At 41.3% G+C, this 57,727-nt stretch overlaps 3 protein-coding genes across 3 annotated transcripts; 2 read left to right on the forward strand and 1 right to left on the reverse strand.

Annotated features, from left to right (window-relative positions):
• The first annotated feature begins 9,111 nt into the window (after positions 1-9,111).
• C3H2orf72 (chromosome 3 C2orf72 homolog) lies at positions 9,112-12,059 on the forward strand. The gene is made up of 3 exons (XM_053460783.1): positions 9,112-9,853; positions 11,271-11,357; positions 11,437-12,059. The coding sequence occupies exons 1-3, from the start codon at positions 9,241-9,243 to the stop codon at positions 11,520-11,522; spliced, it is 786 nt and encodes a 261-aa protein (XP_053316758.1). The 5' UTR covers positions 9,112-9,240; the 3' UTR covers positions 11,523-12,059.
• Positions 12,060-17,552: 5,493 nt separating this feature from the next.
• On the forward strand, positions 17,553-51,496 carry PSMD1 (proteasome 26S subunit, non-ATPase 1). Its single transcript, XM_053460775.1, has 25 exons — positions 17,553-17,662; positions 18,945-18,988; positions 19,871-19,944; positions 20,175-20,344; positions 20,718-20,923; positions 21,430-21,573; positions 21,711-21,937; positions 22,488-22,548; positions 23,296-23,424; positions 23,782-23,870; positions 24,211-24,289; positions 24,693-24,866; positions 25,187-25,298; positions 25,383-25,579; positions 26,282-26,377; positions 26,505-26,569; positions 46,498-46,612; positions 46,712-46,828; positions 47,844-47,946; positions 48,426-48,595; positions 49,145-49,237; positions 49,654-49,740; positions 50,515-50,655; positions 50,821-50,971; positions 51,313-51,496. The coding sequence occupies exons 1-24, from the start codon at positions 17,647-17,649 to the stop codon at positions 50,965-50,967; spliced, it is 2,856 nt and encodes a 951-aa protein (XP_053316750.1). The 5' UTR covers positions 17,553-17,646; the 3' UTR covers positions 50,968-50,971; positions 51,313-51,496.
• Positions 32,539-38,779, reverse strand: HTR2B (5-hydroxytryptamine receptor 2B). The gene is made up of 3 exons (XM_053460778.1): positions 38,275-38,779; positions 35,186-35,386; positions 32,539-34,184 (listed from the first exon to the last, which is right to left on the reverse strand). The coding sequence occupies exons 1-3, from the start codon at positions 38,528-38,530 to the stop codon at positions 33,292-33,294; spliced, it is 1,350 nt and encodes a 449-aa protein (XP_053316753.1). The 5' UTR covers positions 38,531-38,779; the 3' UTR covers positions 32,539-33,291.
• Positions 51,497-57,727: the final 6,231 nt, after the last annotated feature.

Raw genomic sequence — 57,727 nt, forward strand, 5'->3', positions numbered from 1 at the left:
GAAAAAGAAGATCCTACATAATAACAGCCATCTGTTCCTTAGAAGGTCTAAAAAACAGGTAATTACAACCTCAGATGAGCAATACATGACATATAACACCCTGTCACGATTTATTCAACAAAAATAAGGCAAAAATGGAGAAGCCATATGTGAAAAAGTAAGTACACACGTACTGCTGACCAGCTAGTAGCCTCCATGAAAATGGCTTTAAATTGGTTAGGAAGATAAGAATAAGAATTTATGCCAAGTCACCAAAATACCCACTGCATCCCTTATAATTACACCAACTCTAATAATGAAAGAATGCACATAATGATTCACATACAGTATATACAGTATATAACATTTAATATAAACCTTTTAAAAAAAGATTGAGAATATCAAATAGGCCATTCTAATAAAACTGTATCTAGGCAAGTATCAAACTGATTTATTATGTTTTCTTCCAGTAAAGGCCTAATTGCATTTGTGAAGAAGTCACACCCTTTATAAAACAAGTATAGAGCCTGAAGCCTGGATTAAGAAAGTTACAGTACTTTCATTACACTGCAGCTTCCCACTTTAGACAACAGCATAACTCTGTCTGGTGTCTAATGTAGATGAGGTCTTGCACAGCGTATGCTAATGCATATAAGGTTATAAAGGTAGTACGGGTATACCTCACATTAACCCAGCATGTCTCCTTCTGAATTGCAAGAAAGCAGCTGTCACACACATCACTAAAATAAGAATATTTTCATTAATATTTATTCATTATATATGGTGTTATAAAATTAAGATCAGGGGTAAGCAGCAGAGGCAGTTTCCTGTAATCATGAACCTTCTCATTACGACAGGGCCTCGCGCTCCCACCGCAGAACTTCTACAAGGTGAGTGAACTACAAAGGGGAGAGGGTAGATGGTAGAGGGGGTAGATAGTAAGAAGGGGGAGAAGGGGATGAGAGAGGGTAGATAGTGAGAAAGGGAAGGAGAGGGGGTAGATAGTGAGAAAAGGGAGGAGAGGTAGATAGTGAGAAAAGGGGTAGTAAGAATATTCAAATAAATAAAGAGTGAGAATGAGTGAGAGAATTTATATATATATATATTATACACCTGTGTGTGTAATCTCATCCGCTCCATAGTGTGTCCCTGAATGGCAGAAATAAAATCTGGTCACCCTAATCTCCTCCGATGTCCAACAACCACGGTAGAACTCCCTTTATCATCTTGCACAATGGGATTTCTGTCTTGTACTGGAAATATCAGTTCCCATAATGTATTGCATGGCCGCCTATTGCTGATGGTGAGCCCAATCTGCCTTGCAATTGCAATATTAGGGAGCGGCATGTTTACAATAAGCAATATCCTGTATATGCATTAAACCCTGTCTAATGTTTATACCAGCGGGACAAATTACGCTATCTGTAAACTGTGTCCAGATCCCCTTAATATGAACTGAAACTGATACAAGACAAATAGAACCTGCCTGAATGGAGCCCACTATGTCCCTAAGGTAAGATGTGGATGCAGCCAAGTTCCCCACTGTATGTCAATATGTCATCACTGGAAAGTCAGCCCATGAGTGCTATACATGGGGCAGAGTATATGGTACCAGTTGGATTCCAAGACACCACGTCGAGCAAGTTTTCCGATCACTGTTATTCTGTACCTACCAAGCTCTGATGCATGACGTGGACACACATATGTTTCTAGCTGTGTTACAGGGACATTGATATATGTGAAACAAACGTTTGCCAGGTTATCCATGCAAGGAACCAGGATGTGGATCTGGCAGGTCCTGCAGAAAATAATACCTGCCTGGATGTAACAAGAAGATCCACAACGCACACTGTGCTGCTTGTTTCTGTATATACAACGTCCGTAAACTATGGATGCCAAGCAGGATCTAGAACTTGTTTTCCGATCGGAAGGAGTATTTGTTTTCTGTTGTGATATGTGAAGCTGTGTTATATCTGCTCACAGATTTATCTTTGTTAATGAATTAACAAATACAAGTAAGCTTCACATGCACATAGGAGACACAAGCTGTGATATCCTCAAAATAAGTTATATGATATTGAATCAAAACAAAAGTCCAGAGCGACTTATCATAGTATTATGTACTCCATCTCCATTTGGAGACAGACTTGTCTTTGTGCACTCAGGATGGAAAGTCCATCAAATAAACACAATGTAAATTATACAATTGGTATTGCACCCAACACACGTGTCTGATGGATAATCCACCACTGCCCTACGACAAGATGTGGTGAGTGGCCTCACTCTCAATGTATCCTGTTGTGTGTGTTTATGTGTGTGTGTGTATATATATATATATTTATAAATAATTACAATAACATTAACACGCCCTCAGTTGTTTAGGATGTATTTTTGTTTGAACCAGTTCCAGCTGTGGAAACTGTGAACTGACACAGGAAACGTGCTATGCTAATTTAGCAGCAAATTATACAGTAAATATTAAAATAGTAAGGGAAATTAAACATACATGCGATAGGCATAAGACATGATTAAGATCTGAGTCGTTACACCCAGTGGCGTATGTGACAGAACCCGCCATCACTGGGACCACTGGAGAAGCCTGACTGCCAGCCTCCTCCCTATTGACTATGGGCCCTGGGTTTGTAAAGACTTCTGTGGCTACCCCCAGCAGTATCATCTCATCACTCGCTGAGGGGATTATCTCCAGCAGACAGCCAGGATCTGCAACCAGGGAGTGACCGCCATTGTTTTAATTTAATATCAGACCCCTCCACCCCATGGTGCATTATAATGTTGTATAAATCAGTCTCCCCCCCCATTGAATTGTTAATCCTGTTACTGCCCCTGTTGTCTCTGGGAGGCAGATTAAGGGGGCAGTCAGTGGCGGAACTACCGGGGTCGCAGGGGTCGCGACTGCGACCGGGCCCCGGCGGCAGGGGGGCCCAAGCCAAGGGGCCGCTCGAAATCGGGCAGGGGCGGGGGCGTCCAACATGAAGACAGCCGCTGAGCTGCCCCCCAGGCTGCCCGAAATCTAATCAAAGCGGCCGCTGGGTGGTGATGCGGCCGGCCGGCATCAGCACCCAGCAGCCGTGTGCGATGGCCGTCTAGTGATGGGAGCAGCGTGAAGGGTGAAAGCTCCGCCCTCTCGCACTGACCTTTCACCCCTCACGCTGCTCCCATCACTATGCAGCCATCAGACTGCCGAGAATGTAATCTAAACGGCCGATGCGTGCTGATGCCGCCGGCCGGCTCTGCTTTAATACTTTTTTTTACTTTATATGGCAAGCCGATCCAGCTTACCATATAAATAAAATAAAAAAAGTGTTAAAGTAGCTCCGGCCGGCGGCATCAGCACGCATCGGCCGTTTAGATTACATTCCCAGCAGTCTGATGGCTGCATAGTGATGGGAGCAGCGTGAGGTGGAAGCTCCGCCCACTCGCACTCACTGCTGCAGCACCGGATGTAAGGTCAGTGGCATCCTGTCACCATAGAGGAGAACAGTGTGAAGCTACCAGGAAGTCAAGAGAAGTAGAAGGTGAGTAAAATAATGTATTTTTTGTACTGTATAATGTTTTTTGTATTTGTTAAAAACAAAAAAAATCGGCATGTGTGTGTATGTAAGTGTGTCCCCCTATATGCCACTCTGCCTCCAGAAATGCCTTATACCCCCCTATATGCCACTCTGTCCCATGATATGCCTTTTAACCCCCTATATGCCAGAGTTGCATATAGGGGTATAAGGCATTTCTGGATGCAGAGTGACATATAGGGGGTCAAAAGGCATATCTGGAGGCAGAGTGGCATAAAGGGGGTTAAAAGGTATATCATGGGGCAGAGGAGCATATAGGAGGGTATAAAGCATATCGGGGAGGCAGAGTGGGATATAGGGGGCATAAGGCTTTTCTGGAGGCAGAGTGCCCCATGATATGCCTTTTAACCCCCTTCATGCCACTCTGCCTCCAGAAATGCCTTATACCCCCTATATGCCACTCTGTCCCATGATATGCCTTTTAACCCCCTATATGGAAGAGTGGCATATAGGGGGTTAGAAGGCATATCATGGGACAGAGTGGCATATATTATTTTTTATTTAATATGGCAAGCTGGATCGGCTTGCCATATAAAGTAAACAAAAATGTCCCATGATATGCCTTTTAACCTCCTATATGGCAGAGTGGCATATAGGGGGTTAGAAGGCATATCATGGGACAGAGTGGCATATAGGGGGGTATAAGGCTTTTCTCGAGGCAGAGTGCCCCATGATATGCCTTTTCACCCCCTTTATGCCACTCTGCCTCCAGAAATGCCTTATACCCCCCTATATGCCACTCTGTCCCATGATATGCCTTTTAACCCCCTATAGAAGAATAATGTGATCAGTGTTTTGTTCCACTGAATAAAATGGAACTCTTTCATCTAAAAATGTTTGCAGTATTAAATGTTTTGATCCCATTATGTGTAATGTATTTCATTTATTAGGGCCTTTTAACACTTTTGCTTTCTGGCATTTCAATACAAATAATGAGATAAAAAGAATGGCACGTAGTGTGACTCGGGTGTGTATAAGGGGTGCGTGTGGGTATAAGAGCTTCACCGTGAGATAAACTATATGGGGCTGGTCTCCAAATTTTTCCAGGGCTGCTTTTCAGTCCCAGTCTGGCCCTGCCTCGAGGTGCGGCCCGGGTAAGATCGGCAGCCAGGGCAACCGATCTTACGCGAGCCGCACCTCAAGCCCTGCTACTTACTTGTGGGAGGGTCTTCTGGACTGCACAGAAGAAGCGGAGTTCACGTGACATCCTACTTCCTCTGGGCTTTAGCAGAGAAGGCAGAGGGAGGCCGCGCCCCCTGCTGAAGTCTGTGAGCGGCATCGAGGAGCTGCAGTGTAGGTAAGGGGGTGGGGAGGGTGTTTGAATGAGTGTGTGTGATCGAGGGAATGAATCTGGGAATGAATCTGTGAATGAATGATTATATTAATAAATGAGCGTGTGTGTGTGTGATAGCATGGATGTGTAAGTGCTGGAACCTAGGCATCATGGGACTGTGATTGCTGTTAGCAATCACACTCCTATCATGCCAAGTCAGCCAGTACATGCTGAAACCTGGCCAGCTGCCCCCCTTGTGTAGTGATGCTGCCAGCAGTATGGGGTCTGCACTTACAGCCACCCTGTACCAGCATGTACTGGCTGACTTGGCATGATAGGAGTGTGATTGCTAACAGCAATCACAGTCCCATCATGCCTAGGTTCCAGCATTTACTGGATGGATGTGTAAGTGCTGGAACCTAGGCATGATGGGACTGTGACTACTGTTAGCAATCACACTCCTATGATGCCAAGTCAGCCAGTACATGCTGAAACCTAGCTAGCTGCCCCCCTTGTGTAGTGATGCTGCCAGCAGTATGGGGTCTGCACATCACTTACAGCCACCCTGTACCAGCATGTACTGGCTGACTTGGCATGATAGGAGTGTGATTGCTAACAGCAATCACAGCGAGCACAGTCCCATCATGCCTAGGTACCAGCATTTACTGGTTGCCTGGGTATGAAAAGAGTGTGATTGCTGTTAGCAATCACACTCCTATCATGCCAAGTCATATTGCTAATTTTGTCCAATTGTGTGTTACCTACTTTTATTAAAAATGTGAGTTTTTATTATTATTTTTAAAGGTGGGGGTCATTTTCGGTTTTGGCTAAGTGAACCCTGAATGTTTTGGTCCACCGAGGGGGTGGGGGGGCCCTTAACAGATTCTCGCACCCGGGCCCTGAGGCGTCTAGTTACGCCCCTGGGGGCAGTTTATGTCCCAATATCTTATTTTATGTTAATGTGTGTTTTGCTGGATATATCCAGCTCTGTGTGTCCAAAATAAATCAGTTTGGTTTTACCCAGTAGCGTACCTAGCGGGGGGGCGGGGGGGGCGGTCCGCACCGGGTGCCGCTCATCAGGGGGTGCCAACTTGCCGGCACCCGGCACCCCTCCAGAGACGGACAGTAATGTCCGCCGCTGGAGGAGCAGGCTTGCAAGGGAGCGGTATCGGAGGTCTTTAACAGACCACCGGCTCCCTTGAGTGATTTTAAGCCGGTTCAAGGATTTTTCTTGAACCCGGCTTAAAATCACTCAAGGGAGCCGGAGGTCTGTTAAAGACCTCCGATACCGCTCCCTTGCGATCCGCGAGGCAACAGCTGTTGTGCGCCGGGGTTTGTTGTCAGATCCCGGCGCACAACACTGAAGCCGCGCCCACCGCTGTCCGTGCCCTCTGACCCGGAAGAAGACAGAGAAGACAGAAGAACTGAAGAAGAGGAGCGAAGAGAAGGAAAAGGAGCTGTAAGGAGAAAAGAGGAAAGGTAGTAAAGCATACAGTGAGAGTGGATTGGTGTATGTGTGTGGATTGGTGTATGTGTGTGGATTGGTATGTGTGTGGATTGGTATGTGTGTGGATTGGTGTATGTGTGTGGATTGGTATGTGTGTGGATTGGTGTATGTGTGTGGATTGGTATGTGTGTGGATTGGTGTATGTGTGTGGATTGGTGTATGTGTGTGGATTGGTATGTGTGTGGATTGGTATGTGTGTGGATTGGTGTATGTGTGTGGATTGGTATGTGTGTGGATTGGTATGTGTGTGGATTAGTATGTGTGTGTGGATTGGTATGTGTGTGGATTAGTATATGTGTGGATTGGTATGTGTGTGGATTGGTATGTGTGTGTGGATTGGTGTGTGTGTGGATTAGTATGTGTGTGGATTGGTATGTGTGTGGATTGGTATGTGTGTGGATTGGTGTATATGTGTGGATTGGTGTATGTGTGTGGATTGGTGTGTGTGTGGATTGGTGTGTGTGTGGATTGGTATATGTGTGGATTGGTATGTGTGTGGATTGGTATGTGTGTGGATTGGTATGTGTGTGGATTAGTATATGTGTGGATTGGTATGTGTGTGTGGATTGGTGTATATGTGTGGATTGGTGTATGTGTGTGGATTGGTGTATGTGTGTGGATTGGTATATGTGTGGATTAGTATATGTGTGGATTGGTATGTGTGTGTGGATTAGTATATGTGTGTGGATTAGTTTGTGTGTGGATTGGTATGTGTTTGTGGATTGGTATGTGTTTGTGGATTGGTATGTGTGGATTGGTAAGTGTGTGAGAGTGATGGGTGTTATGCTGTACCATTTCCAATGTATTTTTCATTATATAATTATGCTCTAAAGTACATCATAACTCCCATCACTCTATACTGTTCTATACAGTGGCAGAGCTGGGAGACAGAGGCCTTGCACCCCCACCGCAGGACTCCTGAAAGGTAAGTGAACTTCAAAGAGGGAGAGGGTAGATAGTTAGGAGGGGTAGATAGGGAGAAGGGAGTGAGAAGGGGTAGATAGGGCAGAAGGGAGTGAGAAGGGGTAGATAGGGCAGAAGGGAGCGAGAAGGGGTAGATAGGGCAATCATACTCCTATCATGCCAAGTCTGCGAGTGTCTCCTGGAATCTGGGTATGCCTGGGCATGATAGGAATGTGATTGCTGTTAACAATTATATGTATATATATATATATATATATATATATATATATATATATATTGTTATTTAATTGTTTTGTCCTATTTTGGTGTGTTACTTACTTTAAATAAAAGTGTTAGATTTTTTTATGGTGTGTGGGGGGGTCATATTCAGTTTCGGCCAGGTAGTTTTAAAGTGTGTGGGGGGGTGCCACATACAGGATCCACCCCGGGTGCCAAATACTCTAGGTACGCCCCTGGTTTTACCCTACACTGAGTCTCGGCTGGGGAACTGGGGAAAGTGTGTGTCCCAGGCTAAGGGAGCGCAAGTCAGCGGAGGTAGTGGGTCGGACTAGCCAGATCCGTGACAGCGTATTTACCTTTAGAGTTACCTGACCCAAGGCAGTGCCACCAGCCATCCCCACCACTACGCCATCCTCTGTTGAATGCCTGGATATGACGTCATATCTTGGCTCACAGGGCAGATATAAACTATGGTGTGATGCATAGTGGTGGGATGCATTTTTCTTATAGTTAAAGGAATAGTTTAACGTTCCCAAGTCCCTGACATTTCCATTAAAAAAGACTGCATATTAACCTAACCCAGGGGTAGGCAATCCGGCTCTCCTGATGTTGTGGACAACATCTCCCATAATGCTCTTACAGTGATGATGCTGGCAAAGCATCAAGGGAAATTTAGTTCACAACATCTGGGGAGCCGAAGACTGCCTACCCCTGACCTAAAGTCCTAACCTACAAAATACAGGCCTAGACCCCACCTGCACCGTTTCCCAAGCCAGCACTGGAGCTGACCAGAGGTAACTATATTGGCCACAAAATAACAGCCAAAGTATGGGGGGTTCCCTTGTTACATACATGTGTTTGGGGGGTTTCAGAATCCCCCAATGTATTTGCAAAAGCAACACCAAGAAAATGTAAAGGAACCGCATGGATATCATATGCCATAAAGCGCATATTTACATACAGCGCTAGAAAACGGAGTAAAAAAAATACTCCTTTGTAAGAAACTAATGAAAATGACTTGAAAGAACATTTGTTTACAGACGCCGAAGCATTTTACAGCCCGCCTCTCTGCATGTTGTCATTTACTGTTTCTTGACAGATTTATGGTGTTTGCCGCAACAGACACCCTATAGTTATTTATGTTATTACATCAGCAGTTGCTTCAAACATCTTTTATGATTACTGCAGGTGTTTTGCATGTCTGTCAACATTAAGCATTTCATGCATTTCCTGGTATAACAAGGATTTCCTTAAGAGAAGTCATCTCCTGTTCCTCTGATGTGTACGGTAACTGCTAACAATAAACGTGCTTCTCTGAACAGGTGACACCGGGTGAGCTTGCAATGCATGCAGTAAGGTCACTGTGCCAAGGTCATCACTGATCACTGGGATGCTTCATGCTGTGTGTTTGTATAAGGTCAGTGTGTGTAAGTATGAATGAGCAGCGCACGCAGCCCACACATAGAGCCGGGGACAGGTAACGTGTACCCCCGATCACAACGTCCCATGCTGTCGGGAAGGCGGATGCCTCTACTGGGCGTGGTCTGAGTGGAGGCGTGTCACCGGACATCCAATAGGATGCAGGGGGCTGAGGGCCAGGACAGTGCCGTAGTATCCAGCCGGGTGGCTGTACCTTCATTGGCTTGGACCAGGGCAGCGGCTCAGGTGTAGGACAGTGGCGCTGTATGTAGGGCAGTTACTGGTATGCTTTTCTACCAGGTCCGGTAGTCTCGGGTGATTAGAGGAGCATGGCCCGGGACTGCACGGAGCGACAGTTCCAGGAGGTGCTGGAGCGCTGCGGTGGTGCGGATAAGGTGCTGCTGGTCGGGGAGATGTGGCAGCGAGTGGAGAGCCGGGCTCTGCTGGAGGGTTTCCTGCGTACGTTGTTTCCCAAAGAGCAGGAAGACGGAGCGCCGCACTGTGTGGTTCCTCAGGAGAAGGAGCCCGGGGTTGCCGCAGCGCAGCGGTCCCGGCGCTTTTGCCTGGTGTTTTTCCTGTGCCGGGCAGAGTCTCTCCGGCTCCGGGAGTCACAGCGGCGTTTGAAAGAGATCCTGCGTGATGTGAAGGATCGCACCCCGGGGGGAGGTGCGGTGATCGGGGTCATCGTGCAGCCGGATGGAGCGGGGGAGACTGCAGAGGAGGAAGAGGGGACCCCGGAGGAGCAGAAGCTGGGAGGCCCCGCTGGGTGTCTGGCTTCTCTGAGCCACGACGTCTCTTTGCTGCTGGCCCTGCTCGGATCGGTGTTCACTCCGGGGAGAGGCCGCTGGCCTGAGGTCCGGGCAGCCGCGCTGCTCCAAGGGCAAGAGGAGAGCAGGAGAGAGGTGCAGAGATTGGCGTGCGAGGCTCTCTCAGCAGCAGCAGGTAATGTCTCCTCTGTCAGTATTTACTAAAGTGCGATAAATCGGAGAGCCTCTACTTCTCCACACTTACCGCTTCACATCATCGCCTATTACACGAGTCAGTAAGAGTTGTTAAGTTATTCACTACAGTGCATTTTACAGACATCTCTGCCCCCCCCCATCCAAATCTGTGTTTCATTTCAGGCACATGACTAGCCATATGATTTAATCAGCTGTGGTGTCCATTCATCCCACCATCATTTAATTAGATCATATGAAGTGTATATATAAACCGGCACACAAGGGGTCTTTGTGTGTAATTGCATGACCTGATACAATCATATGAATGCACACAAAAATAAAGACCCCAATTCGTCTAAAGATTGAATAAGTGCCTTTAGAGGAGGGCCAGCACCTTTTGGCTGGGGGTGGGGGGCTAGTGGCCATCTGCACCCTTCCTACTCCACCTACCTGGACACATTGTGAAGGCCACTGATCTTATATTCTGGTGGCCTTGTAACATCACCCTATGTGACCCTACTGAGTGGCAAGGGTCACACTGAGTCAGCCCTTACTGAAATCTAAATGCACAGAAACAAACCCTGTAGTGATAAACGGAATGATCTGCTTCCAAAACCCATACTGGGGATATACAGGATAATCACTTTTTTTGCTGGTTTCACTGTATCCCTTGTGTTTCTTTTAACTCTGAATTAATGTTTTTTTGTTTCTTTTTATGGGTATTTTCTTTTTTTACTTTTATTTCCTATTTATTTATTTTTTGTTACAATACATCCAAAGAAAAACAGTTATTCCACATTTCTGAGCGCACTCGAGATAAAAACATCACGTAGCAAAATATCAATTGCCATCATTATAGGCCAGCTGAGTACAGCCCAACTCAAAAAACAGCACAAATTAAACAAAATCCCCACACAACATGATATTAATTACTACGTCAGTTGATAAAATTGGCAGAGATTTACTGGCAAAAATAGTAATTAACTTGATTGAGGGTATCTTCTAATGAGTACTAGTTTTACTCCAGCTCTACTGTTTATCAGTGCTAGAGAGACTCAACATTGTAAGTTCTGACTTGGTCTTGTTGCTCCAAACCTTTGAGTAAATCTATACAAGTGGCCAAGCCGACCAGCGGAGAGCTACGAGCTGATCCAGCAACTTGACAAAAGTACAGATGCTCACCAGGAATAAACTCTTAGGCATGAAGAGCTTGAGTTGATTTGGTTTCCACTTCACCTAGTTTTTTGACCTAATCTAGTCCAGATATTGCAATTTATAGTTGTTATCCTGGCTGCTGGATCCATGCTATGGCAATATTTGTAGATAAGTGTTTCTATATTGTGTGCTTCTGCTTCACTAAGGATGATTAAGTTGAACGATATTCTGCGTCTAACACCTTCTCGTATGTTCCTGCTCAGATTTACAGAAGACTCTGAAACAGAAACCTCTGTTACATTGTTTTCCTTGGTGCAGGCGGAGGACAAAGAAAGACCATGTCCTCAAAGGTAAGATGAGCAGCAGCTGGGTGTGGGGGACTTTTATCTGTTTGCCAGGATGGATCCACTAAATGCTGAACATCTGTAGTTACAGAGAATCCCGAAGAAGGAACTGCACTGACTGTCTTGAATTACCCGAATGGAGACTATTCCAAGAATAGCAGTGATGCGTAGAGCCAGTGTTAGGTCTCCTGATCCAGCTCTCCTGCATTCCAAGTCTTACTCCAATGGAGTATGCCAACTGAAAATAAGGCACCCGAACATGGAGAAATCAGACGTCCAGAACTATTCACCTGCTGCCTTATTACTACCAGAGCTTCGGATGTGTATCTATGTCTCTCTCAGATTTAGCTGGTTTTCGATATGAATGTGAATGGACGTGTAGAACTGTGATTTCTACACAGGATTTTCATCCTGATCATGCCCTAGTGAGATTATCCCGTATACAATGTGCTTTACTGTTTTATAATACCCACTGTACTGAAATCTGAAAAGTTTCTCAACGGTAGCTAAAGCTGCTTTCAAGCTTGGGGCATCGTTCATTGACCTTGCTTGAGCTCCCATTTCTTCTGACACAATAACTCTTTTATTTTAGCGTAGTCCAGTTGTGATCATTGAATCGTATTTTAATGCAGAGCTGCACCTTCTGTGACTGTGGTTATCTTTAAATTAAAGAGACAGTCCTTTTTTTTACTCTTAGAAAAATCATTACTTACAGTAAAAGGTTTGTACATTTTGTTATCTTAAAATATTGAATTAAAAGGCCAGACCAAACCAAACCATACATGAGCCATCGGCGTCCATAAGGCGCTATTGTATCCTCACTGTTGGAAGCCCGTTCAGGCAGAATGTATATAAAAGTAAGTTAGTTGCCTTATAAGCTCTACTTACTTATATTAAAATTAAGGTTTTTACAATAATTTTTCTTGAGCTTAGTTTACTTGCCAACGGTAGCTTCCTGCCATCTTGTCCCTTATTTTGGGCTACTACTCCCCTTGGCCAATCCTTGATTTGACTGGTGTGTATATAATATATATATATGTGTGTTATGGTGGAGGAAATTTAGGAGACATTTAATTTTCTGCACTGTTAGTAGGTTTTGTAAATGCATCAAAGTAAAGAGACTTTATCGCAGGTATCCAAAGGTCAATGGATGTGGGTGTGACTCATCGGCGGATGTGAGCACCCGCGGCTTATCGTGTTTATTTGTACATTGCTATGTATAAATATGCAGTTTATAGCTTGATTCTGTAAAGTCTGAAACGGTGCTTTACAAGCACTGCTACAAATAAAACAAGCGTGTTAAAAATGTGGCGCCAATTCTGCTTTTGTGTGCGTGCGTATTGGCATAGCCAACCTGGTGGAAAACCAGGCTGTCCTGCGTTTTTAACGACCCCTGTGCATATTCTGGGAGCAGGTCTGACATAAAGTATAGTGGTATTGGTAAGTCTCAGTGGTTTTTATCTCTGTGAATCAATAAATCCTTGGCCATCATATAATCTGGAACATTTGCCTTACAGTTCTGCTCTAATTGATTATCTGAGCGTCCTATATCTGTAATAATCTATCATCGTTTCAATACAAGTGATATAATTCATAATAGATGTACTGCATATGCATTTTCTATATAAATATGCTATTTCTATATATATATATATATATATATATATATATATATATTAGTGACTGTTTTTAAAACAATTTGTGTCACCATTCTTTGCCATGGATTGCTAAAAGGCTAGGTCCAAGTGTTATGAGCTCTCGCATATTTAATGTTTATATATTTAATTTATTTTCATTTTATATTTGTGTATATGTGTGTGTAAAAAAAAAAACAAAAACACAAACCCAAAAACAAAAAAAAACTAGGTAAGGTAATGGAAAAAAGGTTCTAGGTAAATACCTACAGGGGATTTTCTAGTTAGGAAACATACACTTCTGAAATACGTGTTTTTTTTTTTCCTTTGCAATAAAACCGGAACTGAAATGAGGATGTGCGCTTATCTCAGGCACGTGTTTGAGCGGTTTGTAGAAACATGGAGGCTGCTAGATGCGTGTGATGGGCAGGTGTGAAGGTGGTATAGTGGAAATTGTCTTCACACATATATGCCGTACTGATATGTAGATATTTCCTCTGCAATGGCACCAGTGAGCTAAAATTTGAGACGCGCCGTAGGGCGGGCTATAAAGCGGTAGTCTGTTGTTGATGAGCATCTCATTCTTTATGTATGGCATTTCACCCTTTGAGGATCTCTTGTAGAGGTGTAAAGGTGAGTCCAAGCATGGTCCTCCTTGCTCTCATGTCTATAGGGATACCAATCATACCCCACTGACAAGGCCAACGAAGGCCAAAACGTCAATCTGGGGTTGTTGGTTCCCTTGTGCACAGGAAATTTGCCTCACATTTCGGTTCTAGACTGATATGTTGATGGAGATTTTTCCCCGGTAATGGCATGAGAGCTAAAATTTGAGATGCTCCCAAGAGGGGACGCGCCGTAGAACGGGCCATGGAAGTGTCTTTCTGTTTTTGGTGAGCATCTCATACTCTATTTGTTTGGCATTTCATACATATGACTCTTAAAATCAAAGTTCTGTATTTTAAATTGATTAAATTAGGATGGTTCATAATGTTTCACATGTGCTAAAGACAATAGACATTGAAACTTCTGGCCTGTTTAGCACATCAGCAGTACACTTCATTGATCGACCACATTAAATGTTTGTGTCATGCTAAGCTGTTCTTTATTTTTACCTAGAGTGCATGTCATAAAAGTTTTAAACTTGATCGCTACAGAAAAAGTGAAGATTACGTCCTGTTACCCTTTGATGCTGGCTTTTCTGTGCTAATATTTGGCCGGTACACAATTTCTACCTGCTTCAGTCTGTCCCTGACTGTATTACTGTGCAGGGTACATGCACCACCACAACCGCCAGGTGTATGGAAAGGTATCATAGAAAAAAAATCATAGAAAAAAAAGTTTGACCACCTTATTAAAGGTTACTGCACCATGCGGCTATTTTATGGTTTATTGATTGTTGTAAAGTGGAAAAGGTCACTATCAGATAAGGTACTAGGTAATGTGTATTGAGGGATGGGACGGCTGAGCTATCTTGGCTTATTTACTACCCTCGTGACTTGAAATTGAATGTGGGAAGCCAGAAATTTACAACACACGTTAATAAATACCCAAGTGGACAGTTACTGGCTTTATATCAGACGATAATCCAAGTGGGAGTGATCTTGGCTTAATTCTCATCTAGGTTTATAGCTCCTTGACCCAAAGTGTGTCTTGGCTCCATGTGAAGCATGGGCTACGGGAACACATGTAACCGTGTTAATGCCACCTTGGATCTAGTCATTATCTGCTGTTTACAAATGGATTTTCCTTGGATACAAAACAAAATCCAAAGAGAAATACAAAAAGTACCATATCCGATAAAATGTATAATATATACTAATAAAGAGTTCCAGTGTAAAGACAAGAATGTGTTTTATTTATATGTATGTTTAGATACACATTATAGTGACTTTGAACACAGGGTACACTCATACCCACCTAAAGCTCTGAGCTTCTAGAAAAAGGGCACTAAAGAGGAACCAGAGGAATTTATTACTCAAAGAAGGTCACTTGGGAGGTGTACGTTAGTACGGAAAGAATTCTATAGACCAAGGTACGTCATTTGAATAACAATGGCATGAATTGGCTGTCTGCTGCCATGCCAATACAGCTACCGTGGGAAAAACACTGAAGATTTCAGCTCTGCTGTATGGCAATTTATTCTATCCAGTTCCCGAGTGACAGATTTTGATTTGTGCATTCATGATATCTGATGGGGTTTTATGCAATTATAAATTATTCTGTGACATGTTGAATAAACGGAATATTAGCGGTATCATGTTCCTCCACAATATTATCGCGTTCCTTCCTGTTTTACTGTAGCCCTATCTTTCTGCTGCATGTAAGAGTATATTTGGTTTCATCGATATAATACAATACTACAATACTACAATAGTATGCAGTCTTTCTCTCTCTTTAATAGAATTATTTCCAAGGATTTTTAAAGATTCTATCAAAGAATTCAAATGGACAGAAACATGCTTTTTAATTGTATGTCCTGGTTAATTATTAGTAAGAAAACATTGGTAAAAATAGCAGCTAGGTGGCATTTTACGATTGGAACACGATTTGTATTCTGAACTAGATACAGATTCCGTTATTTACACATCCATGTTGCTTCAGAGGGATAAAGTGCATTGTGGTTTTGGAAGAATAATGAATGCAGCAATCCCCCTTCTGGCTCCATCATGAATAACAGAGCAGCACAGCGGCAAGCATCTCCTAAGACTGTAGTCTGCTACGTGAGGTAGAAGCTGCAGATGCCTTCAACTGAACACATCTCCTGCATGGAAAAAAGCTGGGGGGATGGGAAAAAGGGGCAACTGAATATGGGGTAATCTGCAGAATCCACACAAGGGGACACCATGAAAATGTAACAGGACCACGCAGCTGTCATATGCATTGAATTGCTCATGATGGCTGGAATGTCCCTTTAAGTTGACGTGTTATGTGATTTTCTGCCCCATTGCATTATCCTCTTTGATTTCATTGCAATGTATCGCTGTTTCCAGTATCTACCATTGATACTTTCATCCAAACAATGGTTTAAGGCAGAAACACAATGTCTGTCACTTCATGGCCGGGAGATTTCATGTTAATGGCACTCAGGAGAATCAAGGGCAACTGTGCGATGGGCTGCTCTGATTTAGATATTTTGGGCTACTACCTGATGTTTTTGTGTCGTATTTGCAATTTCACACAGAGCCATTGTGTTGCCTAAAGTAACAAGGACTTAAAGCAGCATTGAAATACTGACTGGGTCGTTCCTGTACTCCTGTTATTGACTTGCTATGCACTGGACTGGTAACACACAGTATTATCTGACAGATGCATCTTTGGCCGCTTTATTGCTGGGCCACTTGGGTGGACGTGACTCTCAGGCTGAAAGCTATCTGCCCACCCTGATTCACCAGCTTGACTAGTTTATATGTCATAAAAGGCCAACCACAGTGAGCTTCTCCAACAAGATGACTTGATCTAGTCCTGCTCAATGTACAGTTCAATGAAACATAAGATATGGCACTGATTTCAGTATGCATTCAGACTGTAAAGCCCTTCTTACAGGAGAAACGGCATAATGAATATCGATGTGAAGGAGGTAAAACTGCAAACCCCTGGGTCAGTGAAGATGGTAGGTAACCTTCTGAGCCACCCCAGTATCTGCTGATCTCAAATGAAGTTCAACTCGGGCACATGCTCAAAACTTAGAGAGTGAAACAATATTTCTAAACATTGTTCCTCATGGAGACACGTTCTACTTTAACTGAAAAGTGCGTTCAAACTAGGAGGTACACATTTTCTGGAAATAACAATGGGTTTCATTCAGTTATTTTTATCATCATTCTAAAAGAAAAACTATTTCTAGCAGGCCTGTGTGCCGGCATCCATCTTGCATTTAGCCAGATGCATGCATATGCATTAGGATGACCATGGTTGGGCGATTGAGCCCTCCGCTGCGACCCCTCTGAATGCTAATTGTTCTTGACAATGACCCCAGAAGTCCCCTTATGCCTGACAAGTGAAGTAAATTGGAAATTTAACCTGATCTTTAGCTGGAAACCCCATAAAATGCCCGTATCATGAAGATCCTTATTAGGATCGCTGTCAGTCAATTTATTTCCCTTTACTATCCTTAAATATATCATTCTACCGGATTGTGTCGTACTTCCCAACAGTTCAAATAGCCAGAGGGACACCCTATGAATCAGGGCTTTTCACGTTTTATGTGACATTGTAACCTTTAGCTCATTGTTTACGTAACCAAGTAAGACATGTAGAAGAATAATAATGTTTTATTTACATCATTTAATTTATAAACACATTTTCTCCTGTTTTTATACACATTATTCAAACCTTTAGGGCTGTAGAACACTGGGTTACAATAATACCCACCAAATATTCTGAGACAATAGAAGAGGGACATCGGGAAGGAATAAGGCATTGTCCCCCGAAAACGGGACACGTGGAAGTATACCGTTTAGCTTTAATGGGAGTATTTTAGCCCAAATCCAAAATGGCGCTCTGTGCGCTTCCTCGAGTCTCCATGGAAGCAAGCTGACAGAACTTCCTGCCGTGCGTGTGACGTGAATTGTGCGCCGGTCGCAGCAGATTGACACAGGATCTTGCCGGGAGCAGAGAACCGGGGTTTCGTGAAACAACAGAAAGAGGGGATTGAAATCATGATCACCTCGGCGGGTGAGAAACATGGGCCTCGGAGGGGGCGACAGAGTATTTGGCATAAATATGCAGGCTAGCGGATTATCTGCCGAGTCACGGTCTGACCGCTGGGGACCGGGGCAGGCTGTACCGTGTTTGTAGCGGTAGGATTTACCGGGAGCAGAGCGCTAAGGAGTACCCGGAGTACAGGCAGGTCGGGTCCCCGGTGACAGGGTAGAGAATGGGCCTTCGGAGAGAAAGAAAGGGGACTCCGGATGTGTGCTGAGTCACTGGCCGATGGAGGCCTTGACTCGGAAGCAGGTTCCTATTATTGTTATATGGCGATGCCTCCTGTTATTATATATGTTTGGGATTGCAGGTCTACTAGCTGTACTTCCTGTACCCATTAAACCAGTTTATTTCGTATTTATAAAGCAACCCATGGGCTGGCTTATTTTCTCTTTTGAAATAAATCACTGCCAGTTTGTGTAACAATAAAGTACAAAAGTGTGTAAACAATAGAGAAATGCCGTGGAACCCACAATATCTGTGTAATTTATATAAAGAATCGTACGGCAGCTTTAATTGCTTAACATCACTAATATATTAATACAGTAATAGGATGGCTTGTGTTTCTCGGTCTAAATCCCTTAGTTCTAAGGAAACTACGTATACATCGTACATAAACACGTCCGCACGCCAACCTAAATATACACTCGAGTATTAATCCAGTCAGCGATTCCGTTATTGGCACTGCATAATGCTTAGGTAAATTGGCACAATGACTTTTAGTTCTATTATATGTAATTGAGGGCCGGCTTAGCCCTCCTTGCAGGTGGTTTCGTAATATATAGAGAAGAAACTGATCCCTGCAAAAATGGGGGGGGGGTCTTATCTTAAAGGGACAGTTTAATGTCCTGACACCCCTTTAAAGAAAAGATGCATATTAAAGTACTCTGCGTGACAGGAAAGCGATCCCGTTGAAATCAATGAGTGCGGACTGGCAGTAAGTATATAGTGATAGTAAATAGCTAGGGGGGGGGAGGAAGGGCAAATGCATATGATGGCAGTCTGAGGAAACTTTATTGGCACTGAACAAGCTTCAAGAATTTTGCATCATCACAGTCCTTGTGTCGCAGTAAGTTAGTCTTATGCAATGAGGAAACATATCACTGCATGCGCTACGGCTTTATTTGTAGGCTGGTTTAAGTTATTGATAGTTTTTGTTGAAGCAATTTATTCAGGTGATAGCTGGCTATCTAATAGGAACGTTGCGCTGTGGCTTTACAGATCTTAACGGTGTTCATCTTTATGCTTATAGCTGGAATTCTTTCCCTTCTGGATGAAGAGGAACCTGAGCTAAAGGTATGAAAATGTCATTATTCGTCTTGACCCGGTTTGATTTTCTGCATTTTTGTGTGATTTTGGCCCTGGACTTTATACGTTTTTCAACCAAACTCTTATATTGGGTAAGAGGGAACCTGTGTGAAAAATACATAGTTTTGATACTTGTGTTTGTTTATTTGTGGAGGAAATACCCCGGATGCCCATATGTGAAAAGAAATATAAGATGTGCATTACAACACCTTGTTGCTCTTTAGTGGCTTGGGTCTCCACTAGGCCATTCCAGAACTTTAAATTTCTTGATTTTCAATCATTCTGAGATACACTTACTTGGCCCGTGACCCACTTGCTCTTCAACTTATGGAGTGATGACCTGGAATTCTCCCATACAATTCTCTGATACAAAACAAAATTCATGCTTCCTTCGGTAGTGATAGGTTGACCAAGTCCTGATGTTGCAAATCATCCCTAAACCATGACGTTGTCACAGCCATGTTTTACTCTGTCTTTGAACACTAACCCTAGCTGATACCAGAGAGCCATGCAGAATACAAGCTCTTTAAATACCTGACTATAATAACCCCTTTCTTATAAGGTAGGGAAATGACTTTTTAACAATTATTACATGTTTGAATGCTTAACGCATCATATGAATTAAGCACTAAACACCAGTGTCATTTATTCTCTTAAACTATCTCTGTAAATTGCAACAACCCACAAAATGAACTGACCAAAATATCCAACAATGCAGAAAATAAAATGGGGACAAGGTCAGTTTTATGTTAACTGTGAGCATCGCAACAAGTCAAGTTTTAGGTTTTTTATGCTTTCATGGAAGCTAGAGTATTTCTTGAATTGTTCATTGCTCACACATCTTCATGTTTTTTTTTTTTTTTTTTACAGGAATTTGCACTGCACAAACTGAATGCTGTTGTCAATGATTTTTGGGCAGAGATCTCTGAATCTGTGGATAAGATGTAAGCATATGTTTGTTACAGATTGATAAGGCCGTTCCAGTGACTACAGTGAAAATAGTGCTACAGCCACATGGGCCATTGTGAAAAAATCATTTGTAAACGTTGACATTTCTTAAATTCATACGTCTCAATTCTTTAATTGTTGCAATTTAATAAAGTTAATGCTTAGTTACTTACGAAACATATCTTCTGTAACTGGGAACTACAGTGTTAATTATTGTGGATTGCAGTGAAGTGCTCTATGAAGATGAGAGCTTCAGGAGCCGGCAGTTTGCAGCACTTGTGGCCTCCAAAGTGTTTTACCATCTGGGGGCATTTGAGGAGTCCCTGAACTATGCCCTGGGTGCTGGAGATCTGTTTAATGTCAATGACAATTCAGAATATGTGGAGACCATAATAGGTGAGTGGAAGGTAGTGAATGATGTAAGCGAGATATTACATTACACCCCTTTATGAGTAGGGCAGCTGAGATCGCTGTACCTTCAAGCCTGTTGGCTCTACACGGTTTCTGTGAAATTGCCATTGCTACTGGCTAGCCTGCTTTATCTAGTCCCTTTGTGAGTGTAACTTACACACTATAAATATATTTTTTATTAACAATATTACACTATTGGATTTGTCTTTTTCTTCCCACATGTGTATGCGCTCCATTATTCTTGGATTGCTACTGGCTACCTAAGATTTGTACAACCTTGGTTACTTTGATTAAATAGATTTAATAAACCTGATATTTACATGTTCTGTTACTAACAGTATCCTTCTCTTTTATGCAGCCAAGTGCATTGACCATTACACCAAGCAGTGCGTGGAGAATGCAGAGCTCGCCGAGGGTGAAAAAAAGCCAGTGGACGAGCGTCTCGAGGGGATTGTGAACAAGATGTTCCAGCGCTGTTTAGATGATCACAAATACAAGCAAGCCATTGGCATTGCTCTAGAAACACGTAGGCTAGATATCTTCCAGAAGACTGTCTTAGAATCGGTGAGACTTTATTTCTACTTATTGGATACATGCAATGTAAAAAGTTTGTTTCCATTGATTCTCTTGTTAATCTTTAAGCAAAGCCTTCAAATGTAGTTTAATATGTTTCACCAGAATGCTTTAAATTCTAACATCTTCAAATTGCATTCTTTACGGACAAGATTAATTTCTGATATTAAGCCAAGTCTCATTTTCAAAGCTATATTTAACACAATGTGTATACAAGCAAAGCCAGAAAGAAAGCATTTTAAATGATAAATAATATATACCAGACACATGCACAACATGAAGTTAATATAAGTCTTTTGTGTAATGAAGTATTTCCATAGCTTGACAGGATTTAGTTATGGTGATCTTAATGAATATGCTGTGACATACAAAGCCCTTATCTATCCGCTGTATTAGTTTTGTGCTTACTACACTATGGATTGTTATCTAGAGTATGCAAATGATTTAGGTAGTTTCTTTTGTCATTAACCTTTTTTCTTGAACATACATTGTTGCAGAATGATGTCCCTGGGATGTTGGCATACAGCCTGAAGGTCTGCATGTCCCTAATGCAGAACAAGCAATTCAGGAATAAAGTCCTTAGAGTCCTGGTCAAAATCTACATGAACCTAGAGAAACCGGACTTTATTAATGTGTGCCAGGTAAACCTAAAATATAGTTTTTTCATGGGAATCCTATCAATGTTATTTTTAAAATCCCACGTTATTTAGCTGTGCCTTTCAGAATTGCATATTTAAGATTTCCTTGTCACCTGTAGCTCTCATTTTCTTCTTGACAGTGCTTGATCTTCTTGGATGACCCACAAGCGGTCAGTGATATCTTGGAGAAACTAGTGAAAGAAGACAACCTCCTCATGGCATATCAGATATGTTTTGATTTGTATGAGAGCGCCAGCCAGCAATTTCTATCCTCTGTAATACAGAATCTACGAACAGTTGGAGCTCCAATTCCATCCGTACCAGGTTCCACTAACACAGGAACGGTTCCAGCAGCTACCAAGGACAGGTAGGACCACATAAGCATCTTTCAAGCAAAATTTTAAAAAATGTCTCGTTTTGCTGGTATACCATCATCTCATTGCCACTATTGCTGGACAATGGGTCATCGTTCTGAAGAAAAACTGGTTGACCACCCCAGACATGGTTGGGGGCAATGGGTGTCATTTTATTGTATGACAAATACAATAAGATTCTCTAAGATTCTATAGCAGGAATCGGAAATTTGTACCATTAATATGTCATCTTGTAAGCCTCCATAATGAAATTAATGTGTTACAGAGTTTGAACTTACGCTTGCCTTCATATATGTCTCTCTATATATTGTCAACTACCGTATTTGCTTGATGCAGAGTGGCCTATAGGGGGTATAATGCATATTTGGGGTGGCAGAGTGGCATATAAAATTTTATAGGGTAGTCTTATATTCAGGCTTTCTTTTTTTCTAAGTATTGGCTTATATATGACTCAGTATATGAATATATGTGCTGAGAATTGGTTTTTAGTGTTGTGTATTGTTAAGTATACCGTTTCTCTCTCTTTATTCTACTCCTCTGCAGTGAAGCAATGGAGTCTGACGACAAGGCTGGGAATTCAGTGGTTAGCAAATCCCCTGAAGTGGTGAGTGTTTAGGACCTGGACTATTGTTAGTCTATGCTTTGCGGCCATTTGTGCAGGTTGATCGAACCAGTGCAGGTTGATCTGATGGAACTATTTCAATTAGTGTGGTCTCATTAGATGTGTGTGCTATAGTTCATCAAATTTTTCAGTCATTTGTGGGTTTTTAAGTTAAAAATGAAAACTGCTTATGTGTTGTCTAATAAGGCACATTGCAGTTTTATTATATTTGCAAGAAAACATATCAAGCTTACCTGTTTTTTAAGCATTTGAAAACATTTCCCTCTGCCACCAATTATGGCAGCTGTCTGCTGCAATTTAACTGCTTTAATCTAGGGTTAAGTACATGTCTCCTGGTTTGTCAGTCATTTATACCATCATGGTCTGGAAAGGTCGCTGAGGTTATATAAAACAGCATTTTATGTTGATTCTCCTCTGTGTACATTTTCAGGTTTTTAAGTGATTACCGTTAATATTGTTAAGCCCTTTTAACAGCTCATGGCTGCATGCCATCACTATTTAATAGCTGTGGGCCTCTAATCTATGGCTGTAAAGGGAATTGTTCAAATTGTATATCTGGCGCTCTTCATTTGCGTGGCGGCCTAAAGATGAGTGGGTTTGCTGTAACTAATTCAGCACCCTAAGTCTATTGAATTCAATAAGCAACAACCATTCCCAAAAGTGGACGAGTAAAAAATAGTAGTTTTCAGGATCCATATTAAAAGTTTGGACAATTCTTTTCTTTTTCAGAACCCGGAGCCAAAAGATCAAATCTCCAAAATGATAAAAATTCTCAGCGGCGAAATGGCAATAGAGCTGCATTTGCAATTTTTGATACGAAACAACAATACAGACTTGATGATTCTTAAAAACACTAAAGTAAGTGTACCCCAAAAGGCACATCCTTTATTTAACATGAAATTCTTTTCCAATCAAATGGAAATCACAGGCGATAAAAGAGCAGGAGTTAGGGAGGCGCTGTGTTGTAATATTTAAACCTGAGAAGAAAATGCAGATACTGCAGATTTTTTTTCTTGTTTTAAGAGTTCAAGTGTACTGACGTAATGTTATGTCTTAAAATCAGGATGCATTTTAACCCCTTAAGGACAGTGGGCGGTCCCTAAACCCATTGAAAACAATGCATTTTGAGCTCTTACATGTACGGGCTTTGTCATTAAGGGGTTAAATATGATTGTTTTGAATGTTCTGAATATTGGTCTTTGTGTTTCTTTTCAGGATGCAGTGAGAAATTCTGTGTGTCATACAGCTACCGTCATAGCGAATTCCTTCATGCATTGCGGCACCACCAGTGACCAGTTTCTCAGGTGAGGCGCTTGCCTCACATTTTGTGAAAGGACTCTGAATAGTTCCTAAAACCTGCGGATGAGGTTTATGTGTAGACTGACGTTATTAATAAGACCGTGAATGGACAACACGTGACGATTTGGCTTTTATTTCGTAACAATTCTCCTTATTCAAACCAGTGGCCTGTTTGAGGACCATAAGATTTGTCTTCCAATACCTGGTTTTGGTGTTATGCACCTGAACTTGTTAAAGAGAGTCCTTAAAGCATACATTGTTAGTGAACCTAAAAAGCCGTTCTCTGTAATCTGTACTTTCACATGATCATTTTTGTGAAGCTCATGTGTGATCTCCTCTCTGCAGAGATAACCTAGAGTGGTTGGCCAGAGCGACAAACTGGGCAAAATTCACAGCAACCGCTAGTCTGGGAGTTATTCACAAGGTGAGTGATTTATAGCTCAACATTTACTCTGAGTGATCAGGTTTACACTGGAAGGAACCCCAAAAGTGATGTAAATATTGTAACGTTAGGATTCTAAACTCTTCTTCATATTTGCATCTGCCGGACAAAATGGCATGTTGGGCAGCTAGACACATTCATTTAATTTATGTTAAAAGAAGACTTCTATTCTGGCAGACACCGTTTCTTATAGCTAGATGAGAAGCTCCTAAAATGTTGTATTAAGACACTATTCTATCCTTTGGCAATTAGATCACTCTTTATGATTGAATAAAAACAGACTTCCTTTTTTTTTGGCATAGGCTTTGTGTTAACTCATCTATTTGCCTTGCAGAAATATGGCCGAGATGTTTTATCTAATCAGTCGTATGTTTTTCCCACCCAGGGGCATGAAAAGGAGGCTCTCCAGCTCATGGCGACTTACCTGCCTAAAGACACATCGCCTGGCTCTGCGTACCAGGAAGGGGGAGGTCTCTATGCTTTGGGACTTATTCATGCCAACCACGGTGGCGATATCATAGATTACTTGCTTAACCAGCTAAAGAATGCCAGCAATGACGTAAGTCTTATTTCTAAACAGTAAACATACTTAAACCAGGTGCTTAGTACACGTTTTCCTTGTCAGGCTGCATCTCATATACCCTCCTGTGTATTATGGAAAAGTTTGAAATGTATTTTTGCTGGATGTGTGTGAAACTTCCACCTACATCTGGGATGAAATTTTTACTACAGATTCAGTTTATCAACTGAACTACAGTAACTAATTTCAGTAGTGCCAGGGTACCCTAGCTTGGCCGTCTTACGAGATCACATGACTTACGTGGCTTATGTAGAATGTCTGTTCTGTGACTAATACTTTTGACCGGATCTCATTATCAGATTGTGCGTCACGGTGGTTGCTTAGGGCTTGGTTTGGCGGCCATGGGCACCGCACGCCCGGATGTTTACGATCTTCTGAAAACAAATCTGTATCAGGATGACGCAGTCACAGGTGTGGAGTAATTCATATTAATAAACATGGAATGTGCCAGGAGGGCCTTGTGGAATAAACACTGACTCCTTTGTATATCTTTAGGAGAGGCTGCGGGTCTGGCTCTTGGACTGGTGATGCTTGGCTCTAAGAACGCCCAGGCCATTGAAGACATGGTTGGCTATGCCCAGGAAACACAGCATGAGAAGATCCTTCGGGGGTTAGCAGTTGGCATTGCTATGGTTATGTACGGGCGAATGGAAGAGGCTGATGCGCTGATCGAGAGTCTCTGCAGAGACAAGGTAGGATGCGCAGGAGACAGTAGGCTTCTCGGCACACAAAAAAGTGAAATAAGATCACATTTCTTTAAACTGCACCAGTGAGGCTAGTTGTAAAATTCATGTAAATCCCAAATTTTAAGCATTGAGAATCCCTTCATCTTTAATTCCATAGTGTGTTAGATGACACTTATTCGAAACATTGGCTTGTTTTCCTAAAAAATGCTACGGAAAGCAAGCTGCTAGACCGTTCTGCCTTTAAACACGTTTTTAATTGTTTTTCAAAGAAGAGAACCACTGCATTGTGTATTAGGAACATGATTTGTATGGGGGAAAATGCTAGCTTATTAAAGTGTATTATAAACACAGAAGCTTCCCCTCTCCTGGCGTTTGTTCTTATTCGACATTTCTCCTAATTCCTGTAGAATTTACAGGACGCATCTGTTTTACCTCCCTGCTCCAGACATGTCTGGCTTCCTAACAAGATTTAAAAATGCAGGCCAATGACAGGGAATTCTCCACATAACTTATAGGCTTTGTGGGATTGTTAAGAACGCAAGCATCTCTTTATTAAAGACATGATGTGCACGTGTTGGAGCACTGTATGTGTAAAAATGGCAGGAAGGTGAGCGGTCATTGTGCTATGTGCTTTTAAACTTTTTGATGTTGTTTTGCAAGATTTTCCCCATCTTTATTATTAAAGCTGCAAGTTCTTTTCTTTGCAAGGATCCGATCCTGCGCCGTTCTGGCATGTACACTGTGGCTATGGCGTATTGTGGATCAGGGAATAACAAGGCCATCCGTCGTCTGCTGCATGTTGCTGTGAGTACACCGGCTCGCTGAGAAAAGTTGACGTGTATGCTCATGTTAACAAAGTGTATATGTTTTAAAATCCACATGCAATTCAGTTTTAATGCAGCCATTGTTGACTCCATTGTGCCACCTGCAGGTTAGCGATGTCAATGATGATGTCAGAAGGGCAGCAGTCGAATCTCTCGGGTTCATCCTGTTCAGGTCAGTAATTTTTTATTTTATTCTTGCCAAAAATACCTGATTGATGTGGATAAATTTATGTTGCTATGGAACACCAGATGCAGATAAAGGACATTTATTGGAACACAATGAGATGAGTTTTTGTCATTGCTGTATATAGAATTGTTTTATACTCAAAGATAGTTTAACTACTTTAAGGAAATCACTTGCACATTGGCGTATTAGAGAATGGCACCTTCTGTTTAGCACTGTATTCAGTGTAAAGATTTGAAAGTATATGTAAAAAAAAAAAAAAAGCTAATATTTACATGCCGCCTTTCAGTGTACATCTCAGGTATAGAGCTGCCATGAGTGTATATTTAAATTATAATGTGGAAGATTGGTAAAGCTAGCTCTCACCCAGACTGTCTCTATTTAAATATGTAAAATGAGTAAGAACCGTGGATTAATAGAGCGGATATTCCAAAACTGTAACTATGAGGAGCGGGTCCTTCATCTCAGCATAAGGAACGCACTGCACCCCCACGTTGTTGAAACCTTAGTGCGTTCCAATTTGGTGCTGGGGTCCAATTAATTAATTACAACTAATTATCTAACAAAACTCCATGTAACACCGGTACCTAGTATGTGTGCACCCCAAAGATGTTTGGTGTCTGAGATCATAAACTCAGTAGAAACATAGACTATAACGAATATAATCAGTCCTTCTGCAGCGCTGCAGGGGATCTGGATCCTAACCCTGATGCCTGCCCGGCGCCCGGAACTGCATGTCCCGTGCGTCGGGTGACACGAACTGCGCATCCCTGTGCTAAACCCCAAATATAGGCTGCACCCCCACTTTAAAGCCTTAGGGGGGAAAAAAAGTGCGGCCTATATTCGGGCAAATACGGTACGTTGAGAATTAACGGAGGAAAAATATTCTTTGCATCGTTTTACCCTTAAAGCCTCAGAAACTTTGTTGTGATTTCCTCGCACGAGTGATGAAGGGAGGAGGCCATTACATGCTTTGGCACAAATCATTATCAAGTATTTAAAGCAGACTTCAATTAATGTGTCAGACCTCACCATGGTATACATTCAGTCTGTATGCACTAAATAATTTGATTGTTTTTCTTGGTCAGAGGAAAGCGCGCTAATATATGTTTGGAGAGGCCCAGTAATGGAGGTTTCTTCAGGTCCTCATTAACTCTACAGACAGAGTTCTGACCATATAGATCAAGATATGTAAGCAGGAAAAAACATGTGGAGCGGGATAGTGATATCATAAATGTACAAAATCCATCGGCTGTCCATGCGTTCTATAGATTACATGTGCAGAGGTATCGTTTACTTTGCAGTGGCTTGGATAGGCCCTTCAGTGGTCTAAACGCTATACTATTTTATTCTGATCTTTTGTTTAACCCCTTAATGACAGCTCAATTAATGCATTGCTTTCAATGGGTTTTGGGACCGTCCATTGTCCTTAAGGGTTTGCAGAAAAAGGCAAGGAAAAAAAACAGCTTTCTTTGTATTAAAAGCATATAATATCCCCCCCCCCATTAAACCCACGGACATGTAAATAATGGCCATGGAGACACGGAATTCACCTCAAGAGATCTTCTATTCTAAGAATTCCGACTGTATTGTAATTCACAATCTGACAGCTGCGTGAAGCAAAAAGTTACACACTCTTCACACAACGCTCTGTTTAGATGTCAACGTGACGGATTATATATGTCGTGGGTGATTGATTCCTTTTAGAAATGAGTTTTTAACCCCTTCACTCTGAGCAGGTGAATCGGGATTTGGCCACCACAAAGATGTTGGCACGTTAGTTGCTATCTTTTCTAAATATATATATATATATATATATATATATATAATATATATATATATATATATGTGCTTAATATATTACTTCACACACGTATATATTTTGGGCACTGTTTTATGAACATTTTGACACTTTTTGAGAGCTTCTTGTAACAATGGTAAGATGTGGCTTGTGAGCTGTCTCCGTTTGCTGGTTATGAATACTTTCTGTAATGGTTCTTGCACGCTGTAATCGTGGCCAGCGAAGCCCTCTGGTGACTGCTCTCCATGCATTGGCTAGTGTCTGGAACAAGCTTCTTATTCACCGAACTCGCTAACGGGAAACTGGTGTTTATACAGCCGGTGACAGATCTCCCGGGATGAGATGCAGGCCGGGCCGGGCATACAGAACCTTGCTAATGATGTGGCTGAGCCCCAAGTAACCCTTATGTTGCTGGGGGGTATCTGCAAGACGGTACAGTAGGCTAAAGCATGAGCTCTGCGTGCGAGTTCATGCGTTAGTCTGAAAAATACGATGGCCTGCTCCCAAGGAAATGGTTGAATACCATGAAATTCAATACCGAGAACTGGATTTCTAGAATGTTTTCTGAAAAAACATGATTCATTGCATGCTTTTATATTGTGCTTTTGAAGGTTCATAAAATATGTATGTGTGTATATATAAGGATTTTATCTCTTATGTGCTATAAAGTCAATGCAGTTTGATCTATACACCAGCTAGCACATTTATGATAACGGTATTTTTATACCCCTGTTTACTGTAGCTAGGTACCAATCTCGTCATCTTTTCTTTGATACAGTTGATGTTTTTCTATAATATATATATATCTCTTGATATAACTTATCAGCTGTGGGCGAAAGGGATCATTTCGAGACTCCACGACTTACGACGTATTATGCTACGGATAGTGTCCAGCAGGTGGCGCCTCTATCTCACTGGCCATCCTTCGATTAAACTTGGCATTGCTGATTGATTGTTCTTCTTCTGCCTGTGTATACAGAGGGGAAATTCCGCACGCGCCTTCTACAGTACACAGAACCTGGGGCACTTCTTTCCCTTCGTAGTACTCGGTGTTGTCATGTCCTTGTTAGGTTCTCACCCTACATCTAATTTAGATATTGAGGGCACTATTCTATGGTGTTGCTCCCTTTGCATGTACTTTTTCTATTTTAATACTGTAAAGTGCTTGCATTTGGGGTCAGTCACAGCAGTGGGCACAAGGTTTAAGACTCTAGTGTCCCCACCAAGGACCTTCTCTATGTTGGTCCTCGAATAACAGATTGTTCTATCAATCACATTGATGTTGCGTGGGCAGCTCCTGTAGCAACCGGACAGGCCATACCTCCGATTTCACAATAATGTTCCTGTGTAAGCATTCTGCTTTCCGTGTTTGTTTTGGGATTTAAAAAGTGAGCCGTCTGCTTATGTACACTTGAACTGGTGTGTTTTTTTTTTTTTTTTCTTTTTGTGCCCTAATTTTTGTTTCCTGGCTGGTGCCCGCCACATGATAGATCAGTGTTTTATAATTACCCTTTCTCAATTTCCAAGCAGATTTATGTGTTATGCCACCCAAGCTATATTCGTTTCTTGGATACAATTATGTTTCTGGACCTGTGCGGATATGTTTGCAGAAGGAACGGAGCCGCCGGCTAATTGGAAGCAGTTAGTGGTGTAATGACAGAGTAATGGTTGTGCCAGCTTCATGATTCATGCTGTCTGCTCTGTGTACTCATATGGGGGCAGCGGAGTTGGGTCAATAATGGAGAAATAACAGAGACTGCTAATTTAATACAGTTTGTACCGACGAAAGGCATCCACGTACTTCTGTGTACTGATCACATTGCATATCTGTAAGGTGTTGCAATCTAATGAGTTGAATGCATAGGCATCTCCAGAGTATAAGGATCTTTCTTAGATAAGATGTGTTTGGCCCACCCATAGTGAAAGTTCAAACATTAGTTGATCCTTGGCGATTTTTCATACTCTTGATAGTTTTATGTTTATCCTTAGCATTTTTATATTAACCTGTATTCTGTAGAAGTGATATTCTGAGTGCTAAGTTGCACAGATCTGGTTGTAATAGTGTTAAACAAAAATCCTAACTGGCTCATCCTAGTGACTGTGTTTTGATCTAACAGGGAGAAGGGGTGATCTCTGGTTTTAAGGTTATTTGAGCACTTTTAATATTTTACTTTTTCTTCTTTTTTGGTCTTGTGTTTTAATGATTTTGTTTATTGGGAGCTGTGGGGCATATAGCGAGTGGAAGCAGCCAGATATGGTTGTCCGTACTACTTCCTCTGACCCTAAGTGTCTAAAGGTTTTTTTTTTTGTTTTTTTTTGTTTTTTTTTTCCTTTGCTCATCTACAAAAAGCGTTTTATCAGTCTCTTAAGTATATGCACCTATGCAATGGTCCCAGGGGATTAACCACCAGCGCCTTCCAACTGATTTGAAGAGGGTCTCTTGCATCCAAAAAAGGCCTGGGATATTGTTGGTGATAGATGAGCCATGAGATAAAGCCTGTAAATCTGTCTTTATATAAATACGTCATTTACTGCACACTGCAAGTACAAAAAGATCCAGAGACGCTTCAAAGAATGAGCAAGCACTGTTGTCATTTTGGGGAGCAGAGACTGGCATTCATAGACATGATGAGCCTCACTGCTTACTAATTTCACTGTACGGGTGATCAGTGAAGTGTTTGGAGGGCCAACAACCCTCTGTTTGCAACCATAGCTTTCTGTAGATTTGGCTTTCATGTTAAGGTTTGGTGGTTGTAGTCATGCGCAGCACTGTTTAAATCTAAAATCTTATTTTTAGCATTTTCTTTTAATGGGTAAAATCCAATGGCTAAATGATCAGATCATGGAAATGATGCCACACGCTGGTACAGACAGGGTAGACCATACAATGCTGTTAGCATAGACACAAATCTGACCTTGTCTTTCCATGTGACTTTCCATGCTCAAACACCATAGTCGGCTGATTCTATAACGCAATGCTAATCAACGTTTCAGGCAGCGTCTGGCAGGTTAAGCTGGTCTATAGGTTACCACAAGCAGTATGATATATGGAGTCAGGCTGTTTGACTAGTAGTTTGACCAGAACACATGCACATGGTTAATATACAGCTACCGGAAACATATAATGCAATAACCAAAACTGCCTTAAAAAAAAGAGAACATTTTTAAGACCATATTTTTAAATATCATTGTTCTTGTCCACATCAAAATCACTAAAATTCATATGTTGTAAACCTTGTAGTGCCAATTAATCTCATGAGATGTATGACCTGTGTTCTCCTGCCGGTGTATGTTGTATTCACATTAATCCTTACATATTCTAATAATCTGCCTTCTGGAAATGGTTTAATAACTCAACTCCTTCTTGTAAAACGCTGTTTATTTGATGCTGGGTCCATAAAACAAACATTTACACAGCATAGTGGTGTAGGAGTGAGCAATGGAGCTTTTCTGGCTCTTTCCTAACATTCTGTACATAATTCGGCTGGGTAGGACAGGTGCTCTCAGCTAGAATTCCCGTCGCTCAGATAAATCCAAGCCATTAGAGGAAGTATTAGTATCTATTTTCTTTTTCTCTTCCTATATACTTCTGTAGAATTTGAACAAATACTTTGGTTTATACAGTTGTGGCCGTATTGTCTTGAATTTGTTTGTGTGGTTAAAGTACTGCTAGCTATATCCCTGCTAACGCAATCAGCGATTCCAAGCAACAAGTTTTTCATTGGCCTTTTCTTTGTTAATCCAAGTCTGGTGGTAGATGCTAAATCATCATCATCATCATCATCATCATCATCATCATCATCATCATCATCAATCAACCATTGACTATGGACTAGTTTAGATATGGAAATTTGTAGACGTCGGTGGCAAGCACTTTAAGCAGCTCTCATTCTGCCAATACATCTATTAACAAGGCTCAGAGTGGAAATTACTAAACAATTGTACGGCAGAAATAATTGTTACACTCATTGCTGAATTCAGCGGCATAGTTGATGAATCTGACCTCGTGGCTTGAGTGTATTAACCATGTTGGTTTTAGATTTCAGCTGTTTATTGGAAAGAGATAAAGACCCCCACCAGCCTGTGCCTGTCACTTTTGCGTACTTGCGTGTATTCAATCGTAGAGAATGAATGTGTGGATAGACAATACCAATGCTGGTTTGACTTTAAAACATACGTAGGTTTATTGTCTGTCAGTCTGTAGAAACCAACAAAAACAACCACAACAAAGTAAGCAGGCAAGGCCTGCCAAAGTGACCCAGTGCTGTCACATCCTGACTGTGCAGTCACCGTATCCGACCAATCAGTGTGCGCGCATGGACAGGACATGAAGGTTTAAACCCTGTTTAGATTCATACACAAACTTTTTATGATTAATCAAGTGCAGATTCTAGAGGCAGTAACAAATTAGGCAGTCCTGAGATCAGTTTGTGGTGCTGTCCCGTAGACTAGCCCTTCCAAAGCTTCTAAAGCAGAAACAAATGTTCTGGTAGATGCAGTGCACCACCCTAAAATAGTCATCTTCGTTTAACGGATGCTGATTCTTCTACTATCAGCATCTTTTTATGACTACTGTGACAATCTTCCTTTTCACAACCTCTGCCTACGGCCTTCCAGCTACAATATCCGCTTTTCAACCACAGTAATCCATTTGCTTTCAGCCAGTTAAGGTCTTTCAGGTGTTGAGCAGGTGCCAGTGCATTGTAGAATAATCACAATCAGTCCTCTCATACATGACCTTGCCTGACAAGTCAGACTTTTGCTATTTGAAATGGAGCCTAGAAGGCTCATTGCTGTACAAGTTATTCTTTGGCCAACATTTTTGAATATTTATAAATTATGTTTAAACACTGCAGATTATGTTGGCCATTACAGCTTGCACCTGTTAATAAGGTCTCTTGTACACGCCTTACACATAGCTGACTTGCTCTTCGGTTTTCCCAGCTTCGTTTTCAGTCAGTAGTAATGTATCAAGCAAGATAGCCGAGGATTCCATCTGAGAATTGCATAGTCTCAGGGGACTCTGGTACATACCCGGATTAATCCCATTCCTCATCCCATGTTTCATGATTAGTTTAGAATTCTCAGCCATGGAGTTCCTGAATGAGATGCGGCTAGAGCAATTCCGTAGGATTTTCACTGATCGCATTCCACGGAAGTTGCAGGTGATGTATCGTCCAAAGGCATCTCGGAAAGTTTTATTAAAAAGAGTGTAGACCAGTGGGTTGACACCGGAGGAAATGTAACCCACCCAGACAAAAATCTCCATGAGCATCTTAATTACATCGGGGTCGCAGTCATCTGGGTCACACAACACAGAAGCCACATTTGTTAGGAAGAACGGGCACCACATGAATACAAAAAGAAAGAAAACTATACCCAAGACTTTTGAAGCCCTTTGTTCATTGGTGATTGTTTGCATGGATTTTTTCCCCGCGCTGGATAGTCTGCGAATGGGAAATTCGTCGCTGTTGACAGTCATGACCCTGTCTTTCCTCTCCAGCATGGCCATCTTCTCTGGTGAAGATCCTGGAGTCACATCCCTCTGAAATACTGTAGACACTGTAGACCAGTTTAGACGCTGAGGTGGCTTGTTCTTAATAAGATAGGCCTTCTTTCTAAGTAAGTGAATGGTCAGGAAATAAATAACCACCATGATGCCAAATGGGACAAAGAAAGCAGCCATAGATCCGTAGATGATAAAATACTTGAAGTGTTCTGTTCGAACCTCACAGGTCTTGTTTGTAGTGAAGATTGTGTTTGGATCAAGGAGACCTTGGATTGGAATAGGAACAGCAATGCCTGAAAGAAAGTGAAGATCATTTACTGCTTGTATAAACTTGTACGGATTCGTTTTAAGCACTACACTGGATTTGTTTATTTTCTCTGAGAATACTCTCTAGTCCTTTCCTAATTCTTTAGATATACCCTAGACCCTCAAGCCTTCAAATCATCAAATAATGTTATGGATACTTTAAACATGTTTCTATAATGTTTCATAACTTGGCCAAAAAAAATTCCAAAGTTGATAACTATGTACAGTATTGTGCCCCCATGACCCATCACTCATGCCATTTAAGAAGGTGTTTTTTTTCTTTGTCGGTAATGTTTCTGAGAATTTGATTTCCTGTTCCGTCGTACAGCTGCCACAGACTGATTACAAAAGCTTTATCAAGCATGGCCCAAGTAATCTGATCATTTCAGTCTGTAAGCTATTCCGAGCCACAAGAAATTAAAAGTAAGTGTCTTGATCTGTTGAGTAGATAAGCAAGGGGGATAGGTTTTCAGTTGTCCCAGTTCTGGAGAGCACCTCCACAGCTGTGGGATTCAGAGAGGATCAGTGGCTTCATGGCCCTCCTGAGTAGAACGTACTGTTGCCAATACATCTACAGCCTCAGGATTATGGACTATGGACTCCAAGTTTTAAATAAGCTATAGAAACTTGTGTATCAATTATTGAACCTATGCACGTAATACATATTTGGGTCTTCTCTAACAACCCACCCTTTTCTTGACATACAGGTAATGGATACATTGTCCATACAGATGTTTTTTATTGTTGGGTTTACTAATCCAACTACAGATGTTTTTTATTGTTGGGTTTACTAATCCAACAATAAATATTAAAAGAGCAATTTCCACTGGAAAATAGACGCTCTTTAAAGATATACTTCTAAACAAATACATTTGTTTAAAAAAAATATTATTTTTATGATGTAGGAATTCCCATAATACATCTCGAGAAAGGTGATAGTTTGACTATAGTGCGCATAACAAAGTCTTTATATATTCGTTTCTCTTACCCGCTGATACCAGCCACACCACTGCAATCTTGATGAGTGTTTTTGCTCTGGAGTTAAACTGACTGGCCTGGATGGGTTTCTTTATGGCAATGTAGCGATCCAGTGAAATGGCACACAAATGCATGATGGAAGATGTGGAAAACAGCACGTCCAAAAATAACCAGATGGCACACAAGCACTGGGGGAGCGGCCACACCGGTCCTGAAAACGAGAATACATATATTGTCATTCTGAACGAATGGGTTGCCTTTTTATCGCTGAGATTTGTAACTATTGCAGATTAGACTGTTGGTGGTTTGTTTATGGTAAGGATTCAGACAGGTAGTAGTGACTGCAGTTAGGGAAGTGCAGACATACCTTTTACAGTCCTAAAGTGCTTTTTTTGTGTTTACTAAAATATGAAAATCCCGACTAAATTTATTCCGAATTTTTACACCATTGTGTGGTAAAAGTACGTATGATAGGCCAGAAGCGCCTTCTCTCCCATTTCATTTTTCCTGTGGGTCTAAATGGCACTTAATCCTGCACTTAAGTTAAGCTGTCTGCTCCTTTATTGCATGGTATTTCTACATACACCTGGCTTCTCTGCAGTATTTCTTAATTCCATCTACTCCTCAATAAAACGTATTTACGGGCACACATCATTGTGCAATCTGTTTGCTGTTTAGTCTCCTCAGTAGCCCAGTCATATTATTGTAAATAATTCCTGGCTGGCAACCACCTGATGACCCTCTATTCGTTTCCATCAGTGTTCCTGAACTTCACAGCCCTTCCCCATGTAGCCCCCACTACCTTTCTTCATTCTTAATAAAAAAAAAAAAAGTACTTTTAGTAGGATTTTAGACCAAACCGTAATAAATGCACGGTCTGTTTAGGAACTGGCACCTCTAATTTTTGTTTGTCTATGTGCAGACTGCTCTTTTGTATGTTTTTGTTGCTTGGCCCAGTTACTCCTGAGCTAGTTTCATCTTCCACGCTGTGGTGGATGTGTTTTTCTTACGCATTTGGGCTTTGCCTCTGCATTTCATTTTTCTTGCTTTAACATTTTTTCCCCTCTTTTGTTTGTAACCCATTCATTACTGAATGGTTTGTCACCCTGGATTGCTTTTGCCTTTGTTTAACTGAAACCCCCAAAGGGATCAGACCAATGTTTTTTTTATTTTTCTGGAGATCTGTACATTTTGCTAGTAATTTAGCTTGTGCGATTTGCAGTTTGATTTGATAAATTTACTTATTGACATAGGATTCATTTTTAATTTAAGTTTTCTGTAAGTTCCCAAATAAAGAAACTAAAAGTCGTCCCAAGGAGAATTGGCAACTGACAGGTTATCATAAATATTATTATATGAGTGTTTCTCTGTAGACATTCAAGAGGATAACCTTAAATCGAGCTCAGAAAGTAGTAATAAAAGAATCTGTACATTCATTTAGTTTACTTTTTTCTTTTGTGACTGACCGGTTTTCCACATCTAGGGCCGTGAGAATTCTGCTTGATTATATGGGTAAAACCCAGTTATTATATTTGATAAAATTCAAGGAAATAATATTTTTTTGAATAAGAAAATTAAGCATCGGTTTTTTTGTAGCGCATATCGAGTGCCTGGTTATTATGATTGGTGAATCCCTACCACCCAAAAGTCAAGTTAAATCTAGATTCCTAACTGGAGATAATTGTCTGTTAGTTTGGACTATGGATCATTTTACGCCATCCATAGATCTATAATCTTTTGGCGTTCTCAATGTACGCAGCTGAGGTTTCTTCAATAAAACATATATTCTGCAGGGAAGTTTCAGTGAGTTAAAGAGTGTTTCTCACACAAGGAGAGCCACCCACAATTTTTGACCATTGAAGACTAAACCAGAAGTGGTTGTAAAAATAAAGATTCCATGTATCAACCACAAGAAAACACCACCGCTAAACTCTGTGCTTTAGAGGTGCTTGCCTTGTGCGTATCCCGTTTGCCTGAAGGATGAGCGGTGCATTGTGTAGCAACATAATGGCTATTACGGTGGCTAATGCCCAGCCAGTGCTCTCCCACTTTATTATTTTTTAATCAATACAGGGTTAAATTATCTGGATAAATCTAGATCCTGGTTCTTATTACCTTTACATAAATCCACTAGATGTGTCTCCTTTAGTCTTTGTCCTGTGTAATGTACAGATCCCCTTTGCTGTGCGGTAGCCAGAAAGAGTTATATAGCTTTAGCCGTTTCTTCTTGCTATATGTAAACATATGTGCGGTTTGTATATGCTGTGTTATCCTGTTCTTACAGACCTATTCATGCCCACACAGCACATGTAGATTTATGGCTAGATGTTGAAAGCGACTGGATATATACACCAGTAGAGTGCTTCACACTTAGGACATCTTCTGACACTTTATTTCTGTTTAACTCCTTGCATGAGAAGGGCATGGACTTTTATGGAGGAATACACAGTGTATTACTCCATCCTCTGCCCTCAGGGAACTTGCCGGTTATCATAGTCATTTTGTAATGGTAGAGACAAATTTATTAGAAAGTTATTATAGATAGTGAAAAGGTGTTAAACTGTTTCATGTGTACCAATGGAATGATGAAAATATTTTAGTTTTTCATCATTTAACATTATGCGAAGTTTCGGTTTGTACGAAGTGATCGAATCAGTGGTTCGTGCCTGTGCTTTTTAAATTTTTTTATGCCATATTTAGAAATTAAACATTTATATAGTTAGACCTTGGTGTATGTGCGGCTAACTTCCTGCCGCCATGTCGTCAGTGTACGTGTTTAGCAGATATTACCGCTGATCAGTCTGTTTCTAAATGAGAGCAGTATTCATAGAAGTTCATAGAACTTTGGCAGTACCTCTGAGTATGTGAAGAACTGATTTGTAGAGCTGCTATATGCATTAAATGGCTAACAATAGCTATATTTATATATGTGGGCAGCGTGGTAGCAAAAGACAACAAGGTATCTTGATAGATATGGGATCTTAAGCCAAGGCGGCAGGTGATACCACTTAAGTAAAGAAGATTCTATTGGGGTATTTTCTGCCCTGGAAACCTCTTCAGCCCCGAAAGTGTTAAAATCACCAGACCTTGTGTACTTACTGAAGAGGACGGTGAGAAGAGCGATGGGCATCACAAAAATCCCAACCAGCAAATCTGCCACAGCCAGCGACATGAGGAAGTAGTTGGTTGCATTTTGCAGCTTCTTCTCCAGAGAGATGGCCAAAATGACCAAGATATTGCCTCCAATAGTGGGCACAATGACCAAAAGGGTGAGCAGTGCCAGCCAACACTTCTCAGGTGCTACGTCGGTGCCATTAAGGACAATGGCAGGGTTAGAATGGTTTAGTACTGGCATTGCGTGCCAAAGATCAGTGTCGGCGTCAGTACTGGATCCAGCTGCCCACAAATGTACCAAGGCTGATATTAGTGTGTCCCATGTCACTTGGCAAATGGCTGTATCCTAACCATTACAAGGCCAGTCATAAAGCATCGAGATCCATCCCTGCTGATGTTGCCCCAAATCTGTACCATGCTTGAGCAAAGATCGTTTGGGAGGGTGTTAAATTCAGAAGAGGGGATCTTCGCTTCGTGACTTGGTCCGTGTAATTTACCTGTAGTGTCTTGGACCACAGTAGAGATTCTTTATGCTCTCACTATGCTAGTCCTTTCTATTGCCACACAAGGAGAGTTTTTTTTTTGTGTGTGCACGCGCATGTGGGAGGTGATTTCTTAACCCCGTGGCTGCCAGAATATCCTCTGATCTTCCAGAGGTGAAGTAGTCCACTATTCTGCCGAATGCTGCTGTTGAGGAAGAAGAAAATGGCATGCACATCTGTATTTCCAAATAGCCTTTTTTCATTCCAGTGTTCTTTATGTTGGTTTTAATATCATTTAAATGCCATGCTCATCCCTGGTAATGAGGTGGATGAGGGATTTGCTTGACTGGTTCCTGCATCATTTAAGACCATCTGCTTGGCCCCAATGTGCTTGTGTTACTCTGCTTTCTCCCTCCAGGATGGGTAGCCATCAGAGATTATGTGATGGTAACCTAACCCCCTGCATCCAGCCTTTGTAGTGTTAACACTTTGTGCCCAGTGGACATTGAAGTGGAAAAAAAAAACAAAAAACACAAAAAACTTGGGTTCTTGGGTAAAAATTTGACAAGATTACTTTAAAGCATAAACTGCAAATGAAACCTGTTGCTGTGTCCTTAGTAACAACAGTAATAGCTCTTCACAGGATCTTCTAAGTTGGAACTCCAGCCAAAGCTCATCTCAATACATTTTACTCACCAGTCCAAAAGGTGAATCCAGTGGAAATTTAGCAGGTATTGGAATGGAGTCAGTGAGGTTTCTGTCACCATAGCCCATGTTATAGATGCTCTGTATCGTTGCCACTGACAAAATCTTTAATTCAGAGTATAAATGTTCTGTTTTTCTGGTTTTCATTCTTTGGTAAAATGTGGCAGGGAAAGTCGTGCCGCAGCGGTCTTCCTCTTAAATACATGCTCTGTGTTCCGATCCCACTAACTCTGTGTGCGCTGTCAGCCCTGCGCTCCGAGTCCTGTCTCCTTGAGAGAATCTAGCGGAGTTGTAGATTTGGAGGTCAGCCAGAAGCCAGACTTCACTCTTTTTCTTTCCCTTCTCATTCATGCCCCTCCCACCCATCCAGCTGTACTCTAGGGGGCTTCTCTGCCAGCTGCTGACAGCTCAGACCCCCTACTATCAGCTTCCACAGAAGAATCAGGGAAACTGAGCTCACTGTTTCAGCAGGATCGTGCGGCATCCATCCAGTTTGTTTAACAAATCCCAGTCCTGAATTATTTTTTAATTAAGATTTGGTTATTTGTACAAGTTAGCAGTGGTTAGCCCACTCTTTAGTGCCTTACAGAGAAACTAGTACCATGTGGCCCCACAGTAAGTGTGCGTGTATGTAAAATATTAGCATGTGTGCGTATATATATATATATATATATATATATATATATATATATATATATATATATATATATATATATATATATATATATATATATTCACACACACAAAATAGAGTATTGGCTGTCTTTTTCTCTGTATGTGGCATAGAGAAAATGCACACATATATATATATATATATATATATATATATATATATATATATATATATATATATATATATATATATACATACATACATTATGTATGTGTGTGTGTGTCTGTGGCATTAAATGTGCTATTATGGTGACATTGTATAATTGTGTATTATGGTGACATTGTTAAAGAGGCCGTCCCACTGACATCAGAATGGGAGCATGTGAATTTCCCCTTTTGCTCTTGAGATTGACTCACTTTAGACCCTATGAACCTGCTTGTATCTGAGCAAGTCTGGAGTATTTCACATGCAGATATTGTATACACAGGACAGGCAGTGCTTATACCTTTCAACTCAAAACACGCTTTCCTCCCTCTACAACAGTACAGACACTTCCCATACATTAACCCCTTGCTGACCTCCCTAATCCCCTTCAGAATGCCAAATATTTCTCATAATTCTTCTGGGACATTTTCCCATTATGTTGAATCCGAAATCCCCAAATTAACTTTGCCGATAGTGAATGGGATATATAATGCTGCGTGCTTTTCGTGTGAAATACGAAGAAACCGTTTCCACATTGGCCGATAATACAGTGGGAAGCCATACCCTAAAGCACATCGTCTACAAGTGTTATGGAAAGTAATATTATGAGACTGAGACATTGGTCTTCACCCTGTTAGTGAGTAAGCAAAGACCAAAAGGCCTTGTCCAACATCAGTGCCTGACCTCACAAATGCTCTGTTGGATGAATGGACAAAAATTCCCGCAGAAATGCTCCAAAATCTTGTGGAAAGCCTTCCCAGAAGAGTGGAAGCTGTTATAGCTGCAAAGAAGGGCCAACTACATATCAATGTCTATGAATTTGGAATGCAATGTCATAAAAGTCCCTGTGGGTATAATGGTCAGATGTCCCAATACTTTTGTCCAAATAGTGTACAAACGCATACATAAACACACACGCTGACATCTTGTCCTCAAAATGCTAGTTGCCCTGCGCTTGATACATGTGATTATTGGTATTGTTATTCAATAAATAGCTGTGTTGGTAAATATTTTATTGTAGATATATACAACGAATGCGACACAAGTGTCAGGTAGTAATGAAGCTAATATATTCTTGTCGGTTGACGCTAATATGTTGTTTTCTCATAATCACAATTTTAACATAAATTCACATGATACTGATAAACAGTCTATACTATCACTAATTTTTGAGAACTTGACTATTGCACTTTATTTTGTGATTGTCATCCATATATGTTATTTGTGCGGCGAAAAGGCCGCTTCCCCTTTAGTATTCATGCTGGTCAGGGCTGGCCCAAGACATAATGCCGCCTGGGGCGAAGTTTAAAATGCCGCCCCCCCTGCCGACGCCAAGGGGGGGGGGGGCGGCATTTTAAACTTTGCCAACGCCATTATCTACCCTATCCTCCCCCCTTTGTTCTTACCTTTACTTTAAATAGTCCTGCGGCGAGTCTCCCTGCTCTGCCACGGAGCCGGCTTATAATGCTGAGCGCCGGAAATTGACGTTGCTTCCGGCGCTCAGCATTACAAGCCGGCACCGAGACCGAACTAGAGGGCTCGCAGAGGAGAGAGAGGGGCGCCGAGTGGGTAAGTGAAAAACACTCGGCGTCCTTCTCTCTCCTCTGCTTTAAAAAAAACAAAAAACGCTTGGGGAGGCAAAGTGCGGCCTCCTCAAAAGTGCCGTCTGGGGCAATTGCCCCACTCGGCTCCATTGTAGGGCCGGCCCTGATGCAGGTCAAGACATGAACTTTAGCTGTTCTAGTGCGCCCCCCCGTCATGTAACTCCGCACTTTAACGTCCCTTTGATGTCTGATCTGTATTCTCAATATACTCACCTTTTTTCTCTCCTACATCTAAATTTGTTTGTGTTCCTTTCTCCTGCTTAGCAGGCTTCTTCTCTAGTGAATTTTTTAAGCAGTGCTAAAAAGCTATTGTGTGGTTTTAAATTTATTATTGTGACAGTCGCTGTGCCTGAGAGGTCATGCTGTATCTGCTATTGTGAGACAAATTATGCAGGACACAATACAGCATGCAAAGTAGCTGTCTGCTTCATCCCGGGGATATAAATTTGTACCACGTCTTATTTTGAACCTCTTGTCTTACCCTGGTCGCCATTAAAACCACTCGTGCCGTACTTTCTTATTACTTGTGCTGTAAACCGAGAATACTTTCTTCTGTTCTATTTAACCTGCACTATATACCAGCGTAATGCCAGGTAAATCAGCCCAGAGTTACGTAACATTCCGAGTTAATTATCCTAAATGATTCTATGTTATTCTAGGTCAATGAAATGCAATCCATCCATTTTAAAGTAGGGCATTTCTCTTCATACCTTCATAAACACATTTTATTGATTCATTCCTGTTTTTTATTGAAGACCTATCCAGTCTTAAACCAACTTGGACATTTTCCTTTTCTTTACACTGGGAACGAGTGGAGAGAGTCGTGCCAGAACTGCTCTCAAGCTATATCTAAAGGATTAGACAAGTCATATGTTCTCTTCTTTGGGTTTTTGTTTCATCTCCTTCTAGATTAAATGATTTGCTGGTAACGGTACTACTTTATAGTATTTCTACATTTCTAGTTGACTTCCCCTGCCAAAAAGCCACATAAACCAATATTCTTTGGCTCTGTAACGTTCCTTTTCCCTTCAGTACTGTTCTAAAGCCATGGCGTGGAACTCTAGATGCCTTATACACAGCGTTCCATGTCCTGAAACTGTATATTTATGTTGTAGAGTTCTGAACACAAACACAATCAGTGCCTTTAATAATGTGGGACATTGTAGCACCAGACCTCTGGTCTTAATGAGTGGGGTGTAACCTACAAAGAATCCGAGTGACTTAATGAAAGGTAGTAAGTACTGTGAGTAAAATGCAAAGCAGACTTTAATACAATACCCCTGTGCTATGGGTTACTGTACATCTGTTTTGATCTGTATGACTGGTAAAAAGTTTGGTGCTTCTGTTGGCCTTTTCCGGATATATGTGGTTAGTTCCTGTTCTTAAAAAAAAAAAAAAAAAAAAAAAAAAGTGATGGGAATTGTAGGACTAACCATGTCAAACTTGAGGGAAAAAAAAGTGATTTCAGCCAATCCACCAATGGCTGCAACCATCATAAAAGGTTTCTTTATATCACATTTATTATTTATGTATGTTTTTTGAGGCGGTTATATACATTTATATTCACAGATTCAATATACTTATAGTTGGCTAAATGTGGCCCCCACTGTATAATATATATATATATATATATATATATATATATATATATATATATATATATATAAACTAGAGGGGCCTGTTTGTCTACAACTAATGACGTTTTGTTAACTATACTTGCATTTCTTTTGGACAAAGCAGTAGCGAGCATTGTCCATTTCTACAGGAAAACATCCTTCCTGGGAAATTATTATTACATCTTATTGACCTTCTTCTCCTATGCTTTTTCAGTGAGCATGATGAGTTTTCAACTGCCATTCCTATAATTTTCTTTTATTAAGGCAAAAAGCAGTCTTTTGATTAAGCACAGCTGTGGGAAACGCGTCAAGCGTGAAGCCTGGTCCTGCTGACTGAGGTTGTGGGCAGGACAGGAATAAAGTTTCTTTAGGTTTTACTTTCTTTACTGTATTGATTTCCCCTTCCTCTGGACGTGCACACGTCCGTTTAGGATTATGGCTGGACCTGGGGTGAGTCCGAAGGTGGTGTAGCACCGGGAGGATCACCATACGTTACAGCGTTACCAAGGCTGATGTAAATGAGTAGGCCTATCGCTTGCTATCCTTTTGTTAAATGTCTGTACATTCTGCTTGAGGTGGGGGAAATGTAGGTTTAATATATATATATATATATATATATATATATATATATATATATATATATATATATATATATAAATTAGTGTGTATATGTATAGTAACAATGGTGTTTACTTACCTAATACTGTGCAGAGTGTTTCTGAATACTTTATATAGATCTCTCTTCAAACCAAGGGAGCTATATGTATACATGGACATTTATGTCTACCAGGATTAATTTCCATCCCTGGTTGAACCATTAGTTAAACTTATGTTTTTGTTAGGAGCAGCCATGAACTTTGTTATGCTGCAGTGATCCTCACAGTACATTGAGGTGTTATTAATGTGGAATAAATTAATCTTCAAATTTCCACTGTGTTCCTTGTCCATAGTGTTGGAAGCTGGCAGTACTCTTTCCTTATTTAATCTTGATGGCCACGTTGTGGGTGATGTGTGTCAAAAGCTTCAGAGGACGTGAACAAGTTTTCACTATCTTTACTATAGCATAGCCAAAATGCGTTATACAAGTTAGCATTTATTTCAGTCCTATCCTACGGTATATATTTTTTAAATTGGAAATGTGGTCATGCTATTATGGTCATAATTTCTTCAGTCATTCTGCTAACACTGAGCAAGGTTAGGATTGGCATTCTGTTTTGTGTGAGTTGGACTAGGCACCTTTTATTGTGCTTTAGTTTCAAATTGATATTAAGAAAAATCAATTGGCACCATGTGACCAAAAAAAAGCCTCCCATTTTCCAGGCACTGATATTGGGTGAGAATGCATGACTTTCCATTGATGTTCCAGTCCACCACAAAGGTGTCAGTGAGCTCAAGTTCAGGCCTCTGTGTGGGCCGCTCAGGTTCCTCCACACCAAACTCTTCCAACCATGTGTTTATGGACCTTACTTTGTGCACAGCCCCAGACCATTATCCCTCCTCCATCAAACTTTACATTAGGAACTGTGCTTTCCGGAAGGTAGCGTTCTGCTGGTGTCCGCCAAACCCACATTCCTCCATCAGACTTGTAGACCAGATAGTGAAGTGTGATTCATCACTCAAGAGAACACATTTCAACTGCTCCAGAGCCCAGTGGAAGTGATCTTCGGCTTGCAGTAGCTCGGCCACGGGAAAACCCATTTCATAAAGCTCCCATTAAAGTTCTTGAGCTGATGCTTCCAGAGGCAGTTTAGAACAGTCAATTTGTACGCACTCTATGTGCTTTGGTTTTATATACCTGTTAGCAGTGTGTGTGGGGGTGCTGAAACATCTAAACACCAATAACTAGGAGGGGTGTCCCAATACTTTTGGTCATGTAATACTGCTGTATTAGCCCAAGAGAAAATTGACTCTTTAGTTTAAGTTGATACCTTTTTATTGGACCGGCATGGTTAAGTTACATACACTTTCAAGACTTCAGAAGGGTCTGAGATGCAACTGCATGTCCTGTTTAATGCTGAATTTGTTCTGGCCTGAAAAGGATGAAGTTTAATGTCATTACCTGTGCCCACTTAGACTCTTTATTTAAAGGGCCCCTAGCTAGAATCTCGTCCTGTTTACCCATAGTATGAAGTGAGCAGGTTTGTATTTGGTATCATTGTGTTCCCGTTTGTCCTAGTCTGTACTGAACATGTCCAAGGCAGGATGCAATAGTGACATCCACATCTTGTAGTTTGAGTCTGGCCAGGCAGAGGGTGACAGGTAGCATGTTTACATTAGAACTGCACTGCTTGTCTGGTGCCTTCCGCCATTGCCTGCTCTGTTTACATTCTTGCACAACTTTTGCTGTGTGCAACCAGCTGGATGTTTTTTTATTTTTTAACAATAAATCTTTCTTGACTACATTCCTGTACTTACTGAAGGACCCAGTGTCCAATCTTCCCAGTTGCCCATGCATCTCAATGTTCTTTCCATGAACCCCACCACAGCATTCCCCTTGTTTGCTTCCCCTCATTCCAAGTTCTCATTTCATTCCTCCCGCCTCACACAAAATTCAGTTGGATCATTTTCTCTTGTAGGGAAATGTTTTGTTGTCCAAGCAGATTAATTTCAGGTGCAGGATTCTGGGAAGTTTACCTCTGGTCATGTTTTACATTCTGTTTGTGGTTTTGAATACAGTGCCTTGATTTTTTTTCTGTTCAGAGCATATGAGGATTCCTACTCTGTCTGCACGAACCATGAAGGCTTATTTGTTATGAGAGGCTTTCGTGGTTCTGGAAGTGTTAAGAACTAGGAGTATGAATACCAGGAGTATGAATTGTCAGAGTACAAAACTAATTATTGGCATGTGCTATATAAAACCTTGTGTCATTTTATAAGCATCTGTGATAATTTGTGTCATTTACAGACAGGATTTTACCTAAGGCAGGTCTATTCTCATGTTCTATAATGAGCCTTCCTTAACAGAGTTTCTCACTTCTTTACAGAACTCCAGAGCAATGCCCGAGCGTTGTGTCGCTGCTTTCTGAGAGCTACAACCCTCATGTCCGATACGGAGCTGCAATGGCCCTAGGAATCTGCTGCGCTGGTACTGGAAACAAGGTGAGAAGCAAATGCTGTTGTATACACTTGTGTAGTGATTTGTATCCTAAATGATGTTGAGTCTTTGCAGTGTTTTCTAAACTGTTCTTTATGCTGCAGGAAGCCATTAATCTTCTGGAACCCATGACCAATGACCCTGTGAATTATGTGCGTCAAGGGGCATTAATTTCATCAGCGCTGATTATGATCCAGCAGACTGAAATCACCTGTCCAAAGGTGAGCAAACGTCTACTGAAATTCTGTATGTTTCTTGTTGTTCCTCTTATGTTGAAAAGTGGCCTTGAGGTTGGACTTTCTTCAGTTACCACATTGGCAGGTGACTCTTCATCTCTCCAACTGGAGGTCCACAAGTCCATTTGGAATACCACAAATAAACAGTAACTGGTCTTTATGGGTTGTTTTGGGGATATTGTCCTGCTTCAGATTGTATTATACATATTTGTAACATAAACGCAGAGTAGAGCGCTTCCACCCTCCCATATCTACCCCTGGAGATGCCACAGAAGAATTAGACTTGTTCTGCATGTAGTCCCCAGTAGTTCTTGATCATGGTATTGGTAAATTCAAATATTGTCAACTCATGTTTGAAAAATCTAAGTATGATGCTTTGTCCCTCCAACATCCGGCATTATGAGTGCATCTCCCTGAACAGCAGGCGCCAGAAAAATATTAGGTCTGCTATGTATCTGCCTCACTGCAGCTCTGCTTCCTGCAGATATGATTATGGCAAGACTGAACATTCTGCTTCTGGCTGTCCCCAGGGCCCTCCAACCTGTTACTGTCCCCAAGTATCAACCATGCCACAACCTGGGCGTATACGACCACATGGTCGGAGGCAATGCTTTTTATACTCAACTTTCATTGATGTGCTCACATGTATAGTGTGTTTTACAACCTTATTAAGTGTGGACTTGGCACCAGTAGACAGATGACAACAAGTCACAACTAGCAGACAATTGATTCTTCCAAACAATCTATTTTGTCAGAAATGGTCATAAATATAATTTTTTTTTTTTGTGTTGGAGTGTCCCACACCTTTCTTGTATATAGGCTGACAAACCTATTAATAAAGCTATCCTGTGTGCCATGTGCTTGATGAGTTGTCACCCCTCCCACATCCATGCTCCTCCCGAGACAACACTGCGTTGTCTTAGGTCTGATTTTGCTTTTTGACCCTCTTGCGTAAGGAGTTCTACTGTTTTTTTATCCATACCTGTTTTTTTTGTCATAGGTCAGCCAGTTTCGGCAGCTTTACTCCAAAGTGATTAATGACAAACATGATGATGTGATGGCAAAGTTTGGTGCCATCCTGGCCCAAGGAATCCTTGATGCAGGTAAGGTACACTTAAGTAAAAAAAAATAGTCTTGGTTTACTGTTAATCTGTATTGATTGCCTTTTCATACTTTAATTCATTGTCTTTTAATACCAATTTCTTAGTTTGAGACCCTGTTGTGCTTGTGTATAGTTGGAGGCTGTCCAGTACCCAAGGGGTTACCCTTACTGGAGGGATGACACTATATATTGGTTTACACAGGGAGTCAGCGGCTAATGACTCTGTAATGTTATTAGCCGACAGCACCTGGCCCCTTAGCGGTAATGACCCTGCCTGCTGCCCTCTTCACCCTATTCTGCCAGAGGATGTTCTGGCTGTGGCTACTTTTATTTTAACCCCTTCACTGACACAAACACATTGTGTGTGCATATATCCTTTTTGATGGGTATAATAAATAGTGCACAGATGTAATTTCTTTGAAAGATTTGCTTTTTCGCTCATGAAACTCCTAAAATGTAATGCTTATATTTTCAATGCAGGGGGTCACAACGTGACCATTTCGTTGCAGTCACGGACAGGTCACACTCACATGCCTTCTGTGGTTGGTGTTCTGGTCTTCACGCAGTTCTGGTTCTGGTTTCCCCTCTCACACTTCCTGTCTCTTGCTTTTACGCCGACCTGCGTAATTGGGCTTAACAAGGACCTTAAGGTGAGCGTGATGAGCTGTGCAGACCCGTGTACCGTGTGAACCCGATGTGTGTTTATTGCCCGTTGTTTGTGTCTGGTTTGGGAGATGTGCATTTTCCCAGCACACAGCTGGTTACAGTAACTGCAGCATCACAAGTCCCTGAAAGTTAAAAGGAAAATGTGTAATCCTCTTACAGACCTTATGATGCTGAATATTTCATCACTAATTAGCAGTGCAGAGTAATGACAGACATACCATTTAATAAGTTATCCAATAACTCGCTCTCTTCCACAACATTTGTTCTGTGTTAGACATTCCTCTAGCACGCCACAATGCTATTATGTCTTTGGGAAGCCATTATTACACACAGTGTTCGTGTATAGATATAGATAGATTTTATATATATATATATATAATATATAATAAAATCTATCTACCACACATACAATTGATCTGGCTTTTTAAAAAAACTTCTAAAAATCACGGAGAGACCGTGGTAGCTTTTTTTTTTTTTTTTTTTGGTAATCATTCAGACCTACCTATGCGTGCTAACTCCTGCCAATGTTTCAGATGCCAAAAGTTCAGTATCGCTCCAACTGTAAGCCTTCAACATTTGCTTATCCTGCTCCCCTGGAGGTGCCCAAGGAAAAAGAAAAAGAAAAGGTGAGAACGGAGGGACAGAACACATGTATTGTGGTTGTCCACCATATCCTGTTGCATAGAACATAATATGACAGTTTTGTATGAAAATATTTTGCTCTTTGACCCTAATTAATATTTCCACAAAAGATCGTACGTCAAATGTAGAAACCTAGAATTGAACAGCATATAACAACCATTCGGCCCATCTTTTCTGCTGGTTTTTCCAGTTGTGTGACCTAAACCTTAATCAGTCCTTATATTCGACATAGTCATTTGCCTGTCCCTTGTATGTTTAAATTCCCTTACTGTAATAACTTCTGCCACTGCTGATGGGAAGCCGTGCTACCCTTTCAGAAAATTAAAACTTCCTTACATTGCCTACATTTTACAAACCCTGAACCCCAAATAATCGACTAATATGAACGTTCAAACCTCAGGTGTCCACTGCTGTCCTGTCGATAACAGCCAAGGCCAAGAAGAAGGAGAAAGAGAAGGAGAAGAAAGAAGAGGAAAAGATGGAAGTGGTGAGTGTCTACACCGACGGATTGTTATTAGTTATCGTTTCACATATCACATTGGAGATAGTTGTAGATAGGCAGGAGTGGAGAAAATATATATTTGGATTTTTTTTTTTACCTATTTGTTTTGTTATCTATTTTTTCTCTCTATAATGTAAGTCCTGTCATGTCCTGATGATGGCTTATTTAGTGCTGTTGCAAAGGACGTATTAAGTCTGACACAGTAGTATAATCGCCTGACCGGAGCCAGAACCATTGACATATTAGCACCTTATCACTTTAAGGCCAAGGGAAGCAACCGTGAATTTCTTGATTTCTTAGATTTCGATTTCCGGTCATAATGAGACTGAAAGTTTAGAGGCCTTGTATGCAGCATTTGAGTTGTTTAGTATCTTTATTGTCCTTAATGGTCGAAATTAAACGGTCTTGGCACTTTAACGGGACAGGTTACTGCCGTCCTCCTGGCAAACCTCATGCTCTGTTGATTCCTTGAGGGGTAGGGGATAAAGGGGCAAAGGCATATTGGGTATTCTGCAGAATCCCCCCAAGGTTTTTGCGAGGGTGAAACCACAAAAATGGAAAGGAACCATACAGCTATCAAATGCGTTAAAGTGCATATGATAGAATCCCATTAAGATTTAATAATTTTAACATGCATATAGACAATACCATTAGTATGTTCACAGCTTGAGGGAATCTGTTTATTACTAGAAATAAGTGTAAATACAGTGCTATCTATAACTAATGTAAGTGTGTACCAACCCATTTGTTCATTTGCAGGATGAAACCGAGAAGAAGGAGGAGAAAAAGAAAGAGCCTGAGCCCAATTTCCAGCTTCTTGAGAACCCAGCTCGTGTAATGCCAGCTCAGCTTAAAATCCTGACCATGCCAGAGGGCTTGAGATACCAGCCCTTCAAACCTGTAAGTCTGCGAATGCACAGTGTATGTCAGAGATGGGATCCAACACTATAACATGCAGATTATGTATGTTGTGGAAGACCATTAGCCTGGTCGTACTGGAGATGTTTATTTCTCTGCTTGCTCTGAGGGGTGATCACATACAATTTTCCCTTCTACTTGTGACAGCTATCTATAGGTGGTATCATAATCCTAAGAGACACCAGTGAGGAAGAGGAACAACTCGTGGAACCTGTTGCAGCTCACGGGCCAAAGATTGAAGAGGAAGAGCAAGAACCAGAGCCCCCTGAGCCTTTTGAGTATATCGATGACTAGAAATGTAGGTATTTCGAAGCGACTTTACAAAGACATTAGTGGGTGTCCTGTATAATGGGGAGGTGGGAGTGCACTTAGGACCTACTTACATAGGGAATCTTAAAATACAGTGATGTAGCATATATGATACAAGAAAGCTATAAATAAATATATAATGCGTGGGGTATCCTAATTTGTTAACTTGACCACACAGAGGTCAGTAGATTTGGGGAACGTGGGGACTTTATGCATAAATAGACATTTGCCAGAATGCTTTATCACAGGCTGCATCATTAGATGGGGTTGTATGTGTTTTGTTTTTCTTTGCTGTAATTGAGCTATTTGTTTCTGTTTCTTCTCCTTTAGATCGCCTGTGTTTCTGTGTCTGATGTCTTTATCTGTGCTGGCCCCAGACACACACCTTTTAGAGCTGCATGTTAAACGTGTGCCACAGCTGTACTGCCCCATCCCATGTGTGCAGGGCCAAGGATTTAATGTTACCGATCCACACAATCCGTTTTCAAATAAAAAAAAATCTGGAAAAACAAAATGCCTTTACCCTCACTGCTAAATGTCGTTCTACTACTGTCTCTGGTGTCTCCATGCTTTCAACACATCAAAGCCGAAGGGGTTTTATCCCTTGTAAAAGAGTATACTATAAATGTGTTAATTTTAGAAGCAACTGCTGGTTTTATCCTTTATATGCACAAAACTGTAGAAAAAAACCCCACACAAAAACAAAGGTTGACTCTTACTGTTACTGGCTTTTGTCACTGTCATTCTTGATAAGCATTGTTTATGGGCAGCCTGGTGGTGAAGTCACCCGGACTTTGTGGATAGTAGGCTTGCAGAAGGATTGAGTGTTCTTTATCCAAACTATTTCAACCAGTCTCTCCCTTACCGTCACATTTTAATTAGTTTTGCCCTTCTCTCTGGGTTTGTTGAACTTACTATCTCAGGCGTTTCCTGCACATTAACATTTTCTCTGGTGTCCCTTTTTTAGCAGATTCATACTTGTTTAGTACATGAATCCTATGAAATCATGGTTTGGGCTTTAAAGTAAGAAAATGATACATTTTAATCAAACATATAGATAAAATGCTACATTTGTAAACCTTTGAGCCCCCCATATAGAGTAATACAACACGCGTCATCTACAGTTTTACTTGTGATCACAGAATGCTGTATACACATTTGCTACCAAAAATTTGGGAAATTTGGTCATTTACCTGTAGCAAACCAATTTGTAGATGAGGCAATGTGCTTGTGTGTAAATGTGATTATATAAAATGTTTGTAATTATGTTGCAATGAGCTCTGTTAAACTGTCTGGTTTACATCCAGAATGAGGCAATCAGAATTTTGGGACTGGAAGGAAGGACTGAGAATTAAGGTTGAAATAAATTGGCAGCTGCTTAAAGATAGTCTTGTAAGCCAAGAAAACTAATAAGATCAAATAGAAATATGTATAAAGGGTGACTGCAGGACACAGCTGTGATATGTGTAATATGTTCTTGCACTCAAGTTTGTAGTGTGCAGCCTGCTGGCCTCAGGATGTTACACACACACACACACACACACACACAGCATACTATCGTTCACTAGTTGTTTGGTCTTTGAGAATCATAGCACATTTGTTGCCTAATCCATCTTTCACCAGCAGCATCTAATAATCCTAAAAGGGATATATCAATCCACATAGATGTCTGGAAGCAATGCGGTACCCAGGATCACTGCACGTGCTACTGAAGCAGATGTGCAGCGCATTTCATTAATAAGGGATTTCACTTTGGCAAATTAAAAGAAAGCCATAGCCTGACTGCTACATTGTACTTGGAGCAAGCGGTCTGTTTTCTTTTCCCTATACAGTTACATTTCTCTGCTGCTAAGGAACAAAAGAAAACCATAAGGTGAATCAGACACTACTCACACTAATGCAATGCTGTATATGGTATACAACCCTTGCAAACCTTCGTAGAGATGTAATTGCAATCTACATGCACCGTGGAAGACTTGTATCTTATTTTTTTATTATTGTTATTATTACATGCAGCTGATAATCTTGAGGACTGTAGTTGTATCTTCTATAGGTGGTGGGATAGAAGTCATTTTCCCAGTGATTTCTTCAGCTGTGGTGACCCAGTAGTCTCACCATCCTGTTTTATGGGGCAGCTGGGAGGGGGCTACATTATACCACCAAAAGCATGTGGATACCACCATCACACCTTTGAGCTTGTTGGGCATCCCATTCCAAAGCCACGCATTATGTAGTTGCCTCTCCCCCTTCCTTTGCAGCTAAAAGAGCCCCCACTCACCTGGGAAGGCTTTTTCACAAAGTTTGGAGTGGGGTTTCTGTGACAGTTGTCCTCATCCAGCCAAAAGTGCACTGATATCAGATGAGAAGACCTGGATCACAATCTGCATTCCTCCCAATTCTGGGAATAGGGGGTCAAGGCTCGGTGCGGACCACTGAGTTCCTCTACACCTAACATATACTTGTATGCTGTAGCATTAACATTACCCTTGGCTGGAATGAAATGGGCTATCCCAAAGCCTGAAAAGCTCCAGACCATTATCCCTCTTTTACAGTCGGAGCTATGCCTTCCGCTCGGTGGCATTCTGGTAATTAAAATGTATCCATCAGACTTCCAGATAGTGAAGCGTGATTCATCCATCCAGAGAACATGTTTCTGCTGCTCCAGAGTCCAGTGGCGGTGTGCTTTACATCACTTTAGGCATTGTGCATAGTGATCTTGGGCTTGTGTGGCTGTTTGGCTATGGAAACCAATTTCATGAAGCTCCCAACATGCGGGGCTTGCACTGATGTTGCGTCCGGGAAAGTTTGGATCTCTGTAGTGAGCGATGCTACAGCGGACAGGCAATTTTGATGTGCTCCATAACTCTGCACTCAGCAGCCCTGCTCTTTGAATGTGCGTGGCCTACTGCTTCATGGCGGAGCTGCTATTACTCCTAGATGCTTCCACTTCATAATGTAACTGCTAACAGTGGATCAAGGCAGATCTAGCAGGCAGGAATTTCAAAACTGACTTCCAGCAAAGGATGGCTTCTAAGTCACTGGGCTCTTCAGTAGGACCCATTTTATTGCCAATCTTTGGAGATGACATCCCTTATGTGATGTATTTTCTACAGCTGTTAGCAAAGGATGTTGCTGAAACACGTAAACTCAATAATTAGGAGGGGTGTCCGCATGCCTTTGGTCATGTAGTGTAGCTATGACTGGGGCTATATTCAAGCAGTGAGGGCATTTCCATATATAAATGAACGAGGCTTCCGAACACAGAATAATCGCAAATCGTCCTGCCTTCTCTAGCAGGTATAGACGCACGGGCCAGCTGCAAACCTTAGAATTATGGCACTGATCATATCACTTCGAGTGGCCTTCCTGCGGATGTCTGGGGAAGACAGATGTTGGGACCTCCGTCCTTATAAACACTTGCAGGGTAAATGATCTCCGCTGAGCAGTGTAAAAGGAAACTATTGTGGCATGTTTTTATATTTATACATACCTTTTAAAGTAGCCTTATATGGCGGTGTGTATTTTAGATTTTATATTGCTGCCAATTTGCATACAAATCCTATGTTTGACTGCTAGGACCTTGGAATCATTTTTTCTTTGTTATGGCATTTGTTATTTTTATGCTTCTTTCTTAATGAATACATTTCAATGTGGTTATGCTTTGGAAAGAATTAAGATGTCTGCTAAGATCAAGATTTGTGGACAGGTGCCAAAGAATGTTTGAATATGGGGATCCCTATGTCAACTTACACATTAAAGTCATTTTTGAAGTGCAAAAAAAGCATTTTTAAACCTGTGTTTTAAACACTGGAGACCTATGCTGGATGATCCAAAACATAACGTTATCCATCTGAACACCATTTAGTAAATATCACTTGGGTGCCCCTGAGGTTTTATATCCAAGAAGCAAGCATTAAGCATTAAGCTAATATTGGTAAAAATTAGGGATAATTAGGGATTATCTGTAGGGATAATTACATGCTTTCCCTTCAAATTGACTATAACCCAATTAATTTGACAGTCTTGTGAGGAAACGGGTTTGCTTCTCTGTGTGTTGCTAGCTTAGTGTTAAACAAGTTCTTCTCCATATTACAGAGTTGGATGTTTATTTACTGGACAGAAACAGACCACCAACTGAAATAAGTATCACCGTTTCACTATAAGTGGCCAAAGCATGTTGCGTGTTCTAAGGCATGTTCGCTCCATAGGCTTGGCCAAAAATGAAAATATTTTTCAGTGAATTAGGGATTTTCTTTGATTTCAGATCTCAGAAGAAGCTGCATTTTTTTAAAACTACTAAGGCAGACTAAAATAGCTTTTATTAGCCAAACGCTGGGCAGTTTTTTTTTTCCAAGCGCTCTGCAAGAAGCCAAGCGAGAACCTTTATAAAATAAACAAGTTATCTGTTAATTCTGCTTTACTGAGATCATCCAGCTGAAGTGGAAAACCTATTGCCAGTTCATCCTTCAAAATTGCAGAGATGGGCCTTGGAGAGGTCTGGCCTTCTAAAATATCAGGACAAAAGCAGTGGGAGGCAAGTTTGCATGGAGGTTCTGATTATGTGAGAACCGGAGACTCTTGATCCCCCAGCAGAGCATTATCCAGTGAACTTGACACGTTTGATGAATGGAACTGTGAGACTGAACACTACAGATGACAGGAAATGGTAGACCCACAGAGGCTGAAATAAAATAGTAAGAAATTAACATTTTTGTTCACGTCACCCATAAAAATAGTAGTTTGCATATATATTTTGATAACCCAAAGACACAAGCCGTTCCATGGTGAGAGGATTTGCATGCTATTGGCTTATTGTACTGAGAGATAATGTGGAGGCTAGAGTGGCAGATTCATATGAAGTTAGATATTCCCATTTTACCTGCCTTTACAATGTTATTCCAATGGACACTTATAGTACCGTATTTGCTCGATTATAAGACAAGGTTTTTTCAGAGCAAATGCTCTGAAAAATACCCCTCGTCTTATAATCGGGGTCGTCTTATAATCAGACCTCAAATGAGGTCTGACTATGAGACTAAGATCCAGATCCCCCGCAGCACTGCAGGGGACCTGGATCCTCCTGTCTTATGCCCCCCATTTAACACCCCCCCCAAACTTACCGGCGCTTCTGAGTCCCTGGTGTGTAGTCAGGGCAACGGTTAGACGTCTACGCGATTCACGTAGGCAACTTCCACTGCAGCCGGAAGGAGGTGCCGTTAGCAGTGGGGGTTGTCTGCGTCCATCGCGCAGACCTTCCCAGGCTGTCAGAGAGGAGAGTTCCCTGCAGGTATATGTAACGAAGTATGAGCCCGTGTTTGTGGATTCCTCTACTAAAACTGCACCTTCTTCTGGTTCTGTAAAGGTGTTCTTCAAAGACTCGTACCAACCCATGTACACATATGAAAAAAACCTGGGGTACTAGGCACGTGTGCTGTAAGCAGGTGTATTTTTTCCACTCCACGTGCATGAGTTGGTAAGCATGCTATATACCCATCGGACCCTTCATTTTGCAGTTTTTGATATTATTCACCTCTAACTTAATTTTTTTAAGTTACTAGCCACAGACTGGGGGTGGAAGGCACTGCACACAGTTTTGTTTTTTGAGCATATTTTCACTTGATAACACAGGATTGGTCAATCTGACCCCACACGCTTCCTTTAGTGACTAAATCTGTTTAGGTTTATCTAACTACACACAAACATTACACCGAGGGAAAACAATTAATTATGACAAGGATCCCATAGGAGTTGGTCCCTCTGTGATAATACAAACCCTACATATATAAGTTATTGTAGTAGTTATATTTGTAACAAATTTCAAAAAAAAACAGTTGATCAAGGTAAAACTAAAAAAGTTCACACAATGTCAGCTGTGATGTCTTCTCTCTAGATCTGGTGCAGTGTGATTTGCTGCACTCAGTGATTATATATATATATATATATATATATATATATATATATATATATATATATATATATATATATAGTCTCATAGCTGTGATATCAGGCACATGGAAAGCGTCTTGAGAGAGGTCACGTGATGTGAGGACGTTAAGTAAGGGTGTGTAGCGCGAACGACGGTTGGAAGAAAGCCAGCGAAGCAGAGACGTGATTTCATGACGGTTACTATGTTACCAGTACCAATCTTCTAAACTGTTTAATAAAGAGTTACAAAGGATTTCCGGAATCATTTCTGCAAGTACGCAACATATTTCAGGACCTCAGTCACCATTTAACTTCCAAATTAATGTGAACAAATCCTATGTAAAATATCTTTCCAGGGCAGTACACTATACATATGGATCTTTTTTGGAAGTTTTTGTCCTAAAAACCCAGCTGCCTGTAGGATGAACTCTGGCAGCGAGGGGCGTACCTAAAGCATTTTGGGCCACTGTGTGCCAGTGTGGCACCCCCTGATGAGTGGCACCAAGGGTTGGGCCGCTCCACTCCCTAAGCACGCCATTGCTAGCAGCATGTCATGTCGTATAATACCCCATATCTGCAAAGCCCATGATAAGCTCACCTATTTTCCAGCATAAAATACCTCTAAGAATTCCCTGTACAAGAATCCTTGCCAAGTAACCTTCTCGATTCCCTTACGATATCACACGTGGGCGCAGCTACACTATGACTACACATTGCATAGGTGATGCTCCACCGTATCACGTTCTGTGGGCCCGCTGGGATTTAAAAAACAAAACACGCACGCTTTTGTTTCCACCTATTACAGTTATACTTCATTTCA

Source organism: Spea bombifrons, chromosome 3 (assembly GCF_027358695.1).
Source record: "Spea bombifrons isolate aSpeBom1 chromosome 3, aSpeBom1.2.pri, whole genome shotgun sequence".
Lineage (NCBI taxonomy): Eukaryota > Metazoa > Chordata > Amphibia > Anura > Pelobatidae > Spea > Spea bombifrons.

Excerpts from the sequence above, each read along its gene's own strand:
- HTR2B (XM_053460778.1), bottom strand. The coding sequence starts at position 38,530 with ATGCCAGTACTAAACCATTCTAACCCTGCCATTGTCCTTAATGGCACC. Across the intron at positions 35,387-38,274 it reads TCTTCTCACCGTCCTCTTCA|GACCGGTGTGGCCGCTCCCC; the intron begins GTAAGTACACAA and ends TCTCGTTTTCAG. Across the intron at positions 34,185-35,185 it reads GGTGTGGCTGGTATCAGCGG|GCATTGCTGTTCCTATTCCA; the intron begins GTAAGAGAAACG and ends ACTTTCTTTCAG.
- C3H2orf72 (XM_053460783.1), top strand. The coding sequence starts at position 9,241 with ATGGCCCGGGACTGCACGGAGCGACAGTTCCAGGAGGTGCTGGAGCGC. Across the intron at positions 9,854-11,270 it reads GGCTCTCTCAGCAGCAGCAG|ATTTACAGAAGACTCTGAAA; the intron begins GTAATGTCTCCT and ends GTTCCTGCTCAG. Across the intron at positions 11,358-11,436 it reads GAAAGACCATGTCCTCAAAG|TTACAGAGAATCCCGAAGAA; the intron begins GTAAGATGAGCA and ends GAACATCTGTAG.
- PSMD1 (XM_053460775.1), top strand. Across the intron at positions 25,580-26,281 it reads AGAGTCTCTGCAGAGACAAG|GATCCGATCCTGCGCCGTTC; the intron begins GTAGGATGCGCA and ends TTTCTTTGCAAG. Across the intron at positions 47,947-48,425 it reads CCAAGGAATCCTTGATGCAG|GGGGTCACAACGTGACCATT; the intron begins GTAAGGTACACT and ends TTTTCAATGCAG.